Genomic DNA, 64,777 nt, shown 5'->3' on the forward strand with positions numbered 1-64,777 from the left:
ACCAAAAAAACTATGTATGAATAAGGTCATCTACTACAAGAGAAGAATCCAGAGCAACCCTAAACTTTCCCATGCCATTTGCGACATCGTTTGTCTCTCAATAAAAATGATGAAAAGAGATGATCAAGCCTTGAAATAAATCCAATACTTCTACCCAAATTGTGAAGAATCTCCATGGTGGTTTGGCAACTTTATTGCACCAAAAAATAACATTTTGAGAACCCCCCTCTACCATAATGGAACACCCCATGAACTTCTCCCTGAGATATCTCATGCCTTGTAAGAGTGCATGAAACTCCGCTTGATTTGTTGTAGCTAAACCACAAGGCCCTGCAAAAGAGAGGAGCACAGCCCCCGAAGAATTCCTCACTACACTTTCATAACCAACTACTGCCATCAAAGTTAACTTGATAATGCCATCTACCCTGGGGACTTGTCTCCAAGACTTATTATTCAATCTTTAAATTCATCCAAATGTATACCTTTGAAATACCTCAACCTTCTTTTGAAACCAACAACCAATGCCAAACATCATTTAAGATACATTCATTTATCTCAAAGTCCTCACGAATCTTGCAATCAAAAGTTCTACGGTTTCTTTCCCTTCACAACTCTTACAATATGGGTGCTCTAAAGATCTTCCACACTACCCAATTGCATTTTGAAGTCCCACACATCCATCTGTAATAAAAGCTCTACGTGACTTCTTGGCATAACCATTTGAATTCTCATCATGTCAAAAGCTCATTCCCAAATAGCTAACGTAAAAGAGTAATGAATAAACAAGTGATTACAACTTTCTTTATCTTCTGTACATAGAATTCAAATGTTTACCAATACTTTCCCTCGTTTTTGCAAATTTTCAACTTTTAAAGTCTTACCTTGAAGAAGGATCTATAAAAAGGTATGGACTTTGTGAGGAACCGAAACTTTACATACCCCATTTAAAGAATGTCGTAGCACTCTATGCATTTCATGATGCAACCATCATTCTCAACCTCCCAAATGACATCATCCTCCACGTCCCTTGCAACATTCACAGAGTCCAAAATATCTAATAATGATGCAAACTGGTCACCGACTATGTTTGGCACCATTCTATAAACAAAAGGCCAATTCCATGAACTGGCAGATAGGATAGCTTCAATGTGCAATTTCCAAACCATTTATGATGCCAAAAGTTATTCATCTCTCTATTACCAACCACCCACCTTATATTCCTAATAACAGTTTTTTTAACTCGCACCACCCCTTTCCAAAATGTTGAAGCTTGAACTCTTCTCAAAGTGGAAAAAGACATAATTGTCTCAATAAAATCCCCATATTTCTCTTTTATCGGTGAAATCCAGAGCTGATGCTCACAATTTAGAAGTTTACACCACCATTGGCCAACAAAGATTGATTAACCAACTTCATTCCTAATCTACAATTCCCCTTCCATCTTGGTGCACAAATTTTGTTCCAACTTATAAGATGAAACTTCCTTTTGCTATCCATATTCCCCAAAATAAAATTCCTCATCAATCTTCTAATCTCGTTGCAAACCAAAGCAAGCATGACCAATAAAGATATCAAATAGACATGGAGATTAGCTAAGGAAGATCTAACCAAAGTAATTCGACCCCCCAATGAAAAAACCTTACTCTTTCACAAGTTTAATTTGACATGAAATCTCTTTAGAATTGGGTCCCACACTACTTTATGTAATCTAGAGTTTGAAATGGGCATTCCAAGATAGGTGATAAGGAAAGAATCGACTTTACAACCAATGACCTTAGCTTAAAGCTCGACCAACTCTCTATCATAGTAGACTTTGACCAAAGAAGTTTTCTTAAAATTTACCTCCAGACCCAACACTTCTTCACAACAAATAAGAAACTTTGTGAGAAAGCAACTTCTTCAATATTGGCTCCATAGAACACTAAGGTAACATCAATATATTGTAAATAAGAAATAACATTGCTGCCCATAGAGACCTTGAAGCCATTGATCTTACCTAACCTTCAATTTTCGATATCAATAGGCCAAACGCCTCAGCAATGAGAGTGAAAAGAAAAAGTTACAAATGGTCTCCTTGCCGAATACCCAAACTAGCTACAAATAAACCTTTAGGATAACCATTACCCAAAATGGAGACATGTGCAATTTATGAGTAGCCCCAAATCCACCTTCTCTAAGTTGAACCAAAACCCATACATCTCATCACCTCCATAAGAATATGACATTCGACCCTAATATGACCTTTTCCTTATCAAGTTTCAGTAACACCCCTACCTGATCATCCAAGACCCTAGAGTGAATACAATCTTGAGCTACAAAAATACTTCTTGTAACAATCATTTTCTTCACAAAAGCTGATTGAGGCCCTTTGATAATGAAATATAACACCAACTTTAATCTCTCAACCAATACCTTAGTTATGATTCTATACAAACTTCTAAGCAAGCTGATAGGCCTCAAATCAACAATATCAACAATGACCTCCTTTTTCAGAATCAGACAATGTATGCAAAGTTGATGCTTTTATCCACTATACCTCTTTCTATGAATTCCATCACCATTGCTAAAAGATCAAACTTAACAATATCCACAAAAAGGCTAGTGGAAAGCCATTAGGGCCCAATGATTTACAACTAAGCAAAGAAAAAATCGCATGCTTCAATTCCTTGATTTTCAAACTAACTTAGGGGTGTATACTGATATGATTATACCTAATTTACCCCATTGCTCTTAATAGGATTGTATTGGAATGGGTGATGGTACACATATCCCAACTTGGGTTAGTTCTGACGATCAACCTTGATTTCACAACATGAAAGGTTAATTATCTCATAATGTAATGGCTGCGGTTTCTTTTGACATGACTGTCCAATATGTACTCATCAGATGGAAATGATCTACTTCAGACTCAAGAGTTTTACACAAAGCACTAGAGAGGACTTCTAATCATTTGTGAGTGCCTCAAGGTAATACTACATTTTTTTTGTGATTGGTACAACTATAGAATTAAATAGTCCTTGACATATCAGTCTTATTTGTTGTAGGAAAGTACTACTTTATAGATGGAGTCTATGCCAATACGTGTGGTTTTTTGGCCCCCTACAGTGGTATTCGGTATCACACTCAAGAATATCAAGGTAGAACTAGAAATAAACTGATGAACAAAGAAGAGATATTTAATTCTCAACACTCTTAATTGAGGAATGTCGTTGAGCGCACATTCTGTTTATAGAAAGCTTAAATCCATGTTTTGATTGAAATATAACAAAAATTCTTTGGATCTATTGTGAAACAAATTGAAAATATTTTGATCATGTTTTAATTAGTTTATGATGAATTACTATAGTTTTTTGAAGTGATTTTGATGTTGTAATAGCAATAGCAGAGGGCAACAAAGTCGTGCTCTGTTATTAGAAAAGTTTGAATCCATGCTGAGGACATATGAGGTGCTGCCTTCTTTTCATGGTAAGCACACTTCAAATCCTATATTATCCTATGTGAGACCAATAATGGAATGGAATTGCATTTCCTAAGCATGTAATTAGTGTTAATCATTCTATCATTGATTCATCCTATTTTGTTTCAACCCATGATAGCTGTATTTAGCCTTTTTGTGTATGTTCTTTTATGCACATCTATATGTTCTTTTATGCACATCTATATCATCTATACGTTCTTTTATATACATCTATATTGGTATCAGAGCCTGGATTCTTCTGTTGAGATTATACTAGTACACTGTTGGCTGGGTTAATCTATAATCTGTATTCAGATTAGTATGCTCTGCGTTGGTCTACGATCTCTCGCGTCAGAAAATAGAATACAAATTAAAGGTTAATTTATTAAAATGAAGTTGATATTTCACTGTCACAATACTTTCTGAGGTTTATTTGATAGGAACTCTGAAATCAGCAAGAGGCCTGGAGTGGAGTTCATACTTTATAAACCAGAACAGGAAAGTTGGCCTTTAACCTATCTGTATCTTTATACAGTCAACTCTGTACAACTATTTTCAAAAAATGGCAGATGATGGTATTTCCAATATTTGTGTAGATTTTCCTTCTTCTTCTTCTTCCCCAGATTTAGGATCCATGTTTTCAAAACAGGAACACTTTTTTGAAATAACATATACCCCTGAAAAGTTTTCTGAAACCCGTTCTCAATTGATCAATCCCTATCATGTTTATGATAAATCAAGTTTGAATTGGACTAAACGAATCAAGAAACTTTGTGGGAAAAAAAATCCAGAAGCCATCAAAGAATATATTTGAGCTTCTTCTTTTGACCAACACCACATTCCTGCTACCCAAGCTGAGCAGTATGTTACTATTACCCATTCTAGAAACCTTTTTCCTCAATGACTTAAAGAAGGATATACCCATATCCATTTTGGAGCCATTAAACTAGCCCTCACCTTTCATGGTCGAAAAGGATTCGAAGTAGTAATCAAAATAGCTTTGTTAGATACTAGGTTTTTAGAATATCAGCATGCGTGCATCAGTACAATTCAAACTTCTTTAAATGCTGGTACCATCTTTGTTACCTTCTTTCCTAACTTTAGTATCCCTATTAAAGACCCCCATCAGAGCTCTGCTTTTAAAGTTCAACTCTAAATCACAGGAACCAGACAAATTGAAACTTCTTCTGTAGCCACACTCCATTATCAAATGGTGTATAGGCTCCAGAATCATGCTTTCGATATTGTCACACCCTTACCCCCAGAATGTGAAAACATTGCCTCATTCATTAAAGTTGATAATAACTCCCAACTTGTTTGCCATTATATTTCAAGACAGATATCAAGGGAAAGATTGCTTGAGTTAATTCCATCCACTTGCGTTACAAACTATGAAAACCTACAAATCCAATGTCAATATGTGATACAGTCTGAGTCCAGAATGACAAAGATGCTAGATGGAACAGTTCAAATCAATTTTCAGTCTTCCAAGGATGATGACTCTCAAACGAGGAAAATATTCCCTACACAGTTTCAAGGACTTCTTGAAAAAGTTCCAGTAGTTGCTTTTGATAAATATGGGAATCATATTTATGAACAAAAGACTTATGACGGTCACAATTGGTTTGATTGTTGTAACTGTTCTACATGTCTTCGAATTGAAGAAGATCTTGATGAAAAATCAAAGAAGAAAAATAAAAAGAAATCTTCTCAGCAAAAGCTTCATGAAAAATTTCTTAATGGAGATCCAACAGTTGGACTTCTTGGTGAAAGTTCAGACAAGTGGGATTATTACGTAACCTATGGCAGTAAAAAACAAGAATCTTCTGAACCTTGTGAAATCATCCCTACTGGATGGGATGACCAGGATGATGCTTCTAATAAACATAGTGAAGTTGCTGAATGTTTGATGTTTGATCTTCAAAGTTCTAATTATGCTAGTAATTTTCCTCCATTACATGATTATGAGAAAATTCAAGATAATGAAAGGCATGTATGAAAAATTAAAAACCCAAATACCAGGGATTCTTCTGGTATTTTAAAGACAGTCTCTCCTGTTGAAGCAAGCCTTAACTGGCAAGCTGAAAATGCAAAGTCTCAGAACTTAGCATTGTTTCGAATAGAAGAACAGCAGACTCATATGTCTTCTCAGTTACAGAGTTTAACTGGTATAATTATGCAATTAAAAGAAAGGATCCAATTGTTGCATGAGGAATTGATACAAATTTTACATTCAGTGAAGGATATTTATCAGCAGTCTTATTTGCTTGATCAAAAAGGAAAAGAGAAAGCATTTTTGGAAAAACAGCTTCATAGTCTTGAAAGAGATCTTTGGATGAAGTCTCAGTCTCAGTCTCCATACCAGTCCCAGTTCAAAACATTGTATTCGAGCCCTTATGTTCCAAGCTATCCAACCTTAAAAAATTTTGATCATTTTCCTCCTACAAGAACCTTGTACCCTCCTACTGGTTTAATCCCTCCAAGGAACTTTGGTTTCAGGTCTTTCAGCTCTTTTGAAGAAGAAAGACGTTTCCCTGAAGAAATGTTCTTTCCTCAATTAAGGAAAAAACCAAATATTTCCCAACCAAATTCATCTCAGATTTCAGTACCCAATCCTCCACCCAACACATTACCTATTCCTGAACCTCCTACTCAACCTTCCTTTCCTATTCCCCAAAAAAAAGAAACCCAAATGCTCCAAGCATCTGATACTGATTCAGATGTAGTAGCTTCCTCAGTTTCATCACAAAATTTAACCTCCCCTGAACCATTGCAAGATATGAGTACATTTTTAAAAAATTTGACCAGACAACCAGAATTGAACCTCCACACAGAAACCCAATCTTTTGACTCTGTAACAGATTTCTCTGAAACCTCTAGCCATAACTCCTTCCCTTCCTCTTCTCATGACCCTTTGTTGCTTAATGAACCCATGAAACCTGACCCTGACCCTATTGTTGATGAAGAAGTCAGACCACCATTTCAACCAGAACGTCACCCTTCCTATGGAGAGTCATCTAAAGGATTCACTCTTGATGATATTCCACCTTCAAAATGGAATGATAGATTTCGTGAGATTCAAGGATGGATGCATGCAGAAATACTTAATCCTGCTAATACTCTGACTAGCACCATAAGCAAAGTCATTGTATGACTGCAAGGAAGATTGTTTGATTGGTACATCAATATTGGAGAATATAGCCAAACTCAATTAAGGAATTGTGAGTCAATTGTTGAATTCCTTAATTATTTGGTATCTGAATTCATAGGTCCTGTTAAACATGAACAAATTACTACACGTGAAGAATTATTTCAGCTTAAATGTTGTTCATTCAAAAGACAAGACCTTGAGAAACATTTATCGGAAATGAATAAACGATACCATAAAATTGGAGGTATTGATGATGTGAACTTAAAGCAATTTTATCTCGAGTCTATTCCTCCGACCCTTGGTAAAGAAGCAACAAAAACAATGGAGAACCAAGGTCTCACAATTCAGAATGTCAGTTTTGGTGAGATTTATCAATTTGTCCTTCATGCTTTAGAAAGGTTATGTAACGAAGTTGAATTTGTGAAGTTATGTAACCAAGTTGAATTTGTGAAGCAGATGAAAAAGAATAAACATCTCCTAGGCAAATATTGTGACAAACCTCATTTGAAGATCAAGTGTGAACAAGAAAAACAATGCGTTTGTCCTCCCTTTGGAAAAAAGAAGAAGTCTGAGCAAAAGAGAAAAAGAAGAAATTTAAGAGATTTAAATATCTTCGCAGATCCAGATTTCGAAAAAACAGGAAAAAAGGAGATCGTTGTTATGTTTGTGGAAAAAAAATGACACTTTGCAAAAGATTGCCCGAACCAGAAAAAGAAAAAGAAAATCATTAATCTGTTATCCCAAGTCCTAAATGAAGACATTGAAGATGATTTAGAGTCAGTATTTTATCTTGATGATGAGCAAAATGATGAAACATTGATATCGATTTCATATGCAGATGATTTTGAACTCAATGAGATAAGCAATACTCCTGAGATACTGTCTCTACAACCTGAAATTCCTAAAATACACAGGATACCTTTCCAACCTTCCCCCATAGCCCTTGTTCAAATCCTCCATGAACAATATTCCAAACCTTTGACAATCCAAGCCTTTTTTGATACTGGTGCATCTGCTAGCATTCTTAAACTTGATTTGCTACCAAAACAATTTTGGGAAACTTGCAATCAAACTTTTTGAGCTGCTAAGGGAGAAAAATTTACCATCACCCAAATTAGTAAACCAATCCTCATCAAACTATTTCCAAAAGTTGTTATCCAACATAAACTCTTAGGATCTTATTTACCGAATAAAGACCTCCTATTAGGATTTGATGTTTTACACCAAGTAAAACTTCAATGGACCTCCAAAGGCCTTCATTTTAGAAATATGACCTTATCCTAGATTGTTAATCTAGATCAAACCCATACCTTAGAAACTGTTCGACAAAAGATCATATCTTATTGTTGTTCAAATTCCCATTCTGAATTCCTTAAAAAATGCACCAACCCACTTTGGAGAAACAAAAACTTTTATGTCAAACTCCCTTTCAAAAAGAATGAAGACATCAACGCTACAAAAGCCTCCCACAGAGGATTAAATCCTGATTTGTTAGAACAAGTCAAGCAAGAAATTCATGATCTGATTAAAGAAGGATTAATTGAATCAACTAGTTCTCCCTGGGCATATGAAGCCTTTTATGTCAATAAAAGAGCAGAACAAACCCGAGGAAAACTTAGATTAGTCATCAACTATCAACCATTGAATACCTTTCTTGCAGATTATAAGTTTCCATTGTCCAACCAGATTAGCTTATTTTCTCAAATATCTCATGCTCATATATTTTCAAAATTTGATTTAAAGTCACGATTTTGACAGATAGGCATACATCCAGATGATAGACCAAAAACAGCCTTTTGGCTTCCAAATTACCACTTTCAATAGACTGTTATACCCTTTGGTTTGAAAAATGCACCCACTTATTTTCAAAAGGTTTTAACCACTATTTTCGAACCAATCTTGACACAAGCTTTGATATATATAGATGACATTCTACTATTCTCTCTTGATCTTGAAAGTCATGTCAATCTATTGGATAAGTTTTATTCCCTTTGCTGTAAATACGGTATCATGCTCTCCGAAAAAAAGTGTCTTTGCTACTACTGAAATAGATTTTCTTTGTATGCATTTCCATAATGGTATGTACAGATTACAACCCCAAATAGCTAAACATCTTTTAGATTTTCCTGGTACTTTGACCTCAATAAAACAAATCCAGTAATTCCTAGGCATTGTAAATTACATGTCCCCTTTTATTCCTAAGCTTTTTTTGTTTACCAATCCCCTTTATCTTCTGTTAAAGAAAAAAGCACCACCATGGAAACAAAAACAGATTGAGTGTGTTCAGGAGCTCAAAAGATTATCTCAAAACTTACCTTCTTTAAAAATACCTTCCAATGGAAAAGAGTTTTGCAAACTGACGCATCAAGATGAGTTTTGGGCTTGTATTTTGCTTGAGCAGATTAAAAAAGACAGGATGATTTGTGGCTATAAAAGTGGAAAATTTAAACAGGTAGAAATGCATTATCATTCCACTTTTAAAGAAATACCGGCTGTCAAACGAGGAATTGAAAATTTCCAATTTCATCTTATTGGCCATAATTTTCATGTAGAAATGGATTTGTCTGCTTTCCCCAACATGTTAAAATTTAAAAACGAAATACTTCCAAATCCTCAATTACTGAGATGGTCAAATTGGTTTTCGCAATAGAACTTTGAATACAAACAAATCTTTGGGAAAAATAATGTTTTTGCAGACATGTTTTCAAGGAAAAAGTTTTCAGACCAGCTGCTTCTCCCAGCAATTCCTTTTTTAGGTGCCATCATCAGCATTGATGATAATGAACAAGACCTCCCTGATGAAATTTATGAAGTAATCCTCAGAAAAACTATGGATTCAAGGAATGATCTAATGCAACAGAAAATGCATGAAATAATGCTAAGAAACCATGGAGATTGTTTTCAAGGAATTCGATGCCATCCAAACTACCCGTTCCTATCCTTATTCCTGACTAGACATTACTATAATATGTCAAAAGAAGTCATTTGCTTTCTTTGGTATCTTATCCAAAACCACCATATATGTTTTATCTTCCATGTAAAAAAACTTTTATCCTACCTTAGACATTGTCATTTCTTCAATGGAATAATTACCAACATCCCAATCCTCGAGCTTTAAACTTTTATAGATTTTTTATAAAGCATTACCATTATAACCAGTGGTTTGAATCGTTTGGACATCCTCATAAACCTTATATCATTATAGCCTTCCACCAAGATCTTAATCCCCATGTTTATTTTGAACATACTTAGATTACCCAATACCCCATTATTGAAACCATTGAATGGTATGATTCTAATCTTTTAAGTTTCTGGCTATTTCAAACTGATTTATGGAAAAAATTAAATATCACCATGTGTTATATTAACAGAATCAAAGATCATCATGTGTTATATTAACAAAATCAAAGATCATCATGTGTTATATTAACAAAATCAAAGATCATCATGTGTTATATTAACAGAATCCAGCCAGAATGGATTCTTTTAAATGTTTATACAAGGAATACAATATGGACTGATGAAACCCCCAGAGAAGCAGCTTTACTATATCAACTTCATTTATAGCTGGCAGACCAACCTCCTTCTGGAGAACCAGAAGATAGTTCAAGTGATGATACTTATACTGAACCATCTCATAGCCCTCCTTCATCATCAAGTTATAACTCAGATGGATACCCTTATGATCTTTATCCTGACACTGATTGAGGATGAAGCCACATTGCGTATGAAGCCGCACCTGCACTGTTGAAGATAAAGCCACATGAAGCTGCACTTGCACTATAGCTTATTATTTTGTCAGCAGACACTATAGCTTACTATTTGTCGGCAGACACTGTAGCTTACTATATTTGTCGGCAGGCACTGTAGCTCACTATTTCGTCGGCAAGCACTGTTCATCAGCTTTTCACTGTTCATGTCGGGACACCTGGCACTGTTTGTTGGCCACCGACTACTGTAGACCACCTTTTCACTATACATAATGCCACCTGTCCAGGTCAGCTGTACTTTTTTTATTTTTGTTTGGAATCCGCCTTTCTTGTCCGGGGTCTATAAATACCCCTTCATGGCATTTGTAATGGCCAGAGTGCTTCTAGAGCCTCTCAGCCTTAGTTTTCTTTTGTGTTCTTTACTTCTTTACTTCCTGCCTTATTTTCTTCCTTGCTTATGTTTTCCGTTGTGATTTTCTTTTATACTTGGAAGATCTTTCTATCCCTTGTATGATTTTGTAATTTCTGGTATGCATGTTTAAGTATTGTCTGATCTTTTGTCTATTTCTGATCTACTTCTTATCTTACTTCTGATCTTACTGAGTCTTTTTGTTTTTCTAGTTCTCTATATCTCATTCTAGCAGACAAATGAGATGATCCTTACCTCATGTCTATTTAATCCATACTTGTGAGCAAACTTAGGAATCTAGTCACTGTCTTTAATATTTGAATTTGCATTGATAAGACATCCATAGAAGCATTTATTTATCCTTGGTTCTGAAGCATAGCTTATTGACATTTGCTATAAACAAAATATGTTCTTTCCTACAATGTATCAAACTACTTTACCCTTCTTCCAATGGTCTATTCTTATCTGGTTGTCCTGTTAGAGGTTTCTGGCATCCATCTCAAAGATCTTCTTCCACTGATTGATTTTCCTTTTTGATATGTCTCAAACTCAGCTCCATTGATAATTCGAAACATGCTAGATCATCCACCTTTTAACAATTGTATTAACCTTTTAGAAATTCCAAAAAACTATGATGGCACAAAACTTGTATACAGCCTTCTATTATAGATAAGATGGAATTTGCTCCCATGCATGAATGTTTCCATTAGAAGGGAGAGTAGATGAACTTTGTGTTCTACGTGGAGGAATGCTTATATGTGAGAGTGTCTTGTGAAATTTCAAGGGCTAGTTAGGAACAATGGGGCAGAACTATGTTGTTCAAGAACTTCATTACCATTCATATTGTGATCGTTCTCTAATAATCCAAAATTTTTTTTTTTTTTCCTCCCCTCCCTCGTCCCTCCTCACTCCCCCCCCCCCCCCCCCCCCCCCCCCCCCCCCCCCCCTTGCGCCCTCCCCCACCCCAACCCCCACCCCCACCCCCACCCCAGCCCCGGGGTCAAGCTCTATATATGCGGGGTGTTTATGGTAGAAAACTTCAAGTTGTTGACTAGTATCCATTCAGACCAGCTTTTCTATTCACTGTCACTAATTGGTGTTTCCTGATCTTGAATTTCCATTTGTAAATTGCAACTAGTTCTAATACTTTACTCATGAATTTGTATTAGAACAATATTTGCAAGGGGTGCAATCTGTTCAACCAGCAAATTGAATGAATATTTTCTAACATTTGTTTTGGTTGAAGTGGCTTAGCCTTGGTTGTTGAGACTTTTTAATGGCCAATCTTATGCTCTTTATGCCTAACTCATGGTTTACTTTCGATTTTTAATAGTCAAGGCCAAAGTCTCAACATGTAATGAAAAAAAATGGAAAGTAGATAATTGTATACTGCATTCGATGGTGTCAATGAGATATCTTATTTCTAAAACAATGACTTTCCTCTGTACATATAGTGGATGTAACTATGAAGCTCTTTGTGTGCAAGATGTTTATCATGAAAAACTCTGAATATGGTATCCATGAGGATTCACAGAACAAGGCTAGTGGAGGAAGAGAGTGGGGGCTAATAAGAATGATCAGTCAGTGAGGGACTTGGTGATGGTCCACTTTAAGAATGCATTGCTCACATTAGGTTTTAGCTTGGGTTTTATAAACAGTGATGTTTTTTAAACTCTCTTTTAATGAATGGAAATGAAATGAAATTGAATTTCATTTTTTGGACATGTACGTATTAATTTATTTAGCTTCTTTAAATCTATTTGAATGTTAATCTTTAAAAAGTGTGTTCCATACTCTAAGGTGGAAGGGTTGTTATTTCTTTACTCCAGGGTGAATGAAACACACAATTTCAGCATCAATGGTTCCTCTCATGCTTTATGATGCAATCTTTTTTAACATTGTGCTAATCTCTGTGGACTTTGGCGCAAGGATGGGTGCATATAAAGATTAAGAGAGAGAGAGAGAGAGAGAGAGAGAGAGAGCATTGTAAGATTGATAATTATATATATATATATATATATATATATATATATATATATGGAAGATGCTACGGTATGCTGATTCGTGTACCGCTACAGTAAACGCTGAACGACTCAGATAGAATCTGGGCCGATCTGACGATCACGGATGCCTGGTAGTGTTTTATTTTTCATTTTTTTCTACAAAGCAGAATGATCTAAAATTTGAAACATGTATTCATAAAAAATAAGAGAATCTACAAAAAATATCAAAAAAATATTTTATATGCAATAAATTGACCAAAATACCCCTTAAAAATTTCAAGGGTATTTTGATCAATTTAGTTTTTGCTAATTATTTTTATATATTTTTATTAAGTGTGTCTCACTAAGATGTACACAAGTTTCAAATTTAAGATCATTCTGATTTCTAAAAAAAACATTAAAATTCAAATACTCTAGGACAACCGTGACTGTCAAATCGGCCCAAATTCGATCTGGGCTATTGGGCGTTTACTGTAGCGGTAAGCACATGGGTGTACAAGAACTTTATATATATATATATATATATATATATATATATATATATATATATATATATACCTAATCCATTTTTCACGTCTTCATTAGGTGGGAAAAAAATAATAAAAAATTATATATAGTTGGATCTAATGATTTGAGCCATCCAATTTGTTAGTCCAGATAGGTAATTTTCAAGATATCCTATTCATTGGATTAGTATTAGGGCATTCTCAACAATATCCATAATTACAATTCAATGTTAAAAATAAGTTAATTATAAGATGCTTGATTTCCAAACAGGTTACCAAATGTAAGAAAATAATTTCATTAGTGAAATTTAACAGTGTTCCCAAACATGAGAAAAAGGAGTATGATAAAACTAAATCATAGAAATTATTTCATAAGAAATTAGTTTACTCAAAGAAAACTTCTTCTTTTTTTGACAATGTTCCATAATTTTATTAATTAAAGAAGATTACAAGGAATTCAAGCACTAACACCATCCAAAATAACCAGGGCCTATAAAGAAGCTTATCTCTTAGCCAAGGAGTCGGCCACATCGTTACCTTACCTATGAACATATTTGAAAGTAACATTCATACTATGAATCATATCCATAATCTCCATCCACTCCGATCTCAATTTCCACAGATAAGGTTGCACTAATTGATAACACATTCAAATAGTCGCTCTCAACAGTACAAGAAATTTGGATATCCTGCTCTTTGGTAATTTTCAGCCTTTGTAACACCGCTAACAACTCTGCTTCGTTAACATTTTTTACTCCACATGGACTTGCAAAACAAAAAATAATATCGCCAAGATGATTCCTCACAACTCCCCCCACTCCAGCTTGTCTTAGGTTGCATAATGAGCTATTATCACAATTTAACTTAATACTACGTACCACCTGGGCTTCCCAACGCCCTTTGTGTCTCTTCTTCACAACTGAAAAAATATTAATAACGTTCACTTCCATATTAACTTTAGATACGCTGAAACCTTCCTCTATAATCGAGAACCAACTCTCAACTCCATAAGGTATGTTGTATCCACTTTTTTATCATGTCGTTTTCCATTATCAAGCCATCAAAAAAGCGCCTATTCCTTTCTAACCAGATCTTCCAAATGACAACAACCCTACCAATCTGAAAAATCAAACTCCCCACCTTTGGTAGCCCATCAAGGGACATTGGTTCAATTATGTAGGTATGGCTTTGAGGCAAAGAAAAAACAATACACAATTTGTTGAAAAACAAACACCAAATATCATAAGTAAAAAGACAATAGAAAAATAAATGATCTCCACTCTGATCACACTCCTTACAAAATATATAAATGTTTGTAATAATTCTGCCCCTTTACATTAACTTATCAATTGTCAATGTTTTCCCTTGAAATAACACCAAAAGGAATACTTGAACTTTTTGTGGAATTTTCTATGACCATATCTTACGCAATTCCACATAATCCTGTCATGAAACAAAAGATTATAAGCAAATTTCACAAAAAATACCCCATTACTCTCAACCTTCCATACAAACTTATCCTCAAAACTTTGGAATAATTTAACATTTTCTAGCAAATTCAGCAATTTCGTCATCTGCCTTATAAACTCATCATTTACTCTGTTATACAAATAATTGACATCCCAACTCTCCCTCTCCCTTATGAATACCTCATTATCTCTACCCATAGGATTAGCTGATGCGTTAAAAATCAAAGAGAAATAATATTTCAAAGGTGCTTCTAACCACTTACCATGCCAAAAAGGGACCTTATCGCCACCCCCGATCTCCCATATAGAATAACTGATCATGAAACTTCTACTTTGCAAAATACTTTTCCGTACCATAGACTGTGTCCTGGAACCCCTATTATTACCCAATCATAATTTGTTCCTATTCTCCCCATACTTTGCCTTTATAATGTCCTTCCAAAGAGTTCCCTCATCATCCATCAACCTCCACCACCATTTTGCCAATAGAGCTTGATTAGCAAACTTTAACTTTCTTACACACAAGCCACGTACAAACTCTTTCCCATCTCACTAGATGATATTTATTCCCAAACTCATATGAACCCCATAAGAAGCTCCTTATAAGAAACTGAGACTGGCGTCAGTAATATGGACATTTGGAATACAAGCAAATCAGACAATGAAGATTTAATAAGAGTTGTTCTTCCTCTAAGAGATAGGTCTTTTGATTTCCACAAATCCAACTTAGAGTGCATCCTTTGTAACACCGGGTCCTAAACCGACTTGGGCAATCTACGATCTGAAATAGGAAGCTCCAAATACTTAATCGGAAATTCATCTACTTTACATCGCAAAAGATCCGCTACCCCTATAATCGAAGTTTTCACAAAATTAACCTTGAGACCAAGACCCACTTCACTGTGAAGAGTCTCGGGTTTCTCTTAAGAGACTCCATGTCCATTAATCATATGAATATCCAGACTTGGCTTTTATAGACAAATTTGATCAGAAAATATAGAAATAAATCACAATTTCCTTATACTTTACCCAGACTTACCATAAATACAAGATATTCTATCTATCCTTCCTAAATATACATATTATAATATATACCTTCCATATTAATCAGGTATACAATATATATTTTCCTTTCACACTCCCCTCAAACTCAAGATGCTACAAGAGAGATCAGCTGGAGTTTGAACACTAATTGGGGAAATGAGCAGTTGGAACTTCAAGTGTATAGCATGACCAGTAGATGCAGTGGTTGTCATGCTCAGATTGCTTGATCAACAAGTACATAAAGCAGCGATGGATCAACAATCCTCAGGAACATATGACCTCAAGAACTGAGGGCCACATCAGAGTAGGCTCGATCAATCAAACAAAAATTCCATAGAGAAAAACAAATTAGAGAGTCGAAAATGACTCAGCAGAGAGGCAGATCCGCGACTTGGAACACGATTTAGTAGAGAGTCGAAACATAATTCGATAGACATTGCACTGACTGGGTGAGCAACATACTCGTTTTGAAAATCGACGACAATGCTTCAGGGATGAGGAATGGATAAAGTTAAGATTAATCTGGCTCCAATATCAGGTGAAGAGTCTCATGTTTCTCTGAAGACACTCAATGTCTATTAATCATATGAATATACAGACTTGTCTTTAATAAACAAATTACAGATCAGAAAATATAGAAATAAATCACAGTTTTCTATACTATGCCTAGACTTACCATAAATACAAGATATTGTATCGACCCTTCCTAAATATACAAATTACAAAATATACTTTCCATATTAACTAGGTATACAATATATACTTTCCTTTCACATTCACAACAAATCAACATTCTCCTAATATTAAAAAATTGATCTACAGAAACATCACAAAACAGAAGAGTCATCAACATATTGTAGATGCCTAATCTGCCGACTATTGATCGTCTCTTTAAATCCATTAAAACGATTCTTATTCGCCACATTCATAATACATCGACTAAGAGCCTCCCCCATAATACTAAAAAGTAATGGGGACAAAGGAGCATATTGTCTCAACTTCCTAAATACTTTAAGAAAACCTTTTAGACTCCCTTCCACTATAATAGAGAAATGAATGCTCAACAAACAATTATTGATCCATCGACACAATTTCTCCCCAAACCCAATGCATTTCAGAACTTCCAATAGCACATTCTAATCCACCCGATCATAGGACTTTTCCAAATCCAACTTTATCAAAACACTTGGCCCACTCCTCAGACTTTTGAATGGATACACTCCTAAGCGATGAGAACCCCATCAGTAATAATTCACCCATGAATGAAAGCCGACTGAGGACCCATAACCACTTTATTCAACACTCATTTCAATCTATCAGCCAAATTTTTTGCAGTGATCGTATATAAGCTCGCCAACAAACTGATAGGATGAATATCTGACATCCCCGAGATAGAACTTTTCTTTTGAATCAATGTTATATAGGTTGAGTTTATCGCTTTCCTCAAACAACCTCTAGCAAGAAATTCATTTACCATAATCATTAAATCTATTTTCACTACATTCCGAATTTTTTGAAAAAACCTCAGAGGAAAGCCATCAAGTCCTGGAGCCCTATCTTCAGGCAGAGAAAAGAAAACCATTTCACGCGAACCAAACATGACCTAGAATATTGCATCTTCTTTCCCATCTAAATTTCTCGAAATATCATTTTCTTCCTTCAAAACCCGTCTCTTCACATAAAATAAACAAGAGATAAGAAAATAGGATCTAGAGAGTTAGAGGAGTGGTCTTAGTTTATCCAAAAAAAAATTTAAAAAAAAGAAGAAAAGCATTTTACATATTATTGGGTGGACTCCACCTAAGTCTATGACTTTCCTTTCCGAATAATAAAGCACATCCAACAAAGCAGTTTGTGTCTGAGCAGACTAATAAATTGTTGAATTTAAGAAGTACCTAAATTTTAGGATTTAAAAAAGAAGAAGAAGAAGAAGACCTTAATGGTGTGGTTTGTATAACAACTGTAAACAATCTAAGTAAAGTGTACCTCTAAATCTTGCTATAAGACGCAGTTCTGGTATCGAAAACCCTTATGATGACCTAAAAAACTATTTTCTACTTGAGTTATGAAATTTAAAACTAAAAAAATAGTATATATTAAATAGATCTTTAAAAACTGAAAAGGTTTTAGAATATGGACTATGTAGATAATATGCCATAAGATGTACAACTTTTTACAACTTGCAATCTTCTTCTTTAATATATATGCATATCGAGGTGGAGATGATCATTTCTAGGGGACTTCACCGCCAGAACAACCTCTTTGACCAGATTCTTGAGGTGCATCTTGTTTCTACACTATAAAGTTGAGGCTTTATATAAATTTTTTAATCTATAATATATCCAATTTTATTTAATAAAATATATGTAAAAATATCTTTCATCCATCCATTCACTTTCTCACATGCAATTTAAATAAAATTAATTTTTTAATATAATAATATATGGACTTGGTTTCTATGCGCCCAAGCCCGCATATGTTGAAATGCAGACCTCTTAATAAATCTAATTTTGAGATGGATTTTAATACTTAATTTTTAAAAACATGTAATCTCTAATATGGAGATCATAAATATGAATAAATTTTAAAAACTTGAAATAATAATTCTAGTAAGGAAACATTTAGACCAATAGTTTTTATTGTTTTCAGATGGAACACCTACTTGCATCCATCTTTAAGATGGATGCTTTATATTTTCTAGACCGTATATGTAGAAATGCGGTCTAGCCCGCATGAAAAAAATTTCCATAATATATTTAGATAAGGGCAATGATTTCATGCAACATAGTAATATAATGCAACAACCTTAAAAAACCATCTTATGACTATTTGTTTGATCCATAAATAGAAATATACTCTTTTCATTCTAATGAACAATCACAAAATAAGAAAATTTGAAAACACAACCTAGAAAGTATGTTTTTAGCCCAATTTAACATAGGCCGTTCATTTTGGTGAGATGTTTAGATCTAAGCCTTAGAAAAATTTTTTCATTTCCAATTTTTTTAGATTGATTTATTATCGTTAGATGAACAATGTTAAAAAATAAAAAAATGATTTTGAGTTTATAAAGGCTAATATCTTGAAATTCACATAATGAATGGTCTAGATTCGTTTTTGGAGGGGACTCATTTTGACCATATTTTTTTTTTTTTTGGGATTGATTATGGAGATGAAGAGAGTGTGTGTACAAAATCTGGGGTCATACAAATACTACAAACATGGTTTTCTAGAAGTGTCGTTGCCTTATACTAGTGCAAGTTTAATAGAGGATTGGACGTCCAAAATTTGGTGTCAAAATAGTTTATAGAAAAAATGGACAGTTGGACGTGACCTTGTAATTGGGGCAATCTTAACCCTTCATTCAAAATGGACGGTTAGATAAAGGGAAGTATATAAGTTTTATGTTGTAGGGGAAGCATAGAAAGCTTGCCCATATATATATATATATATATATATGAAGATACCCCAAAACGCCTATAAACGAAAATGAATAGTGATTTCACCTACTTTCATCACCATCCAAACTGCATCATATGGTCACAATTGTTCGGTAGTATTTCAATTTTTATTTTATTTTTACTAATCGGAATGATCTGAAATTTGGAGAGTGGGTACATCTTAGTGATGTGCACTTAATAAAAATATGAAAAAAAATAAGTTATAAAATATAAATGGACCAAAATACCCCAATAATTCGGGGGTATTTTGGTTAATTTATATTTTACGAATTATTTTTTTCATATTTTTATTAGGTACACATCACAAAGATGTACACACGTTCCAAATTACAAGTAATTTGGATTTGTAAAAAAAAAATTGAAAATTAAAATACAATCAGACTGTGACCGTGCAATGAAGTTTAGATGGTGACGAGTGTATGCGAAATTACTGTTTATTTTCACCTATAGGTGTTGGGAAGATTTTTCTACACACATACACACACACACACACACACACACACATATATATATATATATATATATATATGGAAGATGTTAGGGTGAGTCCACTAGCTTACAGAATAATATAAGCCCAATAGCCCAAATTGAATCTGGGCCAATCTAACAGCCAAGAGTGTTTGAATTTTAATTTTTTTCTATAAATCCAAATCATTTGAAATTTTAGGTGAATGTTCTTCTCATCAAGCCGCACCTAATAAAAATATAAAAAAATAATTCGAAAAATTAAAAATTTATGGGGGTATTTTGCTTATTTGTTTTCATGTAAAATATTTTTCTGATATTCACCTATTTTTAATCAACACACATCTAAAATTTCAAGTGATTTGGACTTGTAGAAAAAAAATTAAAATTAAAACACTATCAGGCATCCGTGATCGTTGGATCGGCCCATATTCAATCTGGGCCATTGAGCTCATTTTTTCTTGTGAACCCATTAGCTCACAGAAGCTTCTTCATATAAATATATATATATATATATATATATATATATATATATATATATATATATATATATATATATATTGTTTGAATTTTATTTATTTTTCTACAAATTTAAATCACTTAAAATTTTAGGCGTGTGTACATAAAAAATAGGTGAATCTTCGAAAAATATTTTACATGAAATAAATTGACCAAAATACCCCCAAAATATTTCGGGGATTATTTTGGTCATTTTATTTTTCCCAAATAATTTGTTTTATATTTTTATTAAGTGCACCTTGATGATAAGAACATATAACTAAAATTTCAAGTTATTTGAATATGTAGAAAAATAAAATAAAATTCAAACACTACCAGACATCCGTGATTATATGAACATATAAGCCCAATGGCCCAGATTAGAAAAAGATGGGATTAGCCCATATGACCATATTGGAAAAAGATGAGATTAGCCCACTAGCTCATATGAACATATGATCCCAACGGTCCAGATTGAATCTGGGCCGATCTGACTATCACAGATGTTTGGTAGTATTTGAATTTTAGTTTTTTTTTTTCTACAAATCCAAATTACTTGAAATTTTAGGCATATGTTCATCAAACATAGGTGAATCTTTGAAAAATATCAAAAAAAATATTTTATACGAAATAAATTGACCAAAATACCCCTAAAAAGTTTTGGGGATATTTTGGTCATTTTATTTTTACGAATATTTTTTTTTCATATTTTTATTAAGTGCGCCTTGATGCCATGAATATACACCTAAAATTTCAAGTGATTTGAATATATATATATATAAAAAAAAAAAATTCAAGCACTACCAGACGCCTATTCGTATACCGCTACAGTAAACGTCGAATGGGCCTAGATTGAATATGGGCCGATCAGATAATCATGAATATTTGGTGGTATTTTATTTTTTCATTTTTTTCTACAAATCAGAATGATTTGAAATTTGGAGCGTGTATTCATAAAAAATAGACGAATCCACGAAAAATATCAAAAAAATATATTTATATGAAATAAATTGATCAAAATACCTCCAAAATATTTTAGGGTATTTTGGTCAATTTAGTTTACGAATTATTTTTTTTATATTTTTATTAGGTGTACCTTACTAAGACTTATGCATGTTCCAAATTTCAGATCATTCTGATTTGTAGAAAAAAAAATTAAAATTCAAACACTCTCAGACAACCGTGACCCTCGGATTGGCCCAGATTCGATCTGGGCTGTTGGGCGTTTACTATAATGGTATGTATATGGGCGTACATGAACGTTTTCTATATATATATATATATATATATATATATATATATATAGTAATGATACTATGAGACCCTCCCACACCCATGTGAGTAGGACCCCAAATGATCACCATTAAATTTTGACACAGATCTCTAGAAAACCCATTCACCCAAGTCCCACACCCATGTCATAACATTTTTAGAGATTTATGTCAAAATTTAATAGTAATCCTTTGGGGTCCTACTCACATAGGTCTGGGAGGGTCTCATTTCTCATATATATATATATATATATATATATATATATATATATATATATATATATATATATATATATATATATATATATATATATATATATATATATATATATATATATATATATATATATATATATATATATATATATATCAAAGTGAACCGTACCTTCAAATAATGTTGAGAAATTTGGTTTCAACACTGGAAATCTTTGTGATAAGCTTAAAATATATTTTCATCTTTAATTATAAAATTTAAAGTTTCAAAAATAGTATAGATCAAGCAGATCTATGAAAAGTTGAAAATTGATGGTCCAAAAATGCGTTATAAGATGCACTATTTCCATCACTTGAAATCCATTTTTTTTCTCATGTCCATGCATCTTGATGTCAAGATGGTCAATTTGAGGATATTTGGGCAACAAAACAACCTCTTCTAGTGAAATTTTTGAGGTGGACTCCAATTTGATTGTTTAGAGCCTCGGTTCTATATAAACTTTTTCCTATACATATATATGGACACTGTTTCTATGAGTCCATGTAGAAATGAGTCAACTCTTAAAAATCTACTTTTGAGATGGATTTTCAGACCAAATTTTTAAGGACATGTAATCTCCAACATGGAAATCATGAATATAAAAAATAAATAAATTTTAAGAAATAAAAATAATGATTTTATGGAAAAAAACATTTGGACTGGTAGTTTCTATTGTTTTTTAGATGGATCACCTATTTACATCCATCTTTAAGATGGATGCTTTATACCTTAGGACCACATGTTATAGAATTGCGGTCTAGCCCGTATGAAATAATTTTCCTATACTGTTTCTATAAGGCCTAGGATTTATGAAAACAAAGAAAGCCTTAATTCAAATCCCCGTCCGAAAGCAACTCAAACATTGGAAATTCTACGATTGCTCTAAAATCAATTTCTAACGCCGAATATGAAATTTGAAGTTCAAAAAATATTCGGATCTTGCAAATCCATGAGCACTTACTTTTAGGGGAAAATAAACAGTTCAAATAATGTATTACAATATGCACCATTTTTAAGGCTTAAAATCCTAATTTTTTTCACAACCGCATGGTCAAGGTGGAGATGATCGTTTCAAATATATTTTTTTGACACCAAAATTGCAATATTCATTGAGGGTTTACTTATTTTGATAGGGGTGCAGCCCTATCAAAACATTTGCCAATATGTGTGTTATATGACATGAAAAAGTTTATAAAAGGTTGCAACTTTAAAATGCATAATTAAGTTGCACTTCAAAAATCCATCATAGAAGGTTGTTTTTACGTTGTAAAAATCTCTAATTGATCATCTCAACATCAAGATGTATATATATATATATATATATAAAATGCATAATTAAGTTGCACTTCAAAAATCCATCATAGAAGGTTGTTTTTACGTTGTAAAAATCTCTAATTGATCATCTCAACATCAAGATGTATATATATATATATATATATATATATATATTTGAGTCTTAAAAATAGTGCATCTTACATCAAATTATCTAGATCGTCCATTTTCAAAATTTTCAAGTGTTTATAGATCGTCCATTTTCAAAATTATCTAGATCGTCCATTTGAATCATTTTTGTTTTGAAATTTAAGATGTTATATTTACATATAAAAGTAGATTTTCAAACAATCCTAAAAATTTTTTACACCAAAATTATATATATAATAATATTTAAAGGAATTATTTAATTTGATTGTTTAAAATTGCAACCTTATGCAAACCGCACCCTATTTGGAATACTAAAAGGTGCGTCAGTGGCTAAAAGTCCTCAAACGCGGCAACCACGAGATGTGCATGCATCCAATCCATTCAAACTCCCTCTTTTTGTAGCACGGAACGTATGATAATTACTTTCTTCTTTTAAGTATATAAGTCGTGTGACACTCTAACTCTCTCTAAGAACATCTCCAATTTAGAGTATTTCAAAACCACATCATTCAACACATTTGGGGATCATACTGGTTTTTCTTATTCTGCATCATTTATTTATATATATATATATATATATCGCTAAAATACGTCACGAAACACATTTGAAGATAAAAATGGTGTTTCCAACTTGCATCATTTAAAACAAGGTGTGGTTTCTATAAGGTTACAAGTTTAAATAAATCAATTAAAGCATGTCTCCAAATTTTATCATAACATGTAATTTTGATAAAATAATTCTTTAAGATTATCTCAAAATCTATTTTCATATCTAATTATAAAATTTTAAATTCTAAAAATGGTTAAAATCAAGTAGATTTATAAATATATGACAGTCTTGAAAATGGACCGTCTAAATAATGTTTTGCAAGATGCACTATTTTTGGGACTCTGAATCTCTTTTTTTTTCTCATATTCATACATATCGATGTTGTCGAGATGATCAATTAGAGGTTTTTTCAACATTAAAACAACCTTTTGTGATAGATTTTTTAGGTGCATCTGTAATTCTACATTTTAAGGTTGCAACCCTCTATAAATTGATTTCTTTAAAACATCTCTCTTGCTTTTTCTCTCTCCAACTACCTTAGTGTGCGATGGAAGATTTTGAAGAATGGAGACCTGTTTTTTTTTTCCCCCTCTTTTTAAAGAGTAAACACTTTGAAAAGTTTAAAATAAGAGATATGAAGTGAGCTGTAAATTGCTTTGCAAGGAGAGGGATTGAAGGGGGAGAATGAGAACGGGTCAATTCACTTGTGCCGCAAGTCGTAGGCGTTTGCATGTGATAATGTGTTGCTTCTCTCACTTTTTACGTTGAAATTTTGCTTCTTGCCATCACCGCAAGTTTTGTTGAATATCGAATGCAGTCCAATGGATCGAGCCAAGACCTCAAATTTAAACCTAATTATCTAAAGAGATATATGAGGTAGTGAATTGGTGTTTTTCTTAACATTAAACTACGGTAAAAACATTAAGTAGATCTCTATGAGTGACTATTAGAGTATGTATATCTATATTGATATACATCATTATGAATACATAATGAGATATGTACATGTACTTATATTGATATACATCATTATGAGTACATAATGATATATGTATATGTATTGATATATATATATATCTTTTAAGTGTCTCTGGATTATGATTAGTATTCATAATGATATATGTATATGTATTGATATATATATCTCTAAAGTGTCTCTTGATTATGATAAGATTAGTCCGTAGTTATCCATAACCATTGGTACTTATATTTAATTGTTATTGGTTGTATAATATTGATATACATCATTATGAATACATGAGATATGTATATATATATCTCTCTTAAGTGTCTCTTGATTATGATAAGATTAGTTAGTAGTTATCCATAACCATTGGTATTTATATTTAATTGTTATTGGTCGTATATTTATACGGATATTGTATATTCTTGATCAATCAATAAAAAAAAAAAGTTTTATAGGACATAAGGCCCAAATATACAGAAATACAAAATACAATTTCTTAACGGTGACAAACTGCGATCTCTCTCCTTCATGTCTATCTCTACATTGTCTATCTCTCCATCTAAATGCATTATACGCGGAGTTACCAACATTCTTTGCTCTACTAACTGTACGGTCCCTTCCATATTTAGTTTTCATTAAAAACTATTGTTTCCTTTGGTATCTTGGTTCTTTAACATGTAAGCTTTCTAGTCTTCATTTTCTATGCAATTTCTTTAATTGATTCCGTGCAATGCACGTAGCAAAACTTGATATAAACAAGAATGTACCATCAATCTCTTTAATTTGCTTGTTCTTTGATCTTTAATTTATCAGCCTTTTGTGCTCTCAAACCAAAATGTATCCTCAACCAAAGTTCTTTCTCTTGCTCTCTCTTCTGTCTCTCTCTCTCAAGAGCATCGAATGTGATGAACCAGTCCCAACCATTGATTACAACACTGCGCTTCTCCTAAAGGTGGATCATGCAGGTCAGGGAGATTTCATCAATGTTCAAGACGCCATTAACGCAGTACCATGCAACAACTCCAACTTAGTTTTCATATTGATTTCTCCAGGACAGTATAGGCAAGTCTTAAACCATGTCATCTTCTTTCATTCTATTTTGAGCAATGCTTTCGTGGGGGAGCACCATTCTATTTTGAGCAATCCTTTCGTGGGGGAGCACCATTCTATTTTGAGCAATGCTTTCGTGGGGGAGCACCACTTTGTGTAGGTTGGGGAGACAGCTTTCCCATGGTTGGATCACTTGGCAAGTTGATCTTGAGATTGAGGGGTGGCTCCCCACTTGATGATGTTTTCTTCTTTTTGAAGTTTTTTTCTTTACCAGTGTGGAAAAAGTCTAGCGAGCCCATTCAGTCTTGTCCAAGTAACTCAGACTCGCCGTCTTGGCAAGTTCGAGTATCCCTGAGTTGGGTGGTCTGGCTTGGGGATCTTAAAAAAATATAAAAATCTAAAAAAATAAGAAATTCATTGGTAATGGGATTGTATGCAATCAGACCCTGTACCTTTAGTACAAGGAGGTCACAATTATTTATAATGCGAAGTCTGGTGGCTTGGGCGTGTCATAAAGTTCAAAAAATATCCTTTTGAACTATGAATTTGGTCAATGAAAGAAATGCATCCCCCCAATTTCACATTTAACAATTAAGATTAATTGTAACCACCTTGTACCAAAGGTAAATGATCTCGTTTTTTCCTTCTTTTTAGGTTATTTCTAAAATGCCCCCTTACAAATTGATTTTTTCAAAATCTATTTTTTCACTACTTTTTAAAACTCATTTAGATGTGTTTTGTTTAATTTACGCTAGAGCATGCTTTCTCTATTTTTAGTAATTTTTTGTATTTTTAATTTTTAAAACATTTTGGCTTGGCAGAACTCAACCATATTTAGGCCAAGACTGAGTTACATGGCTCAGGCAGGGCCGAGTCCCCATCGCCAGAGTGGACTTTCCCACACTATTCTTTACTAAAATGGCAGAAATAAACTCAAGTCTGCTATGACTCCTTTCGGTATCTAATCTACAGACCATGGCGAAACCCTGGTCCTTAAAAGCATCACTGTTTATGGAAATGATAGATGGTAATGGTGAGAGTGAGTGTGGAACCTACCTTAATAAGACATGGCTGCTATGGTTGTTCCACTCTCTTTCAATCATGGTCTATCAATGGATTGTGATGGCCCAAAAGGACTGCGATTACGTCATAGCAGATAGGATTATAATGTAGTTTTCCAGTTTCCTTTTGGTTACAGATTCATTCATTGTGTGCTTGAGTACTGATTGCGTGAGCGTGGTTCAACAGGGAGAAAGTTATGGTTAATAGGCCGTTGGTGATTTTGAGTGGGTCGGGAGCGGGCGAAAGCGTGATTACATGGAACGACAGCGCCGACTCCAGCGGAGGAACTTTCAATTCTGCAACACTTACAATAGAAGCTCCTGATTTTGTTGCAAGAAGACTCACAATTAGGGTATTTACTCTCTAGATACAACTTGTAATATCATTAGTATCACCATCAGCAGCATCCTAGTTCTGATTGATCATCTTCGAAACCGTTATTTCGTTTAACGCACTACTATCCTAATGATTATTAGGCAATTGTTGAAAGACTAAGGCCACTCAAAATTGTCAGCTCACAGGTTGTACGGCCTGTAAATTTCTCCCATTTTCAGATGGCCTTAGGTTTTTACAGGGTTGTTCCAACAATCACTTTATTATTTAATAAGAAAAAGTATCTATGTTCATCATTATTCGACATTATTGACATTCATTCGACAGAAGTTCGCAAAATATGGGTATGCTGTAAGGAAAAATCACAATTCAAAGAACTAGTATCCTTCTGTGCAAAACAAAAGTTCAAAATTAAATTAGCAGAGAAAAACCAATTTTCGATTGAAATTCCTAAAATTTACGACATTCGATATGACCATTTTATCTCTATAAATAAACCTAAGAGAAGTGTAAAAAAAAGAAAAATCAAGGCAAAAGGGGGCGAGAAGCCAAGTTAAAGAAGTTTTTATGTGTGTGAAGCAAGTTCATGCACATGCTTGTGTATATATATAGCACACACTGTTGGAAACACATATTACATCACAATCTATCTAGATTCATAGCAGTTAAGAAATGCTATTTGATTTTATGTTTTTTTTTCTACTTTCTCGATCTTTTTAGTAGAAGACATCATAAACCATATTCTTTCCTGCAACAGAATACATATGGTGCTGGTTCACAAGCAGTTGCAGTGAAGGTATCTGAGGACAGGGCAGCATTTTATGGCTGCAAGTTCTTCGCTTACCAAGACACCCTTCTTGATGACAAAGGAAGACACTACTACAACAACTGTTACATTCAAGGAGCCACTGATTTCATTTGTGGCAATGGCCTTTCTCTTTTTGAAGTAAGCAATGGCGTAACTATTTAGTAGAAACTCAATCTTACACAATATAATAGAAAGGAAAAGTATACAATATAATAAAAAGGAAAAGTATACAAATAGACCACGTACTTTGCTACAATAAAATTACAATCACTCTTGTTCCTCAGATTTTAAATCGGGTGGTTGTAAAAGCGTCATTAACTAGACTAAAAGTTCAAAAAACAAATCTCTTGAACCTCATGACCCATCCCAAGCCATTCAATTTGATATCTAATGGCTACTAATAATTATGACTTTCTTGTAATAAAGATAAATGGTCTCTCAGTCATAATTTCCGGGATAAAAAAAAATGTAAAAGATGGAAAAAGAACACTAATGAAAAGAAAGTAAGCATTAACCTAAGGAAAAAAACCGGTTTAGAAGTCAAAGAGAACTTTGAGAGGCAATTATGGGGTAGAAAGCTTCAAAAAGTGTCCTCTTTCAGTTGAGAAATGGATCATAGATGAGTAGTTTTCAAGGAAGGAGATCACATGGGTTTTCTATTTCTCCCTTTTTCTATTGTCCTTATCATTATTTATTTTTGTTACTTAGAGATACTACTAAAACTTTTAAAAGATTTGAATATTTGACAAAAGGGCAAATATTGTATTATGTGGTACCTTCAAGTTGTTTTCACTCATTTATTTAAAACTCTAATATCTATATTTCCACAGAACTGCCATTTGCATTCGGTTTCAATGACAAAGGGTGCTGTAACGGCGCAGAAGAGGGCATCGGAAGATGATAATACGGGCTTCAGCTTTGTGAATTGCGTGGTTAGCGGCATTGGAAAGGCCATATTGGGGAGAGCATGGGGCGCCTTCTCTAGGGTCGTCTACGCAAATACCTATATGTCTGACGCTATACTCCCCTATGGTTGGGATGATTGGGATCATTCCTCTAGGTATAGCTACTCTCCCAATATATATATATATACGAAAGCTAGCAGACGGAGCAGGCTGAGTCCAACCGTTTATATTCAATTTAGGCCAATCTAATAGATACGACTGCATTTTGTATTTGAATTTTAATTATTTTTCTATAAATTTAAATTATATGAAATTTGGAGCGTCCACTATTCTCATCAATGTGCACCGAATAAAATATTAAAAAAAATCTTTGTAAAATTTAAATTGATTTAAATTTTATGTATATTTTTTTAAATTTTTTATTAAATTCATCTATTTTTTTAAGAATAGACGCTTCAAATTTCAAGTAATTTAGATTTGTCAAAAAACAATTAAAACTTAAATACGAAATGCAATCATGATCATTGGATCGACCCAGATTCAATTTGGGCCATTGACTCTCACTGTTCCATCAACTAATGGGCTTACGCCAGCCTTTCCCCATATATATATTCTATGGACCATTATGTCATGCTTGTGCGGGAGCATATACTTTTATACTTACTCCCTTTGATAAGAGAAACTTAATAAGAGTACTTTATTTTATGGGAAACTTTGGGATCCAAATCATCATATAAGTATTCATGTAAAGAAAATGGATTTTGTGTTCTTAAATACCTAGGTTTGACAATATTTAATTTGAGGTTGTTATTTTTTTGAGTCAAGGATAAGTTTTTCTTTCTTTCTTTTTTTTAGAATTTAGTTGCTATTTTGATAAGGTTGCATCCTAAAAATGTGGGGTTCTAGACCCTGCTAGGTAGGGTCTTAATCAAGAAATGAATATCTGAAATGCCCTTGTTGGAGCATGGAATCTTTTGACTTTTGTTTCAAAGGGCTACATTTAGTATTGTTGATCCAAGTGGTTAATAATCTCTAATATTGGGGAAATTTTTAATATTGTAAAATTGGTCAAATGATCCCAATTAACACAAAAGGGTTTATAGGTTAATTTTCATTTCATTCATTAAACTCCTAAAAGATATTACCAAAATACCCAAGTTACCTTTGTTGAGGGTTGGGAACCCCACATTATAATTTGACTCACCTCGACCAAGCAAGAGTACTCTTATTATTTGGTAGCGGCCCTTTTAGATGGGTTAAATTACTATTATATTCTTGTTTGTCGAGGGTTCCCTATCTTGAATAGGGACAATTATGTTCTTGTCTGTCGAGGGTTCCCTATCTTGAATAGGGACAATCAAGCTGTTTCTAAATATATTTTTGAGGGTACCTAACGGAATAATGTTAATTGGGATGTTTTGACTATTTATGATATTGTAAAAGATTTCGACCCCTAAGATTATATTTTTTGTTATTATTGTTTCTCCTTGTTATTTGGTTTTCTCCTGGCTCACTAGGTGTTGGCTTGTATGTGTTGTAGCACGGTCTATTATGGTGAATATCAGTGTTACGGGCCTGGATCTAATCTATCTGGAAGGGTTCCATGGTCGTATAATCTCTCAACGGTTGAAGCTGCGCCATTCCTAACTCAAACTATGATCGACGGCCAAGATTGGATCAGGGCCCCTCCAACAAATTTTACTAGGCCCATACAACCTTATGGTCAAATAGAGAAAAAGTCATGTCACGATATTTTTAATTGATTGCCGGTCATTCGTTATTCCCTGTGACAGATTATTGATTATATTTCCTTGAAATTTTTTAAATGCTAATATCATTAAAAAACAAATGGATCTTTTCGTTTGAACTGTAATTTTTTTGGGTTATGTTTTAGGAAATTTGTCGAAATACTTATGAGAGTTTAATTATTTAATATTTTACATATTTACTACTATGTCAATTCATGATCATGTTTTTTTTCAATGGATATTTTGATATTGAATTTAAGAAATAAATAAAAAATTAAATAGCTCATCTCTCATGAGTATTTAGATAAATTTTCCTTGCTTTTTCATTAATTGATATTTGAGTATATATATATATATATATATATATATATCTTTTTTTTTTTACATAAAAAAAGTTAACCAAAATACCCTGAGACAATTGATTGACTCTCATGCCAATGAGACGTAAACTCTCAAATGTTCAAGGTTAAAGTTTTAATAATAATAATAATAATAATAATAATGTAAACTCTCAAATGTCAAGCCTTACATTAACCATTGAGTTTCAAAAAAAAAATGCACTTACAAATCTCTAAAGTGCCTTTAGGATTATGATATGCACTCTAAATCACCTCTGATGCAATCTCAACATAAAACAAGGTTTTAAAAACATGATTAGATTTGATGGTTTTCCTAGTTCGAACCGAAACTGGAAGAGGACTTGTCCAAGTTCCCCATGGAATGGGGATTCGAGTATTTCTCCTTAAAATTGAATCTCAAGTATTTATGTCTTAGGAAAAATAATTTAGGGTCTATTTTATAGAATTATCATATTATGATATTTCAAGATACTATAGAATGTAATGTAATCTTAATTATAGAAGTTTGTGAACCACATTCGGTAGGGTCAAATTATTAATAAAAATAAGCAACTTTAAAATTATAGTTATGAATTAAATTTATAATTAAAAATATCATTAATAAATACAAAAAGTTAAATTTAAATTGTAACTACTTTTATCACATAGGGAATACACCAGTCACTAATTTTTTCAATTATCTACCTAATACTTTATGCAAAAGTACTTTCATCGATAAAATATAAAAAATAGCCAAAATTTATTTTTACATGTATACTTTTTTTTTTTTTTTTCCAAATTGTTTAATTATACCGAAAATCAACCCCATAACGGTCCTCATAGAACTATATTGCCTGGAGCTATGGATCAATTACATTCATAGTTTTGTAGGGAACACCAAAAGGCACTAGTTTTTTTTACGTCCATAGCAGCACAGACGACATGATACTTATAATCCATAGTGGTGCGAAAAGCACTACGATTTGTTAGATTAGTATTTTAGTGTAAAAATTGAGCATTTTTGTTATTTTAATTTAATTTTTAATTGTTTTTTATATATTAATAAAAAATAACCAAAATACATTAAATCTAAAAGTGTTTTTACTCAAATTAAAAAATAAACCATATTTAAGTCAAGTGAATATTTCATTTCACAATAGTACTAAAACAATTTTTTTTACTAAAAGAATATTTTAACATTTATCTATATATTCTAGATATATTGAACCACAATTAAACGAAGAACACGTGACATTCATTTGGATGAGATACATAATGATGGAGAGAGATTAGCATAAGTAGCTTATAAAGTTTAGAGTAACATGATGGGGATTTCTTTTTTACTTAGGGTTGATCGATTCTAGAATTACTTTCAGAATGGGTTCTTCCCAAGGTTAACCTCATGGTCCTGAGGTTATGAGGAACATATAGGCTTATGAGGAACATATAGGCTATGTAAATAACTCACAAGAACTTAGTGGTGACAGTCATTAGAGAGATTAAAAAAAAAAGGAACAAGGATTAAATTATTATATAACTGGTATCATATGAGCCACATGATCATAGTCACAACCAGCGTTTTAAAAAACGCCGAGTCGAACCGGACTCGCCCGGTTCGACTAGGAAATAGTGAAAAAGGAACCGGATCGCGCCAAAAATCGGAAATCGTCCGGTTCTAGAGAGAACCGGACGATTCTGTACAGTGAATCGCCGATTCACTGTACGGAATCGGCGAGTCCGAACAGTGAATCGCCGATTCACTGTACGGAATCGGCGAGTCCGAACAGTGAATCGGCGATTCCGTACGGATTTTTTTTTTTTTTGGTAATCCATGATAGATTTTTTTGTAATCCATGATCGAATTTTTTGGTTTTTTGTAACCCATGATAGAATTTTTTGTAATCCATGATCAAAATGTTTGTTTTCTTTTCTTGTAATCCATGATCGATTTTTTTGTTTTTTTTTTTTTTTTTGTAACCCATGATAGAATTTTTTGTAATCCATGATCGAATGTTTTGTAATATATGATCGAAATGTTTGTTTTTTTTTTGTAATCCATGATCGAAATGTTTGTTTGTTTTTTTTTAATCCATGATTGAATTTTTTGTTTTTTGCTTTTTTTGTAACCCATGATAGAGTTTTTTGTAATCCATGATTGAATTTTTTGTAATCCATGATCGAACTATTTTTTTCTTTTTTTGTAATCCACGATTGAATTTTTTGTTTTTTTTGTTTGTTTTTTTTTGTAATCCATGATCGAATTTTATGTAATCCATGATCGAATTTTATGTAATCCATGATTGAATTTTTTGAAAATTTGTGATTTTTTTTGTTTAATCCATGATCGAATTTTTTTTTGTAATCCATGATAGAATTTTTTGAAAATTTGTGATTTTTTTTTAATCCATGATCGATTTTTTTGAAAATTTGTTTTTTTTTTTTTTTAATCCATATTATTCAAAGAGAAAACGAGAGAGATGATGATTCTGAGGCCACCCTATCCCAGCCATATTATTCACATATCGAGTCCCAACAGCAACAGTGTAGGGATGAGCACGAAATACTGTAAATTAAATGCTGAATGGCGGTTCATGCAGGGAAAGAACATATCAATATTCGCATATTCATTCAAAAATATGAAAATTCTTAATGGAGTACCCTCATTTTTTATTGAATTCCTAAAAACAAATATTTATAATGAATTTTAATAATTTTTTCGGATTTTTTTGAAGCTTTATTCTGACCGATTCACCCGATTCCTATCCGGATCGCCGATTCGCGGATCCGGATGGCCGATTCGCCGATCCAGATCGGTTTTTCAAAAGCCCGATTCGGGTCACCGATCCGGTTTTTAAACCATTGGTCACAACTATAATTGTGTATATTATTGCTCTATATCCAATGGATAGGACGTTGATGGAGGAAAATGATTTTTATTTTATAGCCAAATAATTGATTTTACATCTTTACTTTTATTCACCAACCTAGATTACTGATAACCTCATAACCTCATCATCATGTGGTTATAATGAAGAATAAATTATACCACATAACAAATAGCTCATGTAAATCATCATGTGGTTATAATGAAGAATAAATTATACCACATAACAAATAGCTCATGTAAATCGCTTAGAATGACAAAGAGAGATTTATATGAGTGGAATAATTACATTAACCAACTCTACAAACAACACCCTAACAAGAAAAGAATCCTTGGACAAAGCTTTTTATTTAGTTATGAATAAATCGATTTTAAGGCACTCATATCATTATCATTTTAACTTTTTTTCAATTAATTAGGGTCGGTTATATGAATCATGGTTTTCCATTCTGCTCTATTAAAGGCCAATTCATACACATTCTACCTTCTTAAATTACTTCAAATATTTAAGCCAATTCATACACTCTCGTTATATCCAAAACAAGTGTCAATTTTAACAGATTTCATATCACATTGGATTTCATAATGTATAGTCCAGCAAACCATTTTGAAGTCTTATCTGATTCTAACAGAGATCCACAAAAATATTTGTTTAATTACTGTTTACAGTGCAAATCAAGACGATCTCAAGATGAAATTGGACTAGATCCGAACCACAAACTGATTTTTTAAAAAGAGTGATAGAGAGTGTGGATAATCAAATTCTGATATGACGTCAGATCTACTCATAAGTGAGGATATCTGCTCTCAGATAAGTGGTAGAGTCAGTATGGATCTGAAATACGAAATACGAAATACAACATAAAATGAAATAAATTTGATTTAATTCTAATAAAAATAAATAAATAAAAGAAAAGAAATGCAGAAAGAGTAAGAAAATATCAGACCGGGCCAGTTGGCCCGAGACTCCTGAGGTTTCGAGGTCTCGCATGTATCAGGACCAGTTGAGTTTATGCCATGCATCATCTTTCTCTCTCTTCAGGTTTTGACCACACATGGGATTGGTTGGATGACTTTTTTAATTTAAAGGCAACGGCCTAAAACTTAAGTTTTCCTAAATCTAGGGTTTGCTCACAAGTTGTCTCTCTGGGCTCTCTCTACCTCTCATATTTCCTGGCCTACGGGTTAACAAAGTTCAACTCTAAATAATTCAAATGTACTTATATAAAGGCTCAAATCGTACCAGAATGAATATATATCAATTTCAAGCAGATTTGCCACCCAAATTTCTATTTTGAGGGTCAAAGGGAGCCCAAATCTGACCAAGATTAGCAGTTTCAGATTTTGGGGTGATTCGTTCATTTTTGTGATATTGTCTACCAAAAAACAAGTAAAATAAGATATTTTATTATTTTAACTTGATTTATTAATAAAACAATGGTCATGCAGGATTCTGGATCACAGGATAGAGATAATGGACTATGATGGTCTATGGTCCGGGGGTTTACTGAGATAGTGTGATCTTAAGGCGGTCTATGGTTTAGAAAACCAATAAATTTGTCAGTTCTCAAAATGCAGTGGCTACAATTACTTTCATCTCGCTCAACAAGATGATCTAAAGAACACGTCATCGTCATCATTTGAGCCATATCCAAACTATTTGGGGTTGCTATCTAAAGGAATATGTCATCATCATTTTAACATTTTCTCAATTAATTGGGGTCTGCTATATGAATCCTAGTTATCCATTCTTATCTATTAAATGTCATATCCTCAGTGAGACCATAAGTCCCCATATCTTTTCGGACTACTTCCAGCCACATCATTTTGCGCCTATCCCTTACCTTTTTCAACCCTTCCACTTGAACTAACGTGCACCTTCTAACAGATGTTGTACTTGGTCGGTGCCACACATGGCAGCCTACTTAAGTCTAATTTTTCTCATTTTACTTATTGGTGTCACGCCTAAGTTCCATCAAATATATTCATTTTGAATTCTATCCCTTCTTGTCTTGCCACTCATCCATCTCAACATCCTCATCTCTGCCACACTCATTCTGTAGGTATATTGTTTTTTGTCCGCCCAATATTCTGCCCCATAGAGCAAAGTTGGTCTAACTGTTGTTTTATAGAACTTGCCCTTCAGACTCATTGGTATGTGGGGATCACATAAAATTCCAGTGCACATCTCCACTTCGCCCACCCATCTCTATTTTTGTGTGCGACATCTTCCTCAATCTCTTCATTTTTCTAGATTATCGACCCAAGATATCGAAAGTGCAGTATTTTTTGTACTTCCTGACCGTCAATCTTAACCAATTCATCGTCTGTGCTCCTATTATTACTAAACTTGCACTCGATATACTCTGTCTTCGTCCGAATAATTTTAAAATCTTTAGATTCTAGAGCATCACTCCAAAGTTCTAATTTTGTATTGACATCGTTTTGGGTCTCATCAATCAAAACTATATCATCTGCAAACAACATGCACCATAGTATTTCATTATGTAGGTGCCTAGTTAAGTAGTCCACAACTAAGACAAGAGGTATGTGCTCAATGCTGACCCTTGATGTAGACCTATTATCACTAAAAAATCACTCGTCTGTCCACTAGTTGTTTGTACACTAGTTAGTTTTTCATTGTATGTATCTCTTACCAAGTCGATATAATGTCTTTAAACGTCTTTCTTTTTCAACACCCACAAAATCAAATCTCGAGGTATTCTATTATAAGCTTTCTCTAGATCAATAAATACCATAGAGGTCTTTTCCCTTGGCCCTCAACTTCTCAATCAGTTGCACAAGTAGAAAAATAGCCTCAGATATTGATCTTCTTGGAATAAAACCAAATTGATTTTCATATATATGCGTTTCATGCCTTAGTCGTTGCTCAATGACTTTCTCCCAGAGCTTCATAGTATGACGCATTAGCTTGATCCCTCGATAGTTTGCACAGTTTTGTATGTCTCATTTGTTCATGTAGATAGGTACCACAATATTTTTCTTCCATTCGTCTGCCATTTTCTTTGTTTTCAACACCTTGTTAAACAGCTTCGTTAGCCAGTGAATGCCAATTTCCCCATGCACTTTCAAAGCTCTATCGAGATACCATCTGGTACTAAAGTATTTCCTGTTTTCATTATTTTCAAAGCTTCTTTCACTTCCGACATCCTAATTCTACGAATGTATCTATAACATCCATCGTCACTTGTACCAACAGTCCCTTCTACTACTATGTTTCTATTGTGCTCGTCATTTAATAATTCTTGAAAATAGACTCTCCATCTTTTATTGACCTTGTCATCATTGACCAAGACCCTTTGATCCTCACTCTTAATGCACTTAGTATGGCTTAGATCCCTATACTCGTATACACCTTGTTAATTACATTCATTTCTTCTTGCAATGGATGGGTCAAATAACTTTATGTAATTGGTTAACCGTGGCTCAATAAGGGGGAAGTAAATAGAGAAAATTTACACTATATTTCCTTTGGATATGAAAGTTTTCTTTCTTTCTCCTTTACACCTCGTTGTTCATCACACACTATGGTAGTTATTAATGTGCTTGATAGTTGCAGTGGTCATGAAGTAGTGGGATAGTGTAGTTATTTGTTCTCCACGCTACATTGATGGTGTGTTTCCACATGTCGGCACACACCATAAAAATTGTCCTCTTTTTTTTTTTTTGTGACAAGAGTAATAGATTTTATTAAGATAAAAAGAGATTAAAATAAAAACTAAAATAAAGAAGGAGATACAATCAAAGAGGCCAAAGAGACACATTTCTTAGTAATATCACCTGCAACAATATTAGCTTATCTGTAAACATGATTAAAGGTAAATCTGCTGCCTAAAGATAAACCCCCACTTTATGCCATAAAGAACACGTCTGCCAAAGAGGTCTTGAAGGCCATGTATCTTCAAATTAAATTGAGTGGGCTCTCCAAAAGATTTGAGCACTCTCAATCAGAAGTGTGCCTCTTATCCATAATCTTTGTGATTGAGGTCTATGTGTAAATGTATTCCATGTTCTCCTCTTTCACATAGTTGTAACTGATTAGCGAGGAAGCAGTTTGCGCTCCTGGTAAATCACATGTATGCTGATTGCATTCTTTTGACATGATCTCAAAGTGATTAATGTCCTTAAAGGATTATAATTATTCATCTGGAATATGCAATCTAGATCCGATCCTTATGACACCCATTTCGGGTAATCATGAATTTAAATGGCGTATTGGGGTATCTCTGAAAAAGTGTACTTAAAAAAAATATGGGCTATTCTAAAAGGTATTTCATGTATTGGAGCTCACTAGGTATTGATTAGGTATTGATTAGATGGACACACCAGAGGGTCTTTATAGAATAAAGGACGTGGTTAACATGCAGGCCAAGCTTGCACATGTAGAAATGTGATTAATCTTAAAAATTTATTTTTTGGACTTGATTTTTAAGGACATGTAATCTCTACAACAGAGATCATGAATATGAATAAATAAATAAATTTTAAAACTAAAAATAATAATTCTATTAAGAGAACATTTGGACTATTAGTTTCCATTGTTTTTAGATGGACCACCTACTTGCATCCATCTTTAAAATGGATGCTTTACACTTCTAATCCGCATATGTAGAAAATTAAAAATTTCAAAAATAACGAATAAATACATAAAAGTAAACCTTTTCAAATAAGTTTTTAAATAACCATAAATTTAGAGGTATCTTAATGTGCTTGAATCCATAGATAGGGGTGGCAACAGTCGGGTCAAGAGCTGTACTCGAAAGATGATATGAGACCCAAACCCAGACCTAGACTCGGACCTGACTTAAAAATTAAAATATCTATGTATTTAACTATATTTCATATATTGAGACCCAAAAAATATTATCAAACTCAAATCCGTACTGAAATCTGAATAATGTTCGGGGTCCAAGATTTGGACATGGACCCAACCTGCCGGGTCCAATTTTTGGACCCATGGATCCAAATCGGGACTACCTCACGGATTCAGGGTTGGGTCCGGGACCACATGTTTCAATTTGTGTGAAGGAAGTGCATCCTATCAAATATGTCACGAATTCATCTGTATTAGCACTATCCCTCCATCACCGTCAGATTTACGAGAGAATCTACAAGATAACTTTGCGGTCATTGTTAATGTAGGCCCCTTGGGAAATCAATTTTTAGAAGAAATTTCGGCGATGTTTATCCGAAAGTCTAGATCGAAAATACTAAATTTGGACGCAAACCGAACTTTGAACGACTGCCCCGATGCGAACCGAAGGGCGCGGGAGCAAACCCCTAATTCCTCTGTACCCTGCAAAATCAGTAATGAAAAGCACACGTTAATGGCGGATTCCAAAACCCTAGCTTCTCCTTCAACAATGGCGGACGTGAATCTAGAAAAATCTTCAAACCTCGAAAAAACGGCTCCTCCTTTGCCGGATACTTTGCCAGAAAACCAAACTCCGGCCAAAAAGAGGCGTCGAAGAAAGAAGCACTTAGAGAACGCGGCCGCCATAGCCATAGGCAAGGCTCGAGCTCTGAGACCACATACAAAGGCAGGAATTTACAGTGAGAAGCTCATTGACAAGATGTTGCAGAAACAGCTTGGCCATGGATCGAAGGGAAAGCGCAAGAGAATCAATGGCCTAAACAGAGAGCTAAATATTGAAGCCCTGATCGCGCACTCTGTAGGTTTTCCTACGGATTCACTTACAGAGGAGGAGATCGAAGCAGGTGTGGTTTGTCCTTTAGGGGGCTCTGAACAAGCGAATTACATCGTGGTTCGAAACCACATCCTTTCTCTATGGCGAGCCAATGTGAAGGCTTGGCTCACAAAGGATCAAGCCATGGAGTCTATACGAAAAGAGCACAGTGCCTTGGTTGATTCAGCCTATACTTTTCTTCTTCGCCATGGATTCGTCAACTTTGGCCTCTCTCCTTCTAAACCTGAGCCCATGCACCAGCCCAGGGCTAGAGGACATGTTCTTGTTATTGGTGCAGGGCTTTCAGGCCTGGCTGCTTCAAAGCAACTGATAACTTTAGGGTTTAGGGTTTTGATCTTGGAAGGGAGGAACAGACCAGGAGGTAGGGTTCACACGAAGAGAATGAGTGGAAATGATATAGTTGCAGCTGCTGATCTCGGGGGAAGTGTTTTGACTGGAATCAATGGGAATCCTTTGGGGGTTTTGGCTAGGCAATTAGGGTTTCCTCTTCATAAAGTAAGAGACATTTGCCCTCTGTATTTACCAGATGGTCGAGCTGTGGATTCAGAGGTGGATTCAAGAGTTGAAGCTTTGTTTAACCAATTGCTCGAAAAGGTTTGTAAACTGAGGCAATCAATGGATGATATGGCTGTTGATGTTTCTCTAGGAACTGCTCTAGATACCTTTAGGGAAGTGTATAGAGTTGCTGAGAACCAAGAAGAGAGGATGCTTCTCAATTGGCATCACGCTAACCTTGAATATGCAAATGCTTCGCTCTTATCTGATCTTTCACTTGCTTTTTGGGATCAGGATGATCCATATGAAATGGGGGGTGACCATTGCTTCATACCAGGTGGTAATGGGAGGTTTGTCAAAGCCTTATCAGAGGGTCTTCCTATCTTCTATGGAAAAACAGTGGATTTGATCAGGTATGGAACGAATGGGGTTCAGGTTCGAGCAGGCAACCAGGTGTTTCAAGGTGACATGGTTCTTTGCACTGTTCCTCTTGGTGTTCTTAAGAAAGGTTCAATCAAATTTGAGCCTGAGCTACCCCAATCAAAGAACGAAGCAATTCAAAAATTGGGTTTTGGGTTATTGAACAAAGTGGCTATGCTATTCCCCCATTGCTTTTGGGGTGCAGAGATTGATACATTTGGGCATTTATCCGTGGATAAGTGCAAAAGGGGCGAGTTCTTTTTGTTCTATAGCTATGCATCTGTATCAGGAGGTCCATTGCTAATGGCTTTAGTTGCAGGTGAATCAGCAATTGGGTTTGAATCCATGGCTCCTTCTGATGCAGTAGAGAGAGTGCTTGGTATACTTAGAGGAATATTTCGCCCTAAGGGCATCATTGTTCCCCATCCAATTCAAGCTGTGTGTACAAGATGGGGTAGCGATCAGTTTACTTATGGGTCTTATTCACATGTAGCGGTTGGTGCGTCTGGTGACGATTATGATATTCTTGCTGAAAGTGTGGGGCAAGGTAGGGTCTTTTTTGCGGGAGAGGCAACAAATAGAAGGTACCCGGCAACCATGCATGGAGCTTTTCTTAGTGGATTGAGAGAAGCTGCAAATATATCTAGAATTGCAGAAAGTAGGTCAAAACCAGAGAACATTGAGGTTAAGGACGAGTTTATTGAAGATGATGCACTTTTTGATTTGTTTAAGCGTCCTGATTTGTGTTTTGGGTGCTTTTCTGCTTTGTTTGATCCAAGAACCAGTGATCTAGGATCTAATTCAATTGTGAGGGTATTGGTTGGCAAGGGAACAAATGGTGTTGAGTATAGGTCTGCTCCCTTGCGACTTTATGCCTTGATGTCTAGGAAACAAGTGATTGATTTAGAGGAGGTAGATGGGGATATCAATAGATTGAAAGTTTTGTATCAAAGTTTTGGTGCAAAGCTGGTAGGCGTTAGAGGTTTGGGTAGTGAAGGAGGCGAGCTAATTGCTTACCTGAAGGGGGCTAGAATCAATGGCAAGATTGAAATACTTAACGCTGCTTAGACCATTGCAATACACGATGTGTTGAGAAGTTTGCAAGTTGTCATTATTTGTTTATTTGATTACTTTTGCTTGCATTGCTTGTTACTTCGTTCATCGTATCTCCTAAAGTCCAATCAGTTTTAATGAAAGGATAGATTTTCCAATGTCCTTCCAAGGCATATGGGATCCACTTGGTGGCAAGCGAGAAAATCACATATAGATGGTCATAAGAGAGAACTAGGAGCGGGTAACCCATGTTTTCTATTGATAGGAAGAGGAAGTATGAATATTTGGTATAATTGCTGTTCATTGGCAATAAGTTCATGCACTGACACTGCAAATGCAACAGGATTAGAACATGCCTTTAGGTTAAGCTCACAACTGTGATGAATATTGGTAGAGTTGTCTACAATGGTATATTTGATTTTCACGTGAAGCATATGTGGGATTAGCCATCCAACCTGCAGATAAGGAGATGACCAACAGTCTTATCATTATGATGGTGCTGATTTGAAGTTGCACAATCAAATGCAATTGTAATAGAGTGAATGACAATTGCTGTACATATTGTTCATTTGTAAATTCATACCCATTCTCTGATTACGTAATGCATTCATCCTGTCTTTCTCCAAATGGTGTTTGATGCATGCTTTGCTTGTCATGCTGTAACCCTTTGCTCATGATTGTAACATGGCATGAGGATAAATGTTATGCTTCTCATTCCAAATTTCCAAAACTTGTTTGGCTGAAATATTACTTTGGACTTGGCATTTCTTGCTATCTTTTCAGCATCCAAAGTTTGACAGAGCTCACTTTTGCATCATTCGGATTGTTGAGTTATTTTTCAATCTAATCTCTGTTTCCATTTGATATTTGGTTATAACCTTGTTTATTCTTATGGGCGATAATTTCTTCAATTTCTTTATAGTATTTTTCTGTATTCATATATGTTCCTTGACTAGTACAGTAGTTATCTCTGTCTTTCATTTGTGGTATGGTGTTAGGTTCTGTTGCTTCGTTTTATTTGCGTCGCAGAACTACTTGCTTGGCATAGATGTCTGCGGTGAGCAAACCTCTGGTATGTATCTCACATATTATGGTAAGCACCATTGAATGTATACGCTTGGGGACTAACCTGATTTGTAAAGAACCCACTCATCCATCTCATGAATCCCATCTTCCTTGATATATAAGAATAGTATTCTTTGAAAAGATCTCTCCACTTGTATATTAGAGGTTATAAAATTTCTATATGATGGCTTTGTGAGTAACCTCACTTGGTGCATATTTCATGATGACCACACTGTGCCTCAACATTATAACTGTTTAGATATCGTAGCAGTTGAAAGTCTTGCATCCCACTCAGCTATGAACATGGACTGCATTGAGTACAATTGGGTATGTCGGCAAAATAGTATAGGGAAGCATTCATCTCAAACTAGTGAAAATGAATCAATGCTGTCTCCTCTGATATACATCGAGAATGGTAATGAAGGGAGACCTCCTGAACACCAGAAGATAGGAATCCTATATGCGTCCTTCCAAGGAATCTGGGAAGTGGAGCACTGGTCTTTTATTGTCGACTGTGATGAACAGGGGATAAATTCTAGTAATGCACATGGAGTGCCTTGGTATCCTGCTGATAAAAGATCAGGGAATTGATTGCACACTGATCTCACATTGTTGAAGGTGGTTATCTATGGATGAATATTTCTTGGTATGCAGAACTTGGTTTGCGCTGCCTCCAGAGTGTGTCTCTGTCCTCACTAATAAAAAACGAAAGCAGTAGTCTGGAGGCTTGAAATGGTCTAATGCATAGCAGCAGTAGTCTGGAGGCTTGAAATGGTCTAATGCATAGCAGCAGTAGTCTGGAGGCTTGAAATGGTCTAATGCATAGCAGCAGTAGTCTGGAGGCTTGAAATGGTCTAATGCATAGCAGCAGTAGTCTGGAGGCTTGTTTATTCTTTTTAGCACTCGTTTTCTTTTTTTTTGGAGGTGAACAGCGTTGGAGTTGTTAATTGATAGATCGGGCTGTCTTTCATCCTATTGTATGACAGGTCTTCAAACCAACTAAAATTCATTATGACTGTCATTAGAGCTTAAGATTAATAGAAAATTGTGTATTTTCGTGTTTGATTTTCCAGGTATCTGGGCAGTAGCTAGTAGTTGAACAGCTTGTGAATCTCATGTGAACTTTGAGCACATTATGACTCATTGCAAATGAATGATTGGGAAATTATTGTGGTCTTGAATATGCCAATGCTGGGCCATATGAAAATTAGATCCTATTTGCCTCAGTTTTGTGCAAAGGTCATCATGCTGTGCCCTTTACTATCATGTTACCTAAGGTGGATTTGATTGGGTTTGTTATGTTCCCTTGGACTCTTGATATCCATAGGTTAATGACAACCAGGGGATTGTTTCACCCACATACGAATGCAGATATTAGTAATGTATTGGCATTCATTGAAAAACAACGGTACAGCATGAAAGCACATTATTGGACACAAGTTTTCTGGGATTTGAAGATGCTTAGGCCACACCTATCAGATGAGAAAGGAGCAATGTCACCAAGAAAGAGGGAAGACTGGTTAATATCCTCCCTAGCTGGCAAGTTAGCTGCCTAAGTAGCCTCATGAAGACATAGGAAAAGTGAATTGACAGGGTTTCAGATTTGAAATTTTTGTAAATAATTGCACTAGATCTTGGCTTAATTGAAACACCATCCAATGAAAAAAAAGAAAAATTTCACAATAAAATATTAGAGATCACCGACCCCGTCGAGTAACAACTGCAGCATGTGATAGGCATTTGGGTGCCTAAAGATCCCATGTTCAAAGGATCTTCACACTTATAGCTGATGCTTTGTGAATCTTTGTTTCTAAATTCTTGGGTCATCTCACGTTTTTCTATACAACACTTGCTGATAATGTCGTTTAGACTATTCGGGATTACTATTGTAGCTGTTGTGTGTTTTGTGGTCTAAGAAGTGTGCTTTTGAAGCATGGGTTTCCTAGGACTCCATTCCGGTATGGTTCTTGTACAAACATGCAACTTGGAACTCTTGTGGGATTTGATCCATTTAGGATCTTGCTGACTGCACACACCAGCTTTGTGTTATTGTAATGATGGCCATAGCAACATTGTCGTTACTAGCGAGAATTACTGATCAAGTGATGCATGACTTTGTGAAGTTGGAACCTACAAGTGTTTGATTAAAACATGATTTTAAAAAAAAAACTCCCATTTTTTGAAATTCATAAAGAACTTCGAGTTTTTCAAAAGATTTTAAAAAAATCACAATTTTTTCAATTGAGCCAATATAATATGTATTTTATAATTTATTTAAAATACTTTAAAAAACAGCACACGGTTTTGGTGAGTCAGCCCATCCATTATCGTGTGGTCCCTTGTCTATCTAACATCCATTGTTAAGATGCATTTAAACAAATATTGCATCCACTAAAAGTTAAAATGGACGGTGAAGAAAGGAATTAAAAAAATAACATGTGCATTTTTTGAAAAAGAAAAATTCCAAATTTAGATTATTGTGAGATTATTGAACTCTAAAATTTTGGGCTGAAAATACATCTTTGAGATATATTTTGTGGGGCGACGGCACAAAAATAGTTTGTCACCAACTCACCAAATACTTTTCCTTTTAAAAAAACTTATTTATTGAAACTTTTATTGTCTTCATTAATTTAAAATCTTTTGAATTTTTTAACTAAAATTTTGATCAAAAATTTTCTTAAAAAATTTTTTTAGAAAAAAATGAGCAATATATTCCAAAAAAAAAAAAAAAGTATCCAAAAATAATAGGTAAACCGTGTCACTAGGAGAAGCTTAATCATCCATGTTGTTGTGGGGGGTGTGGCTTGTAATTGATTTTTTGTTGGTTTGACAACACGAGCCCCGGGCCTGGGATGTGAGCTCCTAATACCACAAGAGAGGTTCTTTGAATAAAATGTATTAGTATATCACTTTAAGGGGATTGGGCCTATCGTCGCCTAGAATTGGTGTTTGCAAAATCAAACCGGAATAGTTAATTGGACATAGGCCCTGAAGCGGTTTAACCAACTTAATCGGTAAATCGGCCGATTCAACCGTTTTAACTGGGCAACTCCCGGACGGTCAAAAAAGTGTTAGAAAAAAATACACAAAAAAAAAATCTACTAAAATATGAAAAGTATATAAAGAATGATTAAAACAAAACACATTTAAATGAAGTGGAAAATTAATGAAAAATAAATTTTAACCCATTTTATATTTTTTAAGAGCTATTTTTTAAATTTTCTAAAAGAGATGGGACAATATAAAAGTGCGTATTAATGACAAAAACAAATTTTAATCTTTACGATATTGTAAAGAATATTTAAAAATACGTTACAAATCAATTTTTTTTTTTTTGAGAATTTATATATAATTTTTTGAACTTTTTTTATAAAAATACTGCTTGATCACCCTAATCACTTAAAACCGAAACTGGCCCATTCCGATCTAATAGGGCGGTTAGCGATTAGATCATACGATTTTGCGAACAATAGCTAGAACCGTCAACAAATAGGCAGGGATGAGCGCTTCTAGGCCACCCTTCTCAAATAATTTATTTCAAAATTAGGTAGAACAAACCTTCCAAGTGTCCGAATCTTTCTTATTTGCACGATCTAACCCGTCCTTTCTAGAGCACCCTAATGGGCCCTCATGTTTTCTTCCATTTTAGCCAATTGAGACGTTGGCCTGCGGATTACTTGGTCGGTTGGCTGTTTAACTTATGTGGAATGGTATATTTGATGAGCCGGCTAGCTAGGTTGCCCCTGGAGGCTAATGTCAGTCGTGTCTTCACTCGACATAGCTCGTTTGCTTGAAGAAGACGCATCGGCGTCTTGAGGGGACGTAGGATCCTCAGTAGGGGTAGAGGACTCGCCTCGAGTGATCGAACCTCGGGGACACAAGGGAAGAAGACAAGCACGCTTTTACCAAGAGTCGTGTCGCAGATTTATCTTGCTTGACTAGGACTTCATCCATGGAAGATTTATTCCCCTTCCAAAATAAATCTACTTTGCCAAAAAGGCTGGAAAAGTATCATCTGAGGGGAAATATGTGGCCGCAATCAAAGGCCTCCCCAAGAGAGGTATAATTTTGGATGAACCGAAGCCGTCGGAGCACACCTTGTGAGGAAAGTAACCCTCGGTAAAGTGTTAGCCCACCAAAAGTAGGTCAGAGGACCCTATAATTGGAAGCACGAAGGGTGCATTCTCAAAACCCTGAATGAATACAATTCATCGATAATTCTTCAATAGAAGTTGACTTCATGAGGCCAACTAGTGTCATTGACATACAGCACTCCGCGATCAGCGGACACATCAGCTATGGATCGAGGCGGGCAAATGACCGTAATATGCTCATACACCTACATCTGTGAAAAATGCAGTCAAAAGAATGCACAAGTTACGGGGTAGAAAGATTGGAAAATGCAATATGTTTAGGAAATTCCTGACATGGACGATGTGTCACCTTTACATGTCGGGCCAGAGCGACACACTTTGTGTCACCCATTCCCGTGCCTCAAAATTTGTACAAATTTGTGCAAAACTAAGGTATGGATGGGAAAAAGAACAAACGAGTCCATAAAGCATACCTGCATAATTAAAATACTCCCTTCAATGTAGCGGTCTTCATGAGTCACTCGATTGGAGAGGCCATGGTAGATGCCTGTCAGTACTTCCAGAACAATAGTATACCCTGATCTCTCCCAAAAGGCATGGACCAAAGGAATGAGGACACTTCTAACAGTCTTTCAACCACTAGGGAAGAGAACCAACCCAAGAAGCACGAAAAGAAAAATTCAGATCTGCTATGCTGCTCAGGATTGCTCTCGATTAACCACAAGAGCCTCCATATCAACCCAGACCCCTTTTGGAGAAAAAGCCGCCCCTAGTAATCGCGTCCCTAAGAAAGAGTGATCATCAATAGCCATTGAAGGATGAAATGGGGTCCTAGACAAACTCAAACCTGAAATTCTTGCGACCGCCTATAAAGTTGGAGTAGTCTCTCATGTGGGAAAGAAAAATGTGTTTGTCTGAAAGTTGAACCTCTCTCTAAGATCCTTTATGTGAGGAAAGTTGACATGAAAAGATGTCCTGGTCAGAATCCCCACCATAGAGAGAGAAAAAAGGAAAGCCATAAGTTCGAGCCACTGTCTTGCCGAGAGATACCAACCCCTAAACTAAAGACCAATAAGAGAATAGCTCTGGGTCCTTCAAAGGGCACCTCTTGCCCTCAAGCCTTGAGATATATGGAAAGGAAGAGCCTCAGGGAAGTGCCTCACCCTAGAAAAGGGAGGGAGAATCTCTTCCTCCCTCCTTTCTTCAGGATGGTCAACCTTCTTCTCTTTAGAAGAGTCGTCGTTTCTCTTGAGAAGAAAGAAGAAGAAGCAAACCCATGGAGAAAGTAGAAAGTGAAAATTTTCAAAAAAAGAGAGATGAATTTTTTTGGCCAAACCTCTTTTATAGATGTGGAAAGATAAGTTCTAGAAATAAAAATGACTCTCAGAACGACTAGAAGCGAGACAAATCAACAAAAAGGATTTCGTGAATGGGCAACACAAAGTGTGTCACCCGAATGCCAAGTTCGGCACAAAGTATGTTGCCCAAATGCCCAGTGCAACACACAATGGTCGCTCAGTTTACAATTTCTACGCAAAGTGTCACCCAAATAATTTTGCGTAGAAATTCCTATTTCAACACCCAAAGGCCTTCAGAGGATCGGAATAACCACAAGTATGCATTTTCTTTCAGAAAGACTGATTTTAAACCTCAGGACCTGAACAGTTTTGAAATTAATTTTTGTTTTCAGAAAATGCTCCTCAATGGCACGAGCTTTAACTGCTAACCACTTTCAAATAAAAATCATTTTCAAAAGACATTTCAAAACTTATAGTCCCGTATGACGTAAAAGGTCGGGTGTATCCACTTTAGAATCATCTAATCCCATATGACATAGATGGTCGGGTGTATTTCAAAAACGTCTAGCCCCGTATGACGTAAAAGGTTGAGTGTATTACTGGAAAATGTCTATCCCCATTCGACATAAAATGGTCGGTTGCTTTCAAAAAACATTCATTACCACATGACGTTAAATGGTCAGGTTGATTACGTCCATTACTGCATGATGTTAAATTGCTTAGTGGGCTCCCTAGTTGCATGAGCTAAAATTGCTGATTAAATTTTGGTTTTCAAAATAATCTTCCTCTTTTTAATAATTTTTTTTATGTGTCTTGTGTTTTTAAAAAGCTTAATTTCTTTTTTTAAAATCGTACGCCCACCCAAGCTCTTAGTTCTATTTAAAAATTCTACGTCTTCAAAACTCTCATCCAAATTTGAAAATAATCCAAAAATAGGATAAAGATTGCATGTAAATTAAAAAACAAGATGATAATTATCTAAAAATGCATGAGAGATAACAAGAGTCGAAATCCCATATTCTGGTACACTTTGACCAGAGCGACACAAAGTGCGTCGCCCAAACCATTTTGTGTTTGTTTGTTGTATCTAGACAATATTTAGTCATACGACACAATTTGTGTCAACTGGTTATGTTTGATTAGAGGTACACATTTTGTCTCGCACAGAGTTTGACCAACTGGATAAGCATCCCTAAGCTTTTCCCAACTACTCAAAAGTCTATAAAACGACCTACACTCATCCTCTTAAAGGTTGGTCAATTAAGTTCTACTTAGACTCTATGAGTACAGATAAAACCCTTAGCCTTCTAGAATCATCAACCCTCATTAGAGAGACCCAAACCTAAGCCTTCAATCACTAGATAAGGAAATCTACAGTCCTACTTCAACAAAAACTATGATTTGGTCAATTTTGAAGAAAAAAAGGAAGACAAATTGTGCAAATTGAAGTTGCGGTCCTGATACCGGTGAAGCTTCAAGGCTTCAGGTGTTTCGGGCCAACTGGCCCGGTCATATAAGTTCCTCTTGCTCATAGTTTTAGTCATTTTCATTTCTAATTAGGTTTTAGCTTAGTTTCATTGTTATAAGTATCTTATTGCGTGGAACATGCTAGCTCTGCCAGTGATCTAAGGGAGGATCTATTCATTTGAATGGATCCCCCCGATCATAATTCACTTGATCCCATGACTTCTCTACTACTTTTTAAATAACGAGTTTGTAATATTAGATCGGGGGCTTTTCATTTGAAAATATCTCAGATTTGGGCTGAAACAGATCACGACGTGACGACCGTCCTTACGAGCCACGATGGTTGGGGCAACATCTTGGATTGCCTTGCAATTTAGAGATTCAATCATGGAAACTTTACCTAAGATGAAATCGCCAAGAAAAAAGGGATAACATGATTAAAACCCTAATTGACCTAATGGAATGGCCAAGATACTTGTTCGGGTCGGCACATCGTAATGACCAAAATTACAGGGAATGTCTCATGCTCAATTGAGCCCTCAATTAGTTCATGAGAAACTTTACCTAAGATGAAAGGGTGTAGAGGATTTTTCATGAATAAAAAACCCATGTAAATGGGAACTCAACCTCCATCATTGCATGATAAAAAAGTACTCAATTGGCTCCACAGTTTCACAAGCTAAAACTGTTGACCAACTGATTTTTAAAATCTCCCTTTCTCCAATGTGCTATTTCCAATTTCTTAATTTCCCGTTCTTATTTTCAAAATTTTCCTAAATTTCAGTTTCTTAATTTTGAATTCCTAATCTCAATTTCCTAATTTCAATCAGTCGATTTTTAAATTTCAAACTCCAAATACATGGACAACCCTGGTTTGGATGCTTTCAAAATTGTGTGTTTGTCATTTTCAAAAACTTTAATTTTTTTGGCTCAAATCATAACCCTGCATCAGTATCTATCTTAAAACTTCTACATGTATTCAAAATCTTTATAAAAATGTTTTTTTCGAAAACGAAGGAGTTGGATCCATGTCCGGTGATGATGATCAAAATGTGCCTATGACTGACTGGCCCCAAAATGGATGTCACGGGATGAAAGTTATCATGAATTGGAAACTAGACCCTTCGAACTACCCTAAAACCCACAAGCTCCCTTAAGATCCCTTGAAACTACGTGAGCCTCCTAATCAATCAGTCTATAGCCCAAAAATCCTAGGAAATGCCCAAGGTATGAGGTAACTTGCAATTTAGCTGGGAATTCGCTACCGTCTCTTCTGAAACCATTTGCTAGTTATGTTTCAAGCGCCAAGAACTTTGTCTTCTTTGGAATCTAACACCATGACCTTAGCTGACAAAATGGAGCTCTCAGCAATCACCTCAACCAATGGGCTAAGCTCACCTCTGAGTCTCGGAGACCACAGTCGCTACTGACTGACTATTGTAAGACATTCAAGCGATGACTCTGCTTCAAAAATCCTCTTGTCCAACCCTGTATTGCTCCTATTCTACTATTTCATTGTCGCTTGTCACGCACAACATGCATGTGATACGAGCGACAAAGAGGGGCAACTGTAGATACCCCATCCCTGGCTGAAAAGATTCCAGGAAGCCAAAGACCTAGGAGCCATAGGAACACTGAAGCCACTTCAGAACCATTGGCCTTCGGATCACCAGATACCTCAGAAATCGATCCCTACACGATTTTAACACCAAGAACCCTGAAAATGAGCACCCTGAAGCCCAAGCCTGATAGACCCTTCAAGAATCAGTCTTTTGGGCCCAAAATGGCTTTTAAATTAATGTAGAGATCACAAGCTTTCCAATAGCTCAAGAATTGCTCAAATATGATGCCCAGTTTAGAAGTTATGGCCCGAGAAAATTTGTTGCAATAAAGGCGCTTTGCTCCCCAGTACTAAGCTCACAAATGCCAGCGTCAAGCTCACAAACGCCGGCGGCATGACCACAAACACTGTAAGAAACAGGCTAATCCTTGGTGCCCAAGCCACCGACACCCACGTCAGGGGCAGCAACACTAAAGCTTGATGTCATCCATAGTAGCAATGAGTCATTGACTGGAAGGAGGGCCTGAAATTTTGTTGGGAACATTATAATTGCATTAGTGTTGGGGTCTCCAATGCCGCGTCAGGGGTGGCAATGCTGTCGGCAACAATGCCCCAAAATCATAGGCCTAACCTACTGACCTGAAGACCCACCAAAAAATAAGGCCTGAAGCCTCACGTGAACGTAGTGTCAAAGGCATTTACTCCGACATTGGTGGTGCCTAGCCAGCAAGTGGACAACCCAACATGTATGGAACAATGGTTTTACTAAATGAGGTAGGACAAATTATTGAAAAATGAATGATTAGGCAACAAGTGTTGGTGATGCCAATGCTGACATTACGGTGTGGCAACGCTAAAAAAAGTCAGCGCCTTACATGTGCCAAGCTGTGATTTCATTAAATATTCATTAAATAGGGAAGGACCAATTATTGAAATCGGAATGATTAAGGATGGTGTTGGCAACGCCCACACCCACGTCAACAGTAGCAATGCCAGAAAAAGATAGGCCTGAATAGTTAGCATCGTACACCGCTAGAAATTTGGCATTCGTGGCAAGCACGGACGTATGTGGTGACAACACCACCAATTAGGGGCCCTGACTACAAGCCGCCCACCAGAACAATATTTTCATTGATGAGTAAATGTGTGTTACGCATGTTGTAATATGCGATGACCCTAAATTTAAAAAAAAAAAAAACCTGAAACCTAATAATAATAGTGTTAATAGAATAAATACAATAAAAATAAATAAATGAAATAAAATAAAATACATGATGAAATATTTAGAATGATAATTCATGGTGACAAAATGCACCATAAAGACCTTATTTTCTCTTACGTAAAATTACCCCTCAATTTAAATATGGACCCACGCTTCTTGGGTATTTGATTTAATAATTCAAAGCTACTGTTTTCTCAAAATTTTTGATGCTATTCCATTTCTTTAAGTTGCACCTTTGGTCCATCAGCTCTTTTGCCACAATTGAATGTAAAGCTTCCAAAACATTTCTTCTTGCAAGCGTATTGGGCATGGTGAGGCTGACGTGCCTCCATAAGATGTTGCATTAATTGTCATATTGTGTGGTGGCATTACCATATGTTTCAATTAATCCTCTATCGATACATTTTAAATGATGTGGCACGCTTTGCATCATGCATGGATGCTTTATAAAGAAGTTTTCTTTTGATCTAACGAGTGTCATTGAAAAGTCATTCTTTGGTATCGTACTCTCTCTCTCTCTCATTTTAATCCTCTCTCTCTAAGTTATCATTTTGTTTTCATTGTACTCACTCTCTCTTTAACCTCTTTCTTCCATCTTGTATGTTCTCTCTCTACAATTGTTCCTTCTACCTACCCATTATCCCCTGCCATGGCTGAAATGTTCAGCTTTTCCATTGAAAACCTCGTAAGTCACCAGCGTCCTCTATCTGTTCAAGATTTCTTGAGACAACCTAACTATCTCTCATATGCGATAGACAGTTGAAAACCTCATGTGCTACAACCCATGCCATTCTTTCAAATCCAAAGCTTTACTTCCTCTCAAGATCTTATCCATGGTGCCCTCACTGCTCTTCTCTTTCTAGCCAAATTTTATCGAAGTTCCTCTCAAATATAATGTGTAAGTGATCGCATTCTTCTGAAAAATAGTCAATTTTTAATAACTAGTGATATTTGCGTCCAGCATCTTTATTTTATAAGCTTTGTGTATAAGTTACCTCATTGTTTTGAAAATTTTTTAGTAAAATTGTGATATTTTATCTATTGTTAGGAATTTTAAATGTTGTAAATTATTAGAAATAAATTTATAATTTTCCTATATATTGTTCAGAATTTTAAATACTGTAAATTATTAGAAAGAAAGGTGATATTTCTGCTTTTAGTAAAATTATGAGATTTCCTTCTACTATTTTTGAATATTTAGACATTGTAAAATTCATATGCAAATGTCTGCCTCATCATTGAAAAACTGATATTTTTGCACTTGGTTGTAGTATTGCCTATGAAATGATTATTTACAAATTGGCAATTCCATAAATTGTGATAATTTCGTATTTAATTTTGGATTATCATAAAAGTTCGTCTATTGATACTAGACTGTTATCATGTTAAATTTCAAGAATGTCCTTCAGAACTGTTACCTGTTAAAAATTATTGCACAAAATGTTTGAATGGCTACTTAGAGATATTTCAATAGAAGTGATTTTTATTAAATTGCTTCAAGTGAATTCATGTTAATGTTTTCAATGATACGTCACATATATGATATTGTTGCTTTTTGATATTTAAAGAGTTTCAGAGATAATTTGAGTATAAGTGGACCTGCAGTGATCGTTAGGACCTATTCAGTTATGTCGGTAGGAACTATTTGGGCTCATCCAGGACATTGGTGAGGTATGATCGGACTTGCAGGGATTGTTAGGACCTATCCGGTTACAACGGTAGGGACTATTTGGACTCATCCGGGACGCCAGTGAGGTATGTTTGGACCTGCAGGGATGGTTTAGATCTATCCGATAGGGGCTATTTAGACTCATCCGGTACACCGGTGAGGTATGTTTGGACCTACAGGGATTGTTGGGACGCCAGTAAGGTATTTTGTGAAATACTTTGAATTATGTATCTCTGTTAAAATGTTTATATGCATTTCCTTCATTTGGATTATGTTTAACTGCGGATTTGTGAAAAGTGAAATTGTTATTCATAAATGTTTTTGTTTGCAATGCTCATCCTCATGTTGTTTTTCTTAATCTACATTCCTTAGAAAATGTTTATATCTTCCAACCATGATTATTTTGAGGACCATGATGATCACTTATTGAGTAGCCAAACTCACCAAACTATGGTAAATATTTTTCAGGGTAATTGCAGCCTTATAGTATATACACATCAGGACCAGCTTGTGAAGAAGATACAATCATGTCATAACTAAATTCTCCTTTGTAACTTTTGTTTAACTTCACCACTGTAAGTTTTTATTCTATCAATATATGTATACCTAAACTTCATGTTAATAACAGTTGTGAGCAAACTTTGCAAATTTTCATTAATAGAAAAATTTGTTTTGTTACAATATATATTCATAGGAATTTGAATTTTTTCCTAATATAAGAATAGTCTGTCGCACCTCATGAATGTTAGAAATCTTGGGCCGTGACATAATGATTCCTTGATAGCGTTAGTATTGGTGATGTGACTTTGAAATGACTATGTGGTGCTAAAGTCATAGCATTGCCCGTGTCAATGTTGGCGTTGACATCGAATGGCATTACAAATCGACAGCCCAGATCGAATCGAAACTTTGTGATACTGTTGAAGGGGGTTTTGTCTATAAATAGAAGCCTTGGCCTCCAATTTGGATCCCCGAATTTGACACTATTGAAGGGGATTTTGTGTATAAATAAAAGCCATGGCCTCCAATTTTGGACCCCCGAATTCGCACACAAGGATTGAAACTCTATCAAACTATTGACTCGCCCCGACCTTCAAACCCTAAGTCTAAGCCCTAGATCCAAACATCAAACTCGACACCCCTAACCCTAGTAACAATGCCCTCCAGACCTCAAAACTCCCTGATACCAGTTAACGAATCCCAAAGGGACCTGAATGAGTTGACGCATCGAATCTGATCCTGAACAGGCTATCAATTCCAGGTGCCAAGTCTGGGTGCCCAGCTTAAGGTCAGTCCCCCTTTCTCATTTTGTTCTTATTATTTTCTTTCACTTCCCCATCTTTAATTAATATCTTTCCTCCTAGCTCTAGTGGATTTTTGGTTTCCTCAAACCCTCAAGTGAGCATTGTCAGTAATCTGTGTGGGGATGGTCTCATAGCCTAACCCTCGTCATAGCCTAACCCTCGTTTGGGTTACAATTCTATGATACCCTTATCGTCTACCCACTGATTGAAAAGTTTGCATGGTAAAACGAGACAGAGGTTGTACTTTCTTTATAGAAATTTTTGCGTATAAATAGGAAAATATCATTAGTATGGTCAAACCACCTTCAAAAATCAATAAGGTAATGAAATCCACAACTTTACCAATAAAGTAGTTATTTTAAAAAAATCATTTCATTTACGTACCTCATTAAGGGCTTTGTTAAAATATGCCCAAATTGCCTGATCCAGGTTTGTGCGCTTAATAGATGATGGCATATTGATAATTTTACTCATTTTAAGCCACTTGAGGCAAATGACTTAAATAGCTCTGTTTGTTCTAGGTTATAAATTTGGTAGATATTGTTTTCACTAAAAGATTTTATTCCAAATTTACAACCCAAATGAAGTAGAAGGGTTTACATCTTTTGGCTTAAGCAGTGTTTTAAAATCCAGCAATTTTGGATATGGATTTGCTGACTCGAATGAGCATGAAACAGGACCGAACGGCTCTAGGATGGTATGAGTCCCGACCTGGTTCTCCCTTAAAAACCCATTTTATATATTTCTTTTCTCTAAGATTATCTAATGTTTTCTTAGGTCTCCTCTAAATATCCACCCCATAAACCCCCTATTTTAATTTTTTTAATATTATATTTATATTTTAAGATTTTTCTAGATCAATGATTTAAATTGATCCATAGCCCATCCGCATTACTGATTCAACGATACGATATGGATCTATGTGGTGAACAATCTACCTATTTTCGGGATTTAAAACGCTGTGCTAAAATGATTTGATGGGGCCATATTACCAAAATGTCTCAGCTTGTTCTAGGTTTCAAATCCATAACAACATTTTTTAATTGAAAGGCAATACATTATCTGGACTGTCCATTTTCAAGATATTCATATGTTTATAAATTTGCTTGATTTGGATTATTTTTGAAGTCTAAAATTTTATAATTAGATATAAAAATAGATTTTCAAGCCATCCTAAAAATGTTTTACACCGAAATTACATTTTATGATAAAATTTGGAGATGTACTCTACTTTGATTAATGTTGCAACCTTATCCGAACCACACCCATACTTAAAAGGTGATTAATATCTTACACGAGAGAGCTTAGGGTTTTACCTCCACATTTCTCTAGGGAGAGAGAGTGTGTGTGTTGGTGGAGGGTGATTTGATTTGGGGACTGGAATAGGAATAGCACCTAAAATGAACGGACAAATTGGCTGAGAAGCACCTAATATGAAGCACATAGAGGAGGGGATGTGTCTACAATAAATGGTGCACCAATAACTTAAAGCATGATGTATACTCCCACTTGTTAGTTTAGGTGAACTCGGGAACTCTCTTTTGCAATGTGGGCCTCATTTAGTGTTACTTTCAGTATGAATGTGCCTCACAAAGTGGATCTCTTCGTATATGAGGCCATCATAGTCCAAAGGAAAGCAACTAAAGAAAACATCATGAAAGACTTCCTCAAGAAAAACAACAAATAAGAAAAAAGGAGGAAAGTTTATTTTTATTTCATAAACCATTGATCTCACCCCTTGTGAAATGAACATCTTCCCCCGATCAATGCTAAGTGGACATTTGTATTTTTGAGACTGAATGAGTTCTATTAAGGGAAAAAGTTTACATAAGGTTGCCACATTAAACTGTATAATTAATTTGCACCTCTAAAACCCTTCAAAAAAAGTTGTTTTGACACTGAAGAATATATAATTGATCATCTCGACATCAAGAATTATAGATATAGAGAAAAAAAAGATTTTAAGTCCCAAAAATAATAACCGCATAAGCATCAACTAAGAAAAGTGTTGGTAGAAGCAACGCAGGAATCAATTGAAGCATTATGAAAAAACAAGACCTAGGAGTTGGGAAAATTAGCCTCAAGTTGTTGGATGCAAATAGCTTTCCAAGGTAAAACATAAGGCAGATGGAACAATAGAGAGGTTCAAAGCACGTCCGGTAGCCAAGCCAAAGGGGGGGGAGACATATAATCATCATTAGCCTTTTTCCCAATTCATTGGGGTCGGCTATGAGGAAATATATGTTGTGACATATTAGCTGGACTATTTCATTTTCAAGAATTTCATGTGCTTATAGATCTGCTTGATTTGAACTATTTTTAGAGTTTAAAAGTTTATAATTAGAGATGAAAAATAGATTACCACACTATCTTAAGAATTTTGATATTAAAATTACATCTCATAACAAAGTTTAGAGGTGCAATGTAGTTTGATTGTTTAAGGTTGCAACCTTGTGCAACCATAATTTTTACCCAATGGGTAATTTAGGGTTGGGTATTACTGTAAAAGTATCTTTAGGAGCGAGTGATTTGAATTAGAGCACATGCGAGATGACGGGGAGCAAAGATTCGTAAAGTGATCATAAAAGGTGTTGAACATATATGGTGCATGTGATGCTACGTAGGTTAGGGTTTGAGACAGTCATAATGGGATTAATTATGGGAGACACGTGATTTGCTCACATTACTATTTACTTTTAATAAGAAAAATACACATAAATTAGCGAAGCAAGACAAATGCTTTAGGCCACACGTCTTATAGGGTTTGAAATTTAAATAAATTTCTCAAAATTACTCATATCGGCAGTGTTGCCGATAGAATTCAGAATACCGTAGAGAACTCTCTGTATATTGATTAATAAAAGAATATACAAGACCAGTATACACATACAACTATCAAATAATTACAGAAAGATAACACCGACTCTTAAACATATCAATAACACCTAACCAAGATATATACACCTTTAATAGACAGCAGTTGCTGATGTATTTTAAAAAACGTAGTTCATTGTGGATGGGGCCTAAAACCATGATAGCCCTAAAGTGAGCCTTTCCACAATTTTAGGCTGGGCTCAGTTAGGTTCTTACCGGAAATTAAAATGGGCCTCTTATCATGCTTGAGCTCGTCTGTTGGGCTTTACATTTGGGCAGAAACTTGGCCCCGATACAGGCCCATGCCATTGGGTTGGACCGGCCCATTTGACAACTCTACTTTTCATTAGTATTTGAACGATCAACTCCGGCCAGCTACTCAACCCTGAGCTGAGTACTTGGGCCGAGTGGTGGTCAAGCCATAAAGTGTTAAAGGATAAAAAAATATGTTTAAATAAAATTAAACAAAACGCATCTAAATTAGTTTAAAAAAGTAGTGAAAAGTAGATTTTAAAATATATATATTTATGACAGAGGTATTTTAAAAATAATAAAAAAGAATAGAAAATGTAAAAATAAGTATTCATTGCTACATAAACTTCCAATCTTTATCAAAATTGACAAAAAAATATATACATTACAAATAATTTTTAACTTTTAAATTTTAATAATTTTATAATTTTATAATTATTTTCATAAACCCCGAGTTGGGGGTACGAGATGACCTACCTGAGTAATCGAACAATGCTTCTCAGCAGGAAAGTAAGGTGGAGGAGTAATGAGAGAGAGAGAGAGAGAGGAGACAGGGTGCAAGGATTAAGGAAGAGGTATCCCCAACAATTCAAGTACCTACGATGAGAAGGACAAGCTGCAAAAAGAGAATAATCCCAAAATTTGAAGTACTCATGAGATTGAGAATGAAAGAGAGAGATGATTTTCTCATATGTGCAATTGGTCAATTATAAGTGTATGTACAGCTAGAGAGAGTAGGTGTGGCAACGGGTTAGGTCTGGATTCAGACCCAAATGTATTCGGGTCCAGGGTTTGGACCCAGACCTTACCTGTCGGGTCCAAAAGTTGGATCCATGCCTGTACCCATCGGGTTCCTGATCTATCCCATCGGGTCTCGGGTCTCGGGTCTGGTCGGATCCATTGCTACCATCAGTATAAGCTTCTTTTTTTTTACCATCATATACTCATATTATTGGCAACAAGGTCACAATCACCTGCCATTTGATTCTGAACCATCCGATTAGTCGTTTAATAGCTAAAGATGACTACGAGTTCTTGTTGTATACGATCCTTAATATACCAAAACAAATAGGACTTGAAGTATTTTCTCTATACTAGTTTACAAGTACAGGTCGGGTCCGAACCCGAATAGTGTTCAGGTTCAAGTTTTGGATCGGGACCCTACCCGCGGGTCCAAATGTTGGACCCATACCCAAACCCATATCAGGTATATCCCCAAGTCTCAGTTTGGGTCCGGGTTTGGGTCCAAATCCGGGTCCGAATCCGGATCCATTACCACTCTAGATCCAAGAAATGAAAGGAAAGCTGGGGGAATAATTTCGTTAACATATTCAACCACGCCAACTATAGAAGTCCCCAAACATTCAACAAGAAAGATTACATAACCCCAGAACTAGGGAGTATAGTGTACATGCCCTACTATATATATATATACAGAGCACTCGTCAAACCAAGGGAATATACAAATATTTAAAATTTTAAATGAAGTAGACTTTGGACTAAGACTTGACTCTTGTAGCATTATATTTTATAATTAGAGGATCAGAGATTACATGAAAATATTTATTAATTTCTTTTTTTTGAATCTTAAAATATTTATTAATTTTAAAAAATATGAATGGAATAAGGGTGGTTGGGGTGCCTTGACAGCTCATCTCCCGCGGGAACCCAACGCGTGATTCTCTCCCTTTATCTTTCTCGTTCACACGCACCTTTCAAAGCTCAAAGGCGCGGGCCCACCATGTCAATACACGTCACATAAAACGGCACACCGATCCGAAACTCACTGCATCTTTGCCGAAATTTTGTTTGAGTAGGGACCACAACCGAGACTTTAAACCCAGTCAGGGTTTTAAAAATGCCACCAAAGTAACTCAAAAATTTCCGAGATTTTTTAATGTTTTTAAACTGCCACGGCGAAAGTAGCTGGAATTTTCCTGAAATTTTGAAATTTATAAGTCAACCCAATCCAGATCCAGCTAGTTCCGGTTCGGTTTGTAAATTTTTAAAACCTAACTTGAAAACTTTCACATCCATGAGTTCCAAATAAATATAGAATAGGATGGAGTTTGTATAAGGCCTTGGATTTATGAGAATAAAATAAAGTCTCACCTCAAATCCTCAACTTAAAGCACTTTCGACATCACAAATCTCTATGATCACTCTAAAATCAATTGCTAAAACCAATAAAATTTGAAATTAAAAAAAATGATACATATCTTATATATCTACGAACAATTATATTTAGGGTGAAATAGATGACCTATAAAATTTATTAAAATATACATTATTTTTAAAATTTAAAATCTTAATTTTTCTTCACAACAATAAATTTCAAGCCATAGAATGATTTTTTAATGGTTAAATTGTAATTTTTGATGAGTTATGAGGTGAAGGTTTGCTTATTTAAATAGGGTTACAACCCTGCCAAACAATTTTTCTATAAAATACGGCAGGAATGAAACGGACAGGTCCCAGCAGCGTCAAAAATAAAGTAAAAAAAGTTAAGGACGGTAGGAGGAAATAAGAGATAGATGAGGGGTATTCTAGTCATGGAGTGCAGTCAGTGAGGCCCACCGAGGCTTCATTCCACCACTAGGTACGTACAATGCAGAAGACGCAATCACGGGGAGCAACGTCTGTTTTTTTTTGTCATGCGACGTAAAAACGTCTATTTGTCCTCTTCTATTATTATTTTAAAACATTCAATATACCCTTGGTCGTGTCTTTTTTATCTAAAATACTCCCATCTTCTCCGCATACCCCTGATGTTTAGATAAGGCCTAGCCTTTTTCTTCACCAAGCATTATGTAATTATTTTATGATTTTATTTGGTTAGTCCCATATCCCCTTATATTATTTTTTGGATTTTTATTTTTGACTAAATTGCTCTTTTTTCGGATCTTTAAAGTTTGAAGTTTAACTTTGTTCATATAAAAAGATTAACTCAAAATAGACTTAGGAGATTGTTTTTTTATTAACATTTTTAGGGAACAAAGTTAAACTTTGGACTTTTAAGATGGGTAATTTGGTAAAAAATAAAAAGCCAATAAAACTTGAATTTGGGGAGTGTGAACAGAAAAAGGAAAATTTTAAATAACAAAAATATAAGAGATGGGAATTTCTCTTTTATAGATAATTTTTTATGGGACTGTATATGATGAGACTATTTATTTTTGATACAGGGAGGTCACAATTTTTTATATCGTAAAATCTAATAGCTTGGGTGTATCATAAAGTTCAAAAAAATTTCTTTTAAACTTTGAGTTTGGTCAATGAAATAAATGTACTTACTCAATTTCACATTTAATGATCGCGATTAATTGTGACAATTTTGTACCAATGATAAATAATATCATTATGTACTTTCTTTTTTTTTATATGCTGAAGGGAATAACATTTTTTTTCTCTATCCATTATATGAAACAACCGCAAGCCTTTCCAATGCCAAGCACACATTTGGGAATTTTCATCTAAACTTCATGTTCTAAAGATAGGCCTAGCCTTTTCCTAGAGACCAATCAAAAAGTACAAATACAATAAAGGAGAAGAAGTGCACAATGCGAGATGGTTTAAACAAATGTCCCCAATCGTTCGATTTCAAGAACCGATGGTCAAGTAATGTTGGCAAATTGTTTGAAACCCTAATTTAGCGTAATACACAAAGAAAATAATTAAAAAATTGCGGATCTCATCGATCTGGAGGTGAACAGTTCTAGATGGAAATCTTCAAAATCACTCAAATCTCTTGGTTTGTGGTTAGTTATTGGAAATCTATTTGAATCGTACTGGCGTAAATCGGGTATAATTCCGCACTTTTAAAGAAAAAAAAAATGAAGGAAAATGGTTTGATAGGGATCAAAATAAGTAAAGCTTCATTTTAGAACTCCTCGAAACTGCAATTCAAGCATTAGAAAACCTTTACATTGATTATCTTGGCTTGAACATTATGGTTGTGAAGAAAAAAATGATTTTAAGCTCCATAAATATGGTATTATAACATATTATCTAGACCGTCTATTTCGTCTTAAAAATAAGTGTTCATAGATCTGTAAAATCTATATCATTTTTGAGTTTTCGAATTTCCTTGTCGGCATTGAAAATTGATTTTAAAACATCGTGGAGATTTTCGTTGCCAAAAATGCTATTTGGACGAGGATTTAAGGTCACGTTTTATTTTATTTTCATAAAGCCTAGGCCTTATAGAAACCTCATAGAAAAATGAACATGCAACATTCAATTTGTAGGCAGGAATTATCCATACCATGGCATAAAGTAAGGGAAACATTTAGTCTATGGGGCCCAAAGTCGTCAATTGGATCATTCCCTTTGCTATGTGATGCATTGTATTCCCAAAATGGACTCTGACGTATAACTTGGTTTATTTGTTTGCCGATTGTTTACATTCGTGAAAGAACTCCGAATTTTAAACATTTCCTCCATTGTGTTTACTTCTTAGTCAATATATCCTGCTTTCCAAAAAATTTCATTAATTTCCTAAAATTCAAGCAAATAATAGATGTTAAACTTCCACTAGAGGGTTTTTTTATTCACCCAAAAAGAAAATCCAGGGTTCTTGAAATTACAAAGCAAGAATGTTTTGACAGGGTAGTGGCTTTGTTAAAAGACGTAAAGCCTCACCTCAAAAAATTAAAGTGCTTTCGAACAAGGATTTCAAGTAAAACTTTATTTCGTTTCTGTTATGCCTAGGTCTTGTAGAAATTGCATCAAAAAACAAATTGCTCAAATTTATGTTTTTATTTTTCCACATATTTAGACTTTAAGTCTAATTGATTATTGGCCCATGCTTCATTGAAAGGGGACGACATTCAGTTGGCTGCTTGCCATAATCAATAATAAATGGATGAGGGCACTGTTCTATTTTTTTGGGTAATTAAATAAGGGTACTTTTGTTATTTCAAAGCAATGGTTTAAAAAGTAGATCGGTGACCCGGATTGGACACTTTAAAAATAGATTCGGATCGACGAATCGGTGATGTGGATCGAGAATTGACTGAATCGGTCAGATTAAAGCTTCAAAAAAATCCAAAAAAATTATTAAAATTTATTATAATTGTTTTTTAGGAATTCAAGAAGAAATGAGGGTACTTCATTAAGAATTTTCATTTTTTGCATGAATTTGCGAATAATGATATGTTCTTTCCATGCATGAACTACTATTTACCATTTAATTTACATCACACAAAGGGATAAACATAGAATTATCATGGAATAAGTTCTATCAACATGCAATTTTTTCAACAAAAACTTTAACAATAAAAATTAAAATTTGGTTTAATACCTCATGATAATTAAAACCTAGTCACTATTTTCACATCTTTTCAAAAAATCACGATTTTTTAAAAAAAATCGATCATGTACTAAAAAAACAAAAACAAATAAAAACAATTCTTCACAGAGCCACCTAACATTAGTCATGCCAACTCAAAAATGCATTAACAACAAATTAAAAAAATACAGTTTTGCATTAACAATATAATGACATGCATTTTTTTGCATAAATAATCTATCAGCATACACTATTTTCAACAAAAAATTTAACAATAAAAATTAAAAATGTGGTTTAATACCTCATGATAATCAAAACTTGGTCACTATTTTCACATCTTTCGGAAAATCACGATTTTTCAAAAAAACTTGATCATGTATTAAAAAATAAAAAAAATTCTTCACAGAGCCACCTAACATCAGTCATTCCAACTCAAAAATGCATTAACAACAAATTAAAAAAATATAATTTTGCATTAAAAATATAATAACATGCATTTTTTTGCATAAATAATCTATCAACATACAAATTTTTCAAGAAAAACTTTAACAATAAAAATTAAAAATATGGTTTAATACCTCATGATAATCAAAACCTGGTTACTGTTTTCACATCTTTTAGGAAAATGATCATTTTTAAAAAAAATCGATAATGGATAAAAAAAAAAAAAATACAGCAAACTCAAACAATAAAAATTAAAAATATGGTTTAATAACTCATGATAATCAAAACCTTGTCACGATTTTCACATCTTTTAAAAAACATCACAATTTTTCAAAAAATTCGATCATGGATTACAAAAAAAAAAAAAAAAAAATCTATTCTTCACAGAGCCATCTTACATCAGCCATTTCAAGTAAAAAATCCACCTCCAAACGAATAAATTACATCCAATTGAGTACATGTTTTGATAAACAACACTATAAGGAATCAAAACCCTAAATATGAATACATTATCATCAATAAATCAAATCAAATCGATTAAATTGAGCAAAAAAAAAAAAGAACGTAGTTCTTCACAGACGACAGTCATTGAATCTAAAAAATGAAGCTCAAATTGAATACATCTTATTATAAACAAGACTATAACGATTCAAAACCCTAGAAATCTAACACATTATTTGTAATATATCGTGAACAATAGATCGAAAGGCAGCATAATTTTTTTTTTACAGACATCACTGTGTTCTTCTAAAAACTCAGGTTGTAATTGAATA

The 64,777-nt window shown here is 34.7% G+C and overlaps 2 protein-coding genes and 1 long non-coding RNA gene across 3 annotated transcripts; 2 read left to right on the plus strand and 1 right to left on the minus strand.

Moving 5' to 3' along the window:
- The first annotated feature begins 25,205 nt into the window (after positions 1-25,205).
- On the plus strand, positions 25,206-30,643 carry PE11 (pectinesterase 11). The gene is made up of 5 exons (XM_088864876.1): positions 25,206-25,702; positions 26,939-27,100; positions 27,839-28,027; positions 28,720-28,949; positions 30,335-30,643. The coding sequence occupies exons 1-5, from the start codon at positions 25,472-25,474 to the stop codon at positions 30,555-30,557; spliced, it is 1,035 nt and encodes a 344-aa protein (XP_088721002.1). The 5' UTR covers positions 25,206-25,471; the 3' UTR covers positions 30,558-30,643.
- An 8,311-nt stretch (positions 30,644-38,954) lies between these two features.
- LOC18442925 (lysine-specific histone demethylase 1 homolog 1) lies at positions 38,955-42,191 on the plus strand. Its single transcript, XM_006853131.4, has one exon. It carries the CDS (start codon positions 38,966-38,968, stop codon positions 41,474-41,476), a length of 2,511 nt encoding a protein of 836 aa, XP_006853193.2. The 5' UTR covers positions 38,955-38,965; the 3' UTR covers positions 41,477-42,191.
- A 3,828-nt stretch (positions 42,192-46,019) lies between these two features.
- LOC148782256 (uncharacterized) lies at positions 46,020-47,853 on the minus strand. Its single transcript, XR_016054121.1, has 2 exons — positions 47,097-47,853; positions 46,020-46,874 (listed from the first exon to the last, which is right to left on the minus strand). It is a non-coding gene; the product is annotated as an uncharacterized LOC148782256 (long non-coding RNA).
- Between the last annotated feature and the right edge of the window lie 16,924 nt (positions 47,854-64,777).

This window comes from Amborella trichopoda, chromosome 4 (genome assembly GCF_054954075.1).
Source record: "Amborella trichopoda isolate Santa Cruz 75 chromosome 4, AtrichopodaSantaCruz75HAP2 v2.0, whole genome shotgun sequence".
Taxonomy (NCBI): domain Eukaryota; kingdom Viridiplantae; phylum Streptophyta; class Magnoliopsida; order Amborellales; family Amborellaceae; genus Amborella; species Amborella trichopoda.

Coding starts and splice junctions, on each gene's coding strand:
- LOC18442925 (XM_006853131.4), top strand. CDS start 38,966: ATGTTTATCCGAAAGTCTAGATCGAAAATACTAAATTTGGACGCAAAC.
- PE11 (XM_088864876.1), top strand. CDS start 25,472: ATGTATCCTCAACCAAAGTTCTTTCTCTTGCTCTCTCTTCTGTCTCTC. Junction 28,028..28,719: donor ATGGCCTTTCTCTTTTTGAA/GTAAGCAATGGC, acceptor ATATTTCCACAG/AACTGCCATTTGCATTCGGT. Junction 28,950..30,334: donor GATTGGGATCATTCCTCTAG/GTATAGCTACTC, acceptor TATGTGTTGTAG/CACGGTCTATTATGGTGAAT.